The 62,353-nt window shown below is 42.8% G+C and overlaps 1 protein-coding gene across 2 annotated transcripts; it reads right to left on the reverse strand.

Annotated features, from left to right (window-relative positions):
- Positions 1-680: 680 nt before the first annotated feature.
- Positions 681-54,940, reverse strand: HPCAL4 (hippocalcin like 4). Of its 2 annotated transcripts, XR_010090899.1 has the most exons (5): positions 54,655-54,940; positions 17,106-17,293; positions 5,263-5,478; positions 1,788-2,765; positions 681-1,743 (listed from the first exon to the last, which is right to left on the reverse strand). XR_010090899.1 is itself a non-coding variant. In XM_063455492.1 (4 exons), exons 2-4 carry the CDS (start codon positions 17,265-17,267, stop codon positions 2,568-2,570), a joined length of 576 nt encoding a protein of 191 aa, XP_063311562.1. In that variant the 5' UTR covers positions 17,268-17,293; positions 54,655-54,940; the 3' UTR covers positions 681-2,567. The 2 variants fall into 2 exon arrangements, 1 of the variants encoding a protein (XP_063311562.1); XM_063455492.1 differs by having other exon boundaries at positions 681-2,765.
- Positions 54,941-62,353: the final 7,413 nt, after the last annotated feature.

A 62,353-nucleotide genomic window follows, 5' to 3' on the forward strand; every position in this document is an offset into this window, starting at 1 on the left:
AAAAGGAGAGAAAGTCATGGTGTGGCCTCCATCCTCCCCTGACCTCAATCCTATTGAGAACCTTTGGAGCATCTTCAAGCAAAAGATCTATGAGGGTGGGAGGCAGTTTACATCTAAACAGCCGGTCTGGGAGGCTATTCTGACATCTTGCAAACAAATTCAAGCATAAACTGTCCAAGAACTCACAAGTTCAATGGATGCAAGACTTGTGAAGCTGCCATCAAATAAGGGGTCCATGTTAAAATGTAACGTGACCTGTTAAAATGTTTAAAAAGTTAAAATGTTGTTATAAGTTTGATTGAAATAGCTTTTGATTTCAGTAAATATGCTGCAAACACAAGAAATGACCATTTTCAGTTCTTTACAACCTATAAAGTGTTTTGAAACTTACTGTGCGTAATAATTTGGAACAGTGCATTGTAAGTTTATGTTTAAAAAATACTGTTATCATTAAGAGGTTTGTTCAATAAAATTTGAATTGTACTCTTAATAGCTGATAACATGAGAATTATGCTGACTGTTATTTACATCAATTATTTAGGTAAATGAGAAAAATATAATTTGCATAATAATTTGGAACAGGGTGTATATCTAATTTAAAAAAAAAAATTGTGTATGTATGGATATACATGATGTTGGTGTATGTATATTTCTAATTCTAAAAGACATTCCAAATAAAAGATTTTTTTTTTAATGTATTTTATTTTCAGTTAGAAAAATATACCAAGTTCACTTGTACTGATCAAACTATACACTCACACACAGAGCAGGTGGGGATTGGAAACATGCCCCAGAGGGACATTAATGGGGACAGCAGGGGCCATTTAGCCCTAAAGTGCTGACAATGAGTACTTGTGCATACCTGCAACACTCAGGATGAGTGGGGTTGCTCTTGGCCTATTTGGCAGAGACTTCCACCAAACAAAACAAGAGCTATATCACTGATCAATCACAAGACTGCATTCTACGTCCGCACCCTCTTATTTGGCACAACAGGAGTCTGGGGAACAATTTGATTGGCTCAGAGGGCCTTTTGCACAAATGCTGAACCTGTCATTTTGCACATCCATCTATCCTCTATTCGGACATTTCTGTGTTTCAGAGGTGGATGCAGAGACAATTAAGCTACATTGGTAGAGCAGTTCAGTCCAGTCCATTTTAAAGTTTTTCTAAGCAACACATGATAAAGAGCCATTTGTCTCACACACAAAATTCGGGGCATTTAACAAGCAAAGCAGCAGAACATAGATTGTGGCATTTGTCAACATACCATTTTATTTTCCATCAAAGGTTAAACATTTTGTACTGTAATTTATTCTGTGAAGGAATTTAGTTTGTTCACAAATCGTGTGTCAACCAGAATATTTTGTACATGAAATTATTTTGTAAAGGAACTAAATGTATTTGGACATATTGCATTTTGACACACAAATTAAATTGTTGCTGATGGACTTTGTTAAGAAAATAGCAATTTGTTTTATTGCATTTGTTTTGTCATCTAAATGTCAGTATGCATAGACAAATAATAATAAATAATAATAAATGTTAGGATACATCCATAATATAAACAAGGTACAACACACAATAAAAAAAGAAAAGCAGAATCCTTAATACAAAGCTTGCTGTAAAAACTAATTTTTGATTTTTCAAAAATATTTCGTTTGTATATGTAATTGCAATATTTTGGTTGGCACAGTATTTTTAAAATTGATATGTTCACAAATAACATATGTTCATATCTCTCTCTCTCTCTCTCTCTCTCTCTCTCTATATATATATATATATACACATATATATATATATATATATATATATAGTGAAAGGCTATATATGTGCATGTATGTTTACACGTATAAACACAAGCCACGCAGTCACTGTGTCATCCATAGCACGGAATCTGTCACATATTACACAAAAGCAATTTGAATATCGAGCATTGCATATCTTATTACTAATATCACATGCAAAATACTGTATAGATAAGATATATATATATATACCTCTCATGCTATATATTTTCTTAGAACACTCAAAGCATTTCATACCATACAAAGCACTATATAAGACAAGCTCTGTGTATATAGAACATATAAAGCAATATACATGAAACAAACGAACACTATTTATATGACATGCAATGCACTATGAGACAATGCTTTAAAACCCTCAAACTCCTGGCAGAGGTGGGACATGTCTTCTCCACTTTTTAGAAAGCAGCACTACATTTTCCACAACAACAATGGGCAAGACCTAAACCCAAGACAACAGAAAGGACACACAGATATCAGTAGGGATTCCACAATCTAGGATTGGACCAAACTGCCCTTCAATGCGTCATTGTGTAGAACTTCAAAATACACAATCGTTCCATGTGTCAGTGTTTCCCAGTCTGGACCCTGATTAAGATATTGTCACATTGCCACCTCCCTCTTATAACAATGTGTGAGAGATACTATCTTAACACACACGAGGAAGAACCCAGGATGCTGTTGGTTGGGGAAGGTAGTGAGGTGCATGCGGGAAGCTCAGCTGAGCTGGCAAGTTGGGGGTGGGAGTGTGAGTTGGTGCTATTTCTGCATGTCACACTGCAGGAGCAGCACTATAGATGGGTCACTCTTGGCTGCTTCTTTGAACTCTTCCAGGGTGATCTGATCATCTCTGTCCTTGTCCATTTTTGTGAAGATTTTATCAACTCTTTGCTGTGGGGTAAGACCATCCTGATTCATTCGCATCATAATTACAGTGCCTACCATCTTATATATTGCCTGAAATAAAAAAAGAGAGAACAATGGTGCCTGTGAGAAAAGAGGATGTATCGCGAATATATGAGCATTATGAGTATAAGCAGGGAAACAGACAGAACAATATATAGAAATGTAGTGTAAAATTGTAATTATTTACAATTTTTATACTCCAAATTTCTGGTTTTATATTTACTTTTTATTTGGAATCAATACATTTTCTTTATCCATTGAAGTCCTTGGAGCCTCTGGGAATCTTTACAGGGAAGTGCCATCCCTTCATACTGGCACATCGCTGACCACCCTCAGAGCCAGGAATTTAAGGCTCTCAACTAGGTGAGCATAACATTTACCACTTGCACATATACCACCCATTGGGTCCCTATCTCCTTTTGTTTCCTTGTCGTTGTGGAGGTACATCTCAGAGGAAGGGGTGTGTTGCTGCCCAAAGAGCACATAGGCTTACGTACGGAGCCAATATTATATAGGCTCCAGACCATGTGAGTGCTTTCAGTTTTTTACTTTCATCACTCATTTTCACCAAAACCATCTACACTATATGGTTTTTTTTTATCTCTTTGTTCCCTTCATTGTATGTTTAAAAGCATATTCCTGAATTTAAGAAGACACAAAATTGTTGGGGTAAGTGAACCCCTCTATCACTTATATTTGTATTAGCGCTCCACTAGGTGGTGTATTTAACACTACATTTATATATATTGTTAATTTATTGTGGAAATAAGGGTATTCCACTTTATGTGTTTGAGCTGCTTTGTATTTTAGGCACTAAATAGTTTCGCCTATCACCTCTGTAAAGAGGGTTTTTTTTTTTTGATTGTCTATGCAAAATGGACGGAAGCACACCATAATTTAAGGAAAAGCCAATTAATTTAATCCAAGCATTTGACAAAAAAACAAGATATGGGAATGTCTAGGTTCTACAGAGAAAATAATGCCTATATTAAATAGATATGTTGTCAGGGTCACAAAAAAGGAACACTATAGCATAAGGTATACAAACCTGTGTTGCTAACGCTACTGTTACCCTATCCCCGTTATATTCATGCCCCCCCAGCTTGCCATAAAATATTAAGCTACTTAGTTGCACGCACATCCATAGGAAAGTATCTTCTGCATGCTTCTCACAGGAAATAATTATGTCCAATGTTTTCCTGTGTGTTGCCATGTCATGTGACCAAGTTTTACTTAGTCAGCGCAGTGGAAATTACTCTAGTGGTGGTCAGCATGAGTGTCAGTAGAGATGTGCTTAACATTTCAAGGTAAACACAGTTTTTTCTACAAATACAGTAGTCCTGTATGTTTAACTTTGAAAGGTTAAAAATACAGGACCACTGCACCCAGACCAATTAATTGAGATTAAGTGGTCTGGATGACTTTAGTGGTCCTTTACCAGAAAGGCTTTTGGAGCCTAAGCTTCAGGACCTCACATTTGAACAAGACTGGGCTAGTTTATACTTTCTTTGTGATTTGCTTCTGCTATGAAATATTGGGGGCCACAATCAAAGCATGTGGCACAGCAGTTAGATATACTTCCCTGGCCTGAGCAGTACTAGAAGTCCTATCCATAATACTAAAGTGCTAAAGGTAGTTTTGGCTGTGTAGATACTGATGTGTATACAAATATGCCCATTGCTAAATATGTCTTATCTATGCTCATTGCACACAGGCTCTCTTTTCCTCCTCATGACCCATAGCATACATTTTCTGGGCAGGCTCCTTCTTGACTCCTTACTTGAGTCCAGCGCCGATGTCTCTGAGTGCTGGCCTGGGCTTCGCCTCTGCTCATCCTCAAACAGCGAGGGAGACCTAATGCGCATGCACAACAGCCACTTGAGGTTAAGTTAACCCTCAAAGGTAATTATTGTAGTTTATTAAAAACTGCAATAAATACCTTTGCAGAGTTAAGGGATTTAGGACTATGCACTCAGTCCAATTCAATGAGCTGAAAATGTCTAGGTGCCTATAGCAGCACTTTTGTTTCTGATTAACCCCTTAAGGACACATGACATGTGTGACATGTCATGATTCCCTTTTATTCCAGAAGTTTGGTCCTTAAGGGGTTAAAGGGACACTCCACTACCTAAATGCTAAATAAATAAAATCACTGTAAATCCCCAATGGAAACATGCATGTAAATTTCACTGCTGAGACTGGCAAATGTAGTTTATCCAGTTTTGCAACTGGTAACTGATTGTTTTTTTCTGTGGGTTTTCTTCATCCTCTTGCTTTCTACAGCCATGCTTAGAGCATCTTTTTTTAGTAATTTAATGCTTTTTGGAATCAAGCAGCTTTTGAGTACTGCACATTTTATATAAAAATCATTTGAAGTGGAAAGTTACTTTCTGTTTTATTTTGTTAGTAATTTGTTTCACTAGTTTTCCTCGTTCAGTCAACCGATAGCATCTAATTTTTCGCATCCTTGTATAAAATGTTTCCATTACTCAATATGCCCCACGCTATCTACAACATTATGTTGCTCACTCTCTGCTTATTATCACACCTCAATAATCTCCAGCATCTCCAGTCGTGTGATTTTGCCATCTCCATCAAGGTCGTACATCTCAAAGGCCCAGTTTAATTTCTGCTCAAAACTTCCACGCGAGGTGACACTCAAAGCACAGATAAATTCCCGGAAGTCAATCGTTCCATCCCCATTCTTGTCAAATGTGCGGAATGCATGCTGGGCAAATTTAGAGGCATCACCATATGGGAAGAACTGCAGAGATAGACAGAGAGGTAGGAGGACAAGAGAGAGACATAACATATTAAAACAAAAGTATTGCATATTATGAGAGATATTATAGCAGGAAGTGAAGCAAGCTAAGAGCCAATGTTCTAGATTTTTGATATCTCACATTATTATTATTATTATTGCCATTTATATAGCGCCAACAGATTCCGTGGCGCTTTACAATATTTTGAGGGGGGATGTAACAATAAATAAGACAATTACAAGAAAACTTACAGGAACAATAGGTTGAAGAGGACCCTGCTCAAATGAGCTTACAGTCTATAGGAGGAGGGGTATTAGAAACATTAGGATAGGAAATATCAAGTAGGAGTGAAGCAGAGCTGGAGGAGAGAGAAAAGCACTGTCCCATAGGAGAGAGCAAGAGACAGGTATGTAAGGGAGAGATTACTCTGGGAGGAAAGAGATAAGAGGGAGAGAGTACAAATAAGGAGGCAGGGCAGTAGATAACTAAAGAGAAAGTGCCAGGCAGATGGTGTAAAAAAGTAAGAAAGATAGTTTTTTGTTCAATTATTCTATTGCTTACAACATGCTCTACTCTTTTAGCTTAAGCGTCTTCAATATTCTACATATGCTGGTTACACTTTTCTAGTGACAATTTCAACCTTAATTTTATCGCTTATAGGAGAACCTTTGAAAAATATGCAATTAAATTGAAATCCAGTTCATCAAAATCAAGTTCATTCCAGGCTTATAAAACCCTATACAGTTGGTATCTGACACCAAACCGTCTCCACAAAATTGGCAAACTTCCCAGCGGACTCTGTTGGAAATTATGCAGGGAAGTGGGCTCCTATCTGCACTGCTGGTGGCAATGCCCAACATTTAAACCCTTGTGGAACGAAGACCACCTACTCATAGAGAAAGTGATCGCAAAGACAATCCCAGTGGACCCCTGGACAATGCTGCTCACCAAATAGGCAGACACCCTCACCAGCAGTGAAAAGAAACTGGTCGCCAGAATCACCTTGGCAACTAGAAGGGAGATAGCGGAATTATTGGTGGACCAATGCATTCCTACAATGGCAACTATCATATGCAAACTGAAAGAGACACGCAACCTCGACGAAGTCACGGCACAAATACAATACTCCTTCAAAGCTTTCCATAAGACGTGGGACCTATGGGACACCAACTACACAGCACTGGAAGAGGAAACAGCTCGACACTAAACCCACTACTACGCCCAGCTTCGCAAATCTTTACCTGACAACCGACCAGACCACAAAGCAAGCACTGAAAGACACAACAACGCCCAAATCCACTTACCGGGCCACACAGAAGCCCGTATAGGGCAAGACTAGGCGCTAACTACGTTCAACCACCCCCCCCCTTTTCCTTTATTTTTTTCCACCCTCCCTCTGCTTCTTCTTTCTCTCATCTCTCTCTCTCTCTCTTGCTTCTCTTTTGCTCTTTCCCCCTCTGTCCCCTCCAGCCCCAACACTCCTCCTCTCTCGCTCTCAAGCTAGAACCCTCCCTCCTCGGTCGCACTCTCGAGAGACCTCTACTTTCCATCCTCCCCCGGTGGACACTCCTCTCAACCAAGCCTCCCACCGGCGCCGTGATCGGGGGGGGGAGGGGGCGCCTGGCTGCGCGTGGACGGAGACACACCCCATACCTCATTCCCCTTTGGGACCCTGGCAGGAATGACGGCAGGTACACGATAAGGTCAACAGGAAGGGAAGGGTGGGAGTGGACCACACAGGGATCACAGCAAGGCCAACAAACCTGACACCCCACAACCAGGGTTGGGAACACCCACTCTGGAGCTCTAGCTCAACTTCGCATACGACATCCTAGGCACACCTCTCCCCCACCAGGCACACCTCTCCCCCACCAGGCAGGGCCCTCCGGACGGAACTGCGGGGGGGGGAACCGACATATGCATCACCAACCTTCCCGTCCCAACATGAGCATGCACGCAGGGCAGTAAGCACCTCACGAGACCACTGGGGACACAACCCAACACAACACCCCGTAAGCCAGAGGCTAACCACACAGCAGGAACAACCTGATAGACCATTCACGGCTCGACCGGATCACCTGCGGACAGGGACACGACTCCCAGGGGATACCCGAGCACCCAAAACAGCCGCATGGTACTCGGTTGTTTTAACTGTCATCAGCATTATTATTTGTAAAAGGTATCTCAAGTGGCGTGATACGAAGATTGTTGACTGTCTTGTAATGAATGTCTTCTTTTTTCTGTAAAACTGCTAAACTTTTTCCACAAATAAAGGATATATATAAAAATAAAATCAAGTTCAGTCCGGTCAGTCCTCCTCTCCACTACCGGCTGCTTGCAAATATTTCCAAATTTGCTTGGGCACATGGATAATATGAGAGTGACAGTTGACACTCTTAGCCTATCACTGGCTACCCTTAATAAGTAATGCTTTAGAAATGTACAGTATATTTGTGAAGCATTACTGTCTATGGGCAGACTTGGGTAACCCGAAGAGCTTGAGTTAATTGACATCAAGTGGTGTTGGTGCTCGATGTACTCCTTTAATTTTATTTTTCAGACCGTACTAAATAAAATAAATATTCAGACTTTGCTAAATATATAGGATAAGCAAACATATACTGAAATTCCTGGCAAGTGTCAGTTCCCTTTTAATACAAACATTATATCCTTGCATTTTTGCCTCTAATGGCTACTAGGCACCAGATTTTACAAAGCAACTACAAAATGTTTTATTGTTGGAAGGTGACACCATGTGGTAGAAAAAGGAATGCAAGGAAATAATTTCTAGATAAGCATGTAATAATGAATATCTGTTAGACATGTGCATATAAAGAATTTTTGTTTCGGCTTGTTCAGTCGATTTCAATACTAATTTTACTTTTTGGTTTGTCTTAATTTGCTGACATGTCTGTTCATCCAAAAGTTTTTTTTAACAATACAGTGACCCTGTCCCTAAATAGCTTGTCGAATGTGCCACCACTCTGATTCCTATGCTAACAAATGATAAGCATTCTGGAACTACAAATGTGGATCAAGCCCCAACAAATTTGCAAAGACCCCAAATAGAGAAATTAAATTTTAGACCTGTGTATGTTAGTGTCATTAAAAAACAATTCAATACTCTAAAAAACAAACAAACCAAAAACAGTTTGATGTGCCAACTGATAGAAGAGAACAGATCCCTTTTATTTTTGACTACTCCAGCAATGTTGGGATGATCAAAAAGATTATTAACAAAAATTGGAACATCCTATGCCAGGATGAGGAAATACATGATTTTTTAGGTCCAAAACCCAGATTTATTTTTAGAGGAGCAAGGAATTTTAAGCAAATTTTAACTAGAAGCTTTTTAGAACCTACACCTCAAAATGATAGTAATTTTTGAACTAATTGGTCAAAAACGCAACATGGTTTTATCACTGTGGGATGTGCAATGCGTGTAAGAGCACAGATAAAAAAGAAAAAAATTTAATGGCTTTTAAATCTTTTAGCACTAAAAAGAATTTAAAATTAAACCTATGGTCACATGTCACTCAAAAAATGTAATATATCTACTAAATTGCACATGTGGCCTTCAATACGTGGGTAAAACATCGAGGCCACTAAAAGTACGGATAAGTGAACATGTTAGAAATATTAAAAAAGGTTTTATAAGCCACAGCGTATCTAAGCACTTTTTAGAGAAACACAGCTCAGACCCTAGCTTTTTAAACTTTTTTGCTATAGACAAAATAAATTCCCACTGGAGAGGAGGGGATCTCCCTAAAAAATTAAGTACCCAAGAAGTAAAGTGGATCTTTGAAATACGCACCTTATCTCCTTTGGGTCTCAACATTGATTTTGAGATTAATAGCATTTTATGATAGGGAATATATGTACACATATATTTTATATATATCTCTTATATATATCTTTTCTAAAAAATGGCACTTTTAGATAGAGGGGGTAATATTCTTGTAATGGTGGTATTTTTTAATGTTAAGAATCTCCTTGGGATATGTTTATTCATCCTGTTGTTTATTTTTTAAATGTTCCACTAATGTCCAATATAAATACCTTCCCTTTTTTTCCAACTCTAATATCTTTTTTCCCTTCCTTTTAACGTTTGTCCTTCTATTGATGTGCAATATGAACTACTGGCAATTTGCCCTTCTTAATGATGGACATTTATGCGCCGAAATTGACTGAAAGATCACGATAGACCGGAAAAACTATAACCGGAAGTGACGTATCGGACCGCACCACGACGTCACTAAAGGAAATGACGCGATGAAAAGAGGACCGAAGAGATGATTAATTGGAGTCACACGGACTGATATGGCTGAATGTAATATCGGACATGTGGGGGAGGGCTGGAGATAGAGGTACACAGACGGAAATGTAGCCATATTGAGTGTGGCATAACACTTCCGGCTGTGACCATATTTGGACATGGGTGGGAGCATATTCACAGATGTTTAGTATTATTAAGGTAATTATTTAATTGTTTGGTATATATTAGGACTTTTGAGCCCATTGTAAAACCAGATGCACTTGAGAAAGACCTACTGAAAGGTTGAAATGCGTTGTGCTGTTCATATATATATATTTTATTGTGTATATATATATATATTTTGCATTTTAAAATAACTTTTGGAATAAAATACTTTTAACTACATACCTGCCTTGGACTTTTTGGAGCATCACTGCAAGCTACCAGTTCCAAGTTCCTGTGGATGTACACATTTTTCCAACACTGGATATCTCAAGAGTGAGATGAAAAGCGCTATAAGTCTAGAGCCAACTTTAAATGGGCTCTGAAAATTGTGAGTTTCATGATATACACTACTTTTAAAACATTAATTGTTTTTTACAGTTTACACTATGTGTATTTTATTTACCTGTATATAGGTGATACATACTGTTTGTAGTGTGAACATACAAGAATATCCTGTGTAAAAGGTAAAAATCACACTTGATTTTTCTGTGTGCGCAAATCACTTTATTTTTCAGAATTTATGGGGGCGGGGCCTGACAGCCAAGATGGCTGGACGCGTTTGTTAGCAGCTCCTGCAAATCTGAGCCTAAACTAGAGACTATCACACTATAATCGACTACAACTCAGATAGGAGCCGATAGTGGATGGATAGCAAAGTGTGTGGGCACCCGTGGGTGTCCCTTCTAAGCCACAGCACTACAGTAATCCACCGTCCGAACATGCGGCCTAACGAGAATGGCGGCCAGGCACCTAGGGGAGACGGCCGATCTCCTAGCGCAGGGCCTGCTGTGACCGACGGCAAGTCTGCTGCCCTGCAACCCCCCCCTATGGACCGGTGGGGGTTATCCCGGTCCCGCCAGGCTCATCCCATAGACTCATCCGGCTACCAAGCAACTCACGAGGCAATCTGGACAGAGAAGCCTAAGATGGCGGCCGAGCTCTCCATGCGGAGGCGCGAACTGCACGGACCGGGGTCGGTCCACTCAGACTCGCCGAACCACACAAAACACCGCCTAGACAGAGCGTTCCAGCGATTCTGGCAAAGGCTGACAGATTGGATGCTGGCGTCACCGGCCCAACCACAGAAGAGAGAAAGCAAAGCGGCGACCCGCAGAGGGCCTGGACCCCCTAAGAGCCGAACGACCACACAAGCCAACGGGAACCTCGATCCCGGCCTGACAAGTCGGAAGCCCACGTTGAACGCAAAGGTACCTCCTAGATGGCGGAGAACCCATAACTACATGAGGCGGCTACACAACAAACAGACCACAAAGCCTCGCTTACCTGCACACACGGGCGGGAGCCAAAGCGACAGACACCAGACACGGAGCTCTGAGACAGCCCATCACAAACAGAAGGAATCACACCAACGCCACCGGGCAAACGCAGCGAGCACCTGCTCACCACAGACCCGTACGCACAAATCAGGCTGGGGAGCCCACCAAGAGAACTGGCACTGGGCGCAGAACAGCTGGAAGATGAACGGAGACGCCAGACCGAGTTACCTAACGGACTACTTGCTGAAGCACATCCATGGCGTTGGATGAAAATATCTCTTTTTGTATACTCCTGCCCTCTGAACAGCCAATTGCTGGCATCGGATGACTGTGGACTTATTCCCCATAACCCTGGCTGCTACCCACACATACAGCCTAAGCCCCAGTGCCCATTTTCTGACTGGCGCCCTCTCACCTACCGGGCACTTACCCAATTGTCTTACTTACCTCCTATTTAACCAAGCAACCTGCTTGAAGCCTCCTGGGGGCAGCTTGCCATTAGTTCTCATGCTCGGATAAGCCTATTATCCGTTTGTTTAACTACTGATATATCTAATCTCACACTTCTCATTCAACCCATACTGAAAACGACCAATCTGCTATATAAATAGTCGTACTCTACTATTAGACTAACTAAGCATGCTTTACCCTAACACTCTTTGTTTTTATCGATTGCTCATGCACTTAGCCTGTTTGTTTTTACTCTTATAAAAAGTGCAAGGTCTTCTGATATCTTAAACTCATAGGGGTACCTATAAACGTTGTAAACTCCTCCTTACACTTAAATTTAACCTGTATTCACACACTAACCCTTGACGCAGCATTAGACTTTTATGTATAGATAGCAAAGCGGTGTTACGTAGGGTGATGAAAATGTTTAACTCTTACCTGTTGCTATGTTTTGCATAGATTCGTTAATAATTTAAACTGCTGAGAACCATACCTAGACACGTCTGCCTAGCCTGATCATCACGCATTTAATAATGTACAGTTAACTTCATGCCATACTTGTGTCAAACTGTGATGTACCTGAGTTTTTATATGGCGACGTGACACTGTCGAATGTTTTATAAAATTTTAGCACACTGTTGAAAAGGCGGACCCTATTAGACTCTCTCATAAAACTAAAATGTGCGGTATAATTATATGCCACGTTATGTTTCCTCTGTTTGATGTATTACTGCTTGTGACCGCTGTTGTGGCTGAACAAGCTTTTTGTTATACCACGCACAACCAAAATAAAGAATTAAAAAAAAAAAAATTTTTCAGAATTTATCACATTTTAGTGTAAGTGGTGACATTACACTTCGGTGGTTTTGCTGCACCGGATCTAATTAGCTTAGCAAAAACAGTTTGAATCTGATTAAATCCCAGCAATGATGCTGAAGCTCAGTGCGCCGGCAATTGCTAAACCTGTTGCAACCCTAATCAATGCTAATCCTTGGTCCCTAGATACATACCCAGGCTTTGGAAGGCTGCAAGTGTAGTACCTATCCATAAAACTGGTGACAATACTTTGGTACCTAACTATCGTTCAATATCATTGCTCCCTGTATTGTCAAAAATCTTGGAAAATGTGTTCACACTTAATTATGTGAGTTTTATCAACAAACAAATTAACAGCTGATCAAATCACTCATCTACAACTGCCCTATTAAAAGTTTTCAATGACATCCAAATTGGCATGGAACAAGGAGACCTAACTGGAGCTATTTTCCTTGATTTTTCCAAGATCTTTGACACAGTAGACCATAGAATCGTATTGCAAAAAATTGCAATTTAACCCCTTAAGGACAGACGACGGATACATTCCGTCATGATTCCCTTTTATTCCAGAAGTTGTGTCATTAAGGGGTTAATGAGTCGATATAGGCATGATTGGGTGTCAGGCATGTTATACGGTAATTACAGTTTGCATAAAGGCAGCAGAGGAAGCATGTCTGCCAGGCGGGAGCCTACCAGAGAGCATCAACTTGGACAGTTCAGCTTGAGTCCCAAAAGGCTCTCAGCCGGGAGCTTTGTCTAGCGGGACTGTGGAGCAGAGAGTCAGTAGTCACCCGATACCTCTGCTGGGTAACGTGGCACCTTCGGCCGGGAGAGTCCACAGGAGGGCAGTGGAATGCGGGTATGTGGAGGCCACCCTCCAGCCCCAGGTCGGTACGAAGGCTTGCACCTGCGGTCCACTGTCTTGGTTGCTCGGTAAGGCCGGGTCTTCCCTCTGTCGGGTGCCATGGGGAGCTTGGGTGTTCTGTCACCGCCAGCAGCGGTCATGCTCCCGGCAGTGTGGTCGGTGCCTTGGAGGCATACTCTGTGTGGGCTTCGGCCTGGGAAGGCGTTTAGGACGGCCAGAGTTACCTGCCTCTGTGAGGTGAAAGTGACTCTGGGTGGTCGGCTGTCTCGTGTGGGTTCTGCGTTTCTGCCACTGTGGGGGGTGCCTTGGGAGTTAATCCCCGCTGGCTCTCTGCCCAGGTGGGCTAGGTGTGTGCGGGTCGGGTGCTTGGTGGGGGGTTGTGCCCAACGGGGTCCCATGCACCCCCTCTCCTGCTTGCCTCCGTCTGCTCCTCTGTCCCCCAGCTGCCACTGCTGCACATACCTCCAACTTCTCCCAGAAACTGGCGAAGATCTCGTCAAGGTGCCGCAGCATGCGATCCAGCGTGGCACACCCGTCAGGCTCGTTCTGCTATGTGTCTTTTGTAGGAGGTGTGTCCGCCATTTTGAGAGGGGTTGCAGGGTTGCTGCCGCAATCTCAGCTGCCTGCTGTCCGCAGGGTAAGTGGGGTAGCTTAGCGTGGAACCGGGATGACCCCTGCCGGTCCAACGGGGGGGAAGGGGGGGAAAGTGCTTCCCAGGGTTCCCAGCTGCTGCTTGTGAGCCTGGAGAGCGTCCGTCTCTCTGTGACTCAGCTTTGAGTAGGCCGCAAGCATTGGTATGTCAGTCCGGCGGCTTTGAAGCTCAGGAAAGGTACCGTCTTGAGCAGCAACCTCTCCCGGGTTTGAATAAGATAGGTTGCGGTCAGGAAGTGTCGATTGTTCGGGTGAAACACCCTGGTTTTTGGCACCAGACATGGGAGCTCGTGCTGAACAAGCCCGGGCTGTTTGGCTGCTAGGCTCCACCCCCAATATGTGTCAATTTCTGACAGCGCTTCCCTCCTTCTCCCAGTCATGTGTGGGGTTCCCCAGGGCTCCATAGTCAGTCCCCTACTATTCACATTATTCATAAATGATCTACCCAACGTCTGCAAACAACACTGTAATCTACCAGAGCTTGAGGCTGTGCTCCAAGACCAGTTCACAGAGGCAGAAAAGTGGATTGCGGATAACAGACTTTTCCTAATCATTGACACAATGATCTTTGAAACAGTACCTAAATTAACCCCTTAAGGACTGAGCCAAATGTACAAGTTGTGAACAAAACAAAACGTAAACAAAACCTGGCATTTGCGCTATATGTCTGTCCAACCGTAATTCACTTCTTTCATATTAAATGCAGCCCCCCTTATTATATATCATTTTATTCAGGGGAAACAGGGATTTCATTTAATATCAAATATTTAGCTATGAAACATAATTTAATATGAAAAAAATGGCAGAAAATAAGAAATGTTGTCATTTTTTTTAGTTCTACATGACATTTTAACTGTCAATGTCATAATACTGTTAGCTTTTACTGCAATAAAATACACATATTTGTATTCAGCAAAGTCTCACATGTAAAACAGTACCCCCTATGTACAGGTTTTATGGTGTTTTGGGAAGTACAGGGTCAAATATAGCACGTTACATTTGAAATTGAAATTCGCCAGATTGGTTACCTTGCCTTTGGGACTGTATAGTAGCCCAGGAATAAAATTTACACCCATAAGGGCATACCATTTGCAATAGTAGACAACCCAAGGTATTGCAAAAGGGGTATGTCCAGTCTTTTTTAGTAGCCATTTGGTCACAAACACTGGCCAAAGTTAGCGTTAGTATTTGTTTGTGTGTGAAAAATGCAAAAAATGCCAATTTTGGCCAGTTTTTGTGACTAAGTGGCTACTAAAAAAGACTGGACATACCCCGTTTGCAATACCTTGCACACTCAGAAAAATGTTTCACTGACTCATTTGTTCATTCGGTCGTTTGTTATACGGCTATATGCTATTAGTTTTTGAACGAAGACTGACATTTTTGCTAATTTTGCCATTTGGGCAAAAACTAATGTACGTCTGATATATCTGATTATTTCTTTAAATGTGGTTCATTCCTATATGCAGAGTATTCATTATGCAACAAGAGACAAAAAGCCAAAGTGGGAGACTATAAATTGTGATAGAAAAAGAGGAAGACAACGATATCAGGAAAATCCTAATACGTGGTCATAAATATGGTCAGAGAGGTAATATGGGCAAGATCCAAGTTAATTAGAAAAAAGATACAAATAAGGTAAAGTAGCTCACACTGAGCTACTTAGTGTTGCGATGCACTTATTCTTTTAGTTCACGTTTCTATTGAGAGGAGAATAGTTTGTATATCCGTTTGTGTTAGCTGCAGCTCTTTATGTTAAACACGCAGGGTAAGCTAAATAGAATCTTTTAGCTGCCATGAAGCAGCAGATAGCCTGGGTGATTAGGTTGGATAGCTCTTGCCATTTCTCTGGATAGCCTCCTAACTATGGAGGATTATTAGCACGGCTGGTTTGGGAGTGGGGTTTGGCTGCCATTGGTTTTATTGTGGGGTTATGCCTCCATTCAACTAGATGCACGTCTACTCCCACTACTCTATCTGAGGGGTCTTATTCATAGAATCCCACTGGCTATTACCTATCTCTCACTACCTTTTCCCCTACTGTCCTACATAGGCTACATGTTCTGTATGCTGACCCACTGTGCTGAGGTACTTAGAGACAGTTCATCCTCTACAGGGGTTTCTGTTTAGGCTCAGATTTTGGGATCCATTAGTGTCTCCCTTTAGAGATTTTCTTCTCAATTCTGGCTTTATCAAGTTATCTCTAACTACCCTGAACCACTCATTGTGAGGCTGTATTTCTTCCTTTGGGGGGATTTTTTTTTTTTACCTTTAGTTAGGATACTACCCAGTTAGCTTCACTCATAGTGAGCATCTGTTCTTGTAGATATTCCCCTCTAACTGGCTTATCACTACCTTCCTGTCCATCTGTTTTATTACCTATTGTTTTCCCTTAGGATTATTAAAGGTAGGGACCTCCCTTTACAACATTACTCTCCATATGGGCTTCCTTTAGCCCTTCCTTTCTTTTCCTTTTTTACAATATTTGAGGGTTATTCCCTACTCTGGGAGAGTAATTTCTAGGGCTCTTGGCACTTATTCATTGGTCAATTTACTGACCTCTGAATGAGAGCCATCACTATCTTATTTCGATGTTCTGTATGCTGCCTGCTGTGTAACTAATTTCCTGAGCACTTCGGATGTTTTGCCCTTGTCAAGCTATACTATACATATTGTTTTGTGTATGGAGCACACTATTATATAGGGATTTTTATACCCTTACAGGGATTTTTCAATAACCTTTTTACTTGTTGATTATTACAACGAGACACCTTTTCCTGCTCTCCTTTTTTTCACTTTACTCTATCGTATTTTAACTTTAGGATCTTGTTTAAATAAAGTTTATTATTATCTTTTGTTGTTTTGCCATTACCTTTGAATGATTCTACTTAGGAGGTAATTTCTGTAAGGAAGGTTTCTACCTTTGTTAGGCAGATCCCTTTACCTTATTTGTATCTTTGTTTTATAAATTGTGATACTTCATATTTTAGTAAAGTCACATTGAAAATACTTATGCTGTATAATTAGAGTCTATTATACTTTTTGGACACACTGTGCACTGCTACCTGAAAAATAATAAAGTAAGGGTACCTTAATGTAGAGCTGCTGGAACTCCTGCAGGTTAAGAATGCCAGAAGGACAGTCCTTTAGGAAACCTTTATACCAATGCTTTAGTTCTTGTTCTGTAAATTCTGTGCTTTGGACCAGGTCCTGCAACATCTCAGGGGCCAGCTTACTATTTGGCTTTCCCATTTCTGACAGGAAAGGCACCAAGTTCTCTGGAAAAAAATACAAGAAAAAAGACAGGGTTTTTGACTGCTACTTAAAGAGGCATTTAAGATCCTTGTTGAAGTGTTTTAGAAGTGTAGTGGTTACGTTGCCACATTGTAAGGAGTAAACCGTTGTTGAATGGCTTGATTTCTTACTTGAGGTCCGTGGGGCACTACTCCCCTGCCATCGTCATAGAGCCAGAAGCTCATCAGTAGAGAGTAGTAAGCTGATAGTGGAGATTTGACTCCTTACAATGCAGTGGTGAGAGGGCAAGTGTTCCTTTAACTGCATGCTCCATCTGGCACTTTTGTAAATCCCATTAGCAACACCTCTGGCATTAGGTTGCAATGCTTCTTTATGAGAAGCATTGTTGGTGGTGCACATGTGCTGTGTGTCCCTTGCCTTATCAGTAATGATGACTTCAGAGGAGGTGGATCAGAGCTGCAGTGAAAATAAAAATTATTCAGCGCACTCATTAATTATTTTTCTTTTTATAGAAATATTTATTACAGAATTACATCAAGCACCATAATCACTACAGCCCTCTGTTCTACCACAGTGAATAACGTACTACCACAGTGCTTTGCACAGGGCCTGTATAAACATACCCTTAGATTGTGTGAGCAGAGCCCTCTTCACCCCTTTCTTTTTGTTAACTCTTCTTTTTATGTCAATACATGTTGTTTTATATAATGTATAATTGTAAAGTGCTATGGAATATGTCGGCGCTATACAAGTGCTAATGATAATAATAATACTAGTAGCCAGGTTGGAAAAATTAACCTGTTAATTGAAGTACAAAAGTGCCAGATGGAGCATGCAGTTAAAGGCTTTCTGTTTTAGAAAGCTGACATTTACCTAGATGCCTAAAAGGTGGTTTTCGGAAACTGTTGTATAATTGGAGTAAAGGGCGAGAGAAGAGCAGAAAGAATAAACAAATGGAGAAATGTATTGTTATTATAAGCAAACAAGTGAATGGAGAATTTACATGAGTGGGTGGCCGAGAAGTAGACCAATCAGGCAGAGAGGAAAATGTAATTACACAACAATTGAAACACCAATCAGCAAACCATATGTCGAGTCAGTGGCAGTACTAATGCACACAGGGCTCTGGCGTAAAAATAAAACGTTTTTGGGGCCCCCTCTAGTGCAAGAGTGGCCAAAAGGTAAATCCCCATCTGTCGTACAACTCCAATGCCAGCTGGGGATCTACCACTACCCCACCCTTGCAGGGTTGTATTTGCGAGCAGTTTTGGGGCATTTGAATGTAACCATGTATAGAGTATATGTTTGCATTTAGCGGTGTATTTGTATGTACTGTTGCTATATGAATGCAGTGGTGTACTTGTGTGTAGTGATTGCATTTGAAAGTAGGGGTGTGTTTGTATGTAGGGTTAGCATTTAAATGCAGATGTGCTTTTGTGTATAGTTTTGGTGTTTGAATGAATGGGTGTGTATATAATTCTAGTGTTTTAATACAGGGGTGTGTTTGCATGTAATGTTTGCCATTGATTGCAGGGGTGTGCATGGATGTAGTGTTCACTTTTAAATATGTTTGTAACTTTTTGTGTAGTATTGGTGTTTGAGTAAAGATATTTGTGATGGAGCTCCTGTACTCCGCCGGAGTACCTCTACCCAGTCCACTTCCTAACTGCTTGCAGGGAGCCTGGACGATTCAGCCCCAGTTGCCGAAGCTTGACTGGGGTCCTTCTGGAGCTTTTCCACCGACCAGGCTCCAGCTCTCCTTTCAGGAAGATATCGTCATCTCCGCTTCATACACTGTAACCCTGCTTCCAGGCAGGTATAGTCCCTTTTGCCTTTTCAGTTGCAGCCCTTCTTCTACGCAGGTATCGACATCCACCTACAATGTTATTAAAAGACACTTGCGGCTCTCAGGCCTAGCTTTCTTGCTTTATCCTAGGGCTAGAGGGATCCTGCAACCAGCAAACCGGTCCGAAGATTATGTCACTGGGATCCCTACAAATCCACACAGGACAAAAGTTCCAAAAGGAACTACCATACAAAACTTTTATTTTACTTGGGACTAGTCCATATGATCATTACATATACATTTCTGTGACAAACATAATAAAATTCAAATAACAAAACATGTCACAAAATATACAGGAAATTATAATAGCATAAAAACATATTTATAAAGGGATGGTGAAGACAATAACCAGCACAAAATATCTTTCCTGTCTGCAGAATTAGCAAAATGCAAATCTACTTAAACATGCAAATTAACTAGCCTTGCTATTCAGGTAGTGCATATTGCTGTTGCAATCAACAGAGGGTGCTACACAGGCTCTCCATAACCAAATCCACCTAGTTGGTGGCAATCCTCAGCAATTATACGCACGCATTATAAACACCCTGCACCCATAATGGGTACAGGGCGACTGAGACATAGGAGCCATTCAGGAACCATTGTAAAGTGTCCTTCTGCTCCCAGTGATGGTGACTACCGTCACATATCTTACCCCCCAAAGGTAGACTAACCAGGTTACCGGACCTCCAATCTGTCTGTTCCTGAGTTCGTCTGGCAACCCTCCCCAAAAAGTCCGGCCAACCTTGTAGTCTCCTGAACAAAGTTCCATCCTATAAGTTAATTGTCTCGTTGGGGAGGGAGTCTGACCTCCACTCCTGGCAACCCAAGCTGCAGCTCAGGAGAGAGACCTGTGGTCCCCACTCCCAGTAACTCACCCTGCCACTGTGGAGGGAGATCTATATCCTCGGCTCCTGGTAACTCCGACTGCCACTGGGGTTGTAGACCGGCTGTCTCTACTCCTCTAGTTCCAACTGCCGCTGAGGAGAGGGACCGACTGTCTCCACTACATCAATTGTACACTACCGCTGGGGAGAGAGACCGGTTGTCTCTTGTCCTTTAAACAAGCACTGCCTCTAGTGGGGGAAACCTATTGTGTCCACTCCCAGTAACTCTGCCGGCCGCACTACTGGAGGTAGTGGAGTGGCCCAGGTCCCCCAGCCTCAGGGGTGAGGATCTGGGCCAGCTGCCCAGCATCCAAGGATTAAACTGGTGGAGACTGTAGTCCCCTTCACCAATACAGGACAAATATCCTCTTATATTAGTTTGGAGCAGATGCCAGCGCTTTAGCTGGAGGTGCGATTAGCTCCTTGGGCACATCCACCAATGTAGAGTTCTCCCCCACACTCACACCTGCAGGAACAACAGCAAGTTGGGGGTAGAGGACAGTGGCAATGTTTATGTATAATTGTATAATAAAGTGTTTGTATATAATTTTGAAGTTTGAATGCAGGGGTATGATGGTATGTAATATTTGTGTTAGATTGCAGGAATATGTTCGCATGTTGTGTTAGTGTTTGATTGCTTGGATGTATGCACATATACACATACACTGCAACATGCATACATGCTTACACAGATATACATACACATTAGGGATGTGCATGGGCAAAAATTTGGTTCGGTTTGGACTTCCGAAATTCGTGATTTCGGGTCTTTGGCAATTCGGTTCAGTTCCACACTTCTGAAATTCGGGACTTCGTCAGTTCCCTATCCCTACTCCTAACCCTATCCCATCCCTAACCTCAACCTTATCCCTACCCCAACCCTACCCTGACACCCCAACCCCACTCCTACCCTACCCCAAAACCCTAACCCCACCCCTAACCTAACCCTACCCCTAACCTAACCACTTAACCCTACCCCAACCCCCCAACCCTAACCCTACCCCTAATCACACCACTAACCCCAACCCTAACCCTAACCCTAATCCTACGCCAACCCTAACCCCAACCTTCCTCTACCCCTAACCCTACCCCTAACCATAGTAGGGGTAGTGGTGGGGTTGGGGTAGGGTTAGGGTTAGGGTTAGATTCCTGTCATCATTTCCTTAATTTCCCTCCCTCTCCTGATTTGCCACTTTTCAGAAATCCAGAGCACTGCGGCACTTCGGAAATTTGGTTTGGCACTTCGGAAATATGGTTCGGCACTTCGGAAATATGGTTCGGCACTTCGGGACTTTGGCAATTCGGTTTGGCACTTACGAAATTCTGGGTTTCGGGACTTTGGCACTTCAGTTCGGTTCGACACTTCCGAAATTCGGCAATTCGGAAATTCGTCCGAATTTAATTTAGGACCGAAATGAATTGCACATGTCTAATACACATTAACACACAGATACTCCGATATAAACACACTGACTTATACACACAAATCCATATACACAATGACACATATACACAAATAGACGAAGAGATACATACTCTGACACATACTGATACACACACATCTTGACACGGATAAGCACACTGACATATAAACCAGCACAATCTGACATCACAAATGACGTCAGCAAAGATTTAGCCATGACAAAACACTGCAAATGAAGAGGAGAAATAGAAAAGCTGTTTAATTTCTCTTCTTCTCTGTGTGTTTTCTCTATGCTGACTGCCATGTCCGGTTGCAGCATAACAAGACCTGAATTTCTACATGTAATTTAACTTTTTTCACACCTTACAAACCCATATTTGGTAAATATAGGAAGCAGTAAACATACTGTTGATTGTATACAATAGATATACTGCTTTATTTCTACCTGTAGTTACACTTGAAAATGTGTCTTTTTTTAAAATGTATTTATTTATTTATTTCACTTGACAAACCGCTCATTTAGATGTAATTTCATTTATTTTTTAATCCTGTACTCTGATTTTTATTTTTGGTTATTTTATAGAAGAAGGTAAATGGATAACTGCTCAGAAGAATTTCATTAATTTGTAATTCTGGTTAATTTCAATCTAGGATTCATCCACTGCATGCAAACAAAAATCACCATTGTGTTCATTTGGCAGTCTGCCTACAACTATGACCAACAAAAATCTTCATCAAATACATGTTAATAACATTCACTCAATAAACTATAACAGAGAGTAATGTGCATGTGGTAGGCTAGTATAGAGTAAACCATGTGACTTGTTTGAGCCATGAAACAGAACCTTGTGCAAGAGACAAAAGCTCTGATTTGCTAAACAGCAATACTTTATGGAACTTCCTCCCTCTCCTATGGGATCTTCATCCACTGAGCTCTGGTAAACAAATATGGCTGCTGAGCACAGGAAGGAGACCAATCCAAGAAAAGAGACATTAGTGGCAAAACAGGTACAAGTTGATAAACGTTTTATGTATTCTGTATGCCAATTCTATATACATAATTCCCAGTTACCTCTCTCTTTTTCAGCTAACCATTATTTCACCCCCTGCAAACTGACCAAACACAATTTCTGACTGAGCAAAAATATTAAAGGGTGGAGCTGTGTTTGCTAATAATCAGCACTGAAAATCATACATTTTGTTTGTTTGAATGTTTTGGAGAGACTATATTAATGTAAAAATATTTAAATATAGATGTGTGCAATATGTTTTGGGAAAAAATATGGACTCACCAGTTGGAATGTACATTTTCTATGTTTTTTTCCCAGTCATAATCTTAAAGGACTACTTTAGGCACCCAGACCACTTCAGCTTAATGAAGTGGTCTGGGTGCCAGGTCCAGCTAGGGTTAACTAATTGTTTTATAAACATAGCAGTTTCAGAGAAACTGCTATGTTTATCAATTAGTTAAGCCTTCCCCCTAATTCTCTAGTGGCTGTCTCACTGACAGCCGCTAGAGGCGCTTGCGTGATTCTCACTGTGAAAATCACAGTGAGAGCACGCAAGCGTCCATAGGAAAGCATTATGAATGCTTTCCTATGTGACCGGCTGAATGCGCGCGCAGCTCTTGCCGCGCGTGCGCATTCAGCCGACGGGGAGGAACGGAGGCGGAGAGGAGGAGGAGAGCTCCCCGCCCAGTGCTGGAAAAAGGTAAGTTTTTACCACTTTCCCCTTTCCAGAGCCGGGCGGGAGGGGGTCCCTGAGGGTGGGGGCACCCTCAGGGCACTCTAGTGCCAGGAAAACGAGTATGCTTTCCTGGCACTAGAGTGGTCCTTTAATGATAAACAAAATACATAGTAATCAGTGCCCAGGTTTTATATATTTTACGCCTACACAAAAATAAGTATATGAATTATAGGAGTGTGATTTCTTTCAGCATTTTCAATTAATGCCAGATTTGTGAAGAAATTGTGTTAAAATGTGAAATGTACAGAATATCAATACCAGTTATCGCCAATCAGTCCAAAAGGCAACCAATAATTGGTATCCGCTATGTAATTTTTTTTATTATCAGTCGATCCCTAATATATGCACATCTGAGAACTGAGTGCATATGGCATACTAAGTAACATACACTGCCCTGCACAGTAAAAAGCCCTCTATATACTAATGGATACCCACACTGATTTGCACACTGCATCCTGTTTTTTGTTTAATAGATAAGTGTTCTTAAATAAATAAAAGTGTTATTTACTTTTTTTTTTATTCTAGGATTTTTTGTGATTTAGGAAATCCCCCCCCTTGCAAATGTATTATATCTCTCTTACATTACTTACTGTGATGTCACACAAAAATTATTAAATATGCAAATTAGTTTCACAAGAAAGGTGGCAACCCTACTCTGACAGCAATATTAAATATTTCAATATGTGAGCAGTTTCATGTTTAAAAAAGCTGCACATACAGACTCCAAGCACCATGACCACTTCAAATTACTGGAGAAACCCTTCCAAGTAAGGTATATATATGTTTGCAGTGAAAATATAATGTTATCTCTGCAGACACAAGTTCAATCAAAGGAACACAATAGCTGGGGGTGTAGCTGACTTCGGTCGTGTGGAGTTCCAAGCACACAACCGATACAGCCCTAATATCAATAACACAAGGGGCACTCTGGCCACATTGAGTGTCTGCGGCAGTTCTTAATAAGATGGGGAGGAAAATCAAAAAGTCACAGCCGGATTGGCCCAGGATTTCTGTAGATATAGGCGATCTGCTGCGGTTGCCCCATTGCGTGGGTAGGTCCAGTGTGGCTGTGGAACTATGATTTTTTGGGGGATTTTCTGAAAACTTACCTCTTCACAGCATGCAGGATTTGAGCTATAAGGGCACCTCCAAGCCTTCCCCATAGAAAGAGGGACCTTCTCACCCTGTCACTACAGCCATACTCACCAGTCTCCTGGCGGATCTCCGACAGACTCTCTCCCCTTAAATTACACAAGGGAAAATGTCAGGGGGTTCAGTGCACGCCTGACTGAGGTGGCACAGACCATGAAGTCACACACTACTCAAATCTCTGAGCTACTGAAGCAGGGCTATGGTTTTATCTCAGCCCAAGCTACCCTAAACCACCAATTAGCGACAATGGAAGATAGGAGGAGGTGAAAACACCTCAAGATCAGATGCCTGTCTGATGTCATCACTATGGCAGATATAGCTGATTTTCTCTGCAGGCTGTTTATGATGCTACTGCCCCAAAAGCAAGTGAAGGGCATATTACTTGATTACATGTTTCTCTCGCCTTAGCCTCAGTTGAACACGGCATCCACCACCAGCGACTCACTGGTGAATTCCCAGAACTGGGTGGACAAGGCTTGGGGAAAGACCTCGTACCGCTTTGAAAAGATGGACCTTACCCTCTTCGCAGACCTCTCCCGTACGCCTCTGCAGTGGAGGAAGACTCTCCAATTTCTAACATCTATCTTAAATACCAAAGGCCTTAAGTATGGATTGGGATCTTCTCACTCACTTCTTATCCAGTACAAAGACACTGAGCACAAAGTGTTCAATGCCTCTGAAATAGACGTTGTCCTATCTACACTAAGCTTTGGCCTCACCTCCCAACCTACTATTACCACCATATGGGACCCAGCCAATGATGTCCCATTTGTTCCAGTGCAGGCATAGTTAACTGACTCTCAGATTTGTATTTTTGTTGGGATTTGTCATATGTTTAAATTTGTTTTCCAATTTTTATTTAAAAAAAATAATTTTGTTTTTGCACTTTTTAAATCATCAATTTGTATTTACCCTTATCCTAATTATAAAAGGATCATCAGTCACAGTGGCAGTTAAGGCAACCATAAAGCAGTGAAGATTTTGCAGTAACCAGAAACTATTTAACAATGACTTAAAAATGTATCCAAATACAATTTTGTAATTTCACTCAGCTTCCAGCCAAGGGAAAAAAGGCATTGTCTGTGAAAAATTCTACGGCCTTGATGGATCCCCATAGATCTCAAGTGTTGCACTCTCACACGTGGGCTCATGGCAGATGAGGTGCCAAGAGCTAAAGAGGATCGTCAAGAAGACCATGGCGGTGTCCGTGAGGGACAAGTTCCGCTAGCTATAACTCACCTTCTCCAGCGTCCCACAGCCCAGGACACCTAGCAGAGTAGTCACCATCAATAGTTTTTGGAAATATATGCAAAGACCCCAGATGGTGACAGAGCCGCTTTAAGTACAAGATTAGGGTGTAAAAAAGAACATCTGTTGAGCCAGAGGTAAGAAATTACTATCATGCGAGAAGCTGACATCATAATGACACTTTTCAAAGGCAAAATGCAAACTGTTATTCACATGTTCAACTAGACAAAGCAGAGCAAAGTAATATAAATCACCCCACAGAGATAAGCTGAAACCAAAAAGCTTTAAACCAAAATTCTATTGATTTATAAGGCCACACACAATACCTGCAGGGAGCGGGGGTTTGGTTATTCAAGTTGACAACCAGTTTGCAAAATGTAGGGCTTAATTCTTGATTCGTAAAACATTTCCATTGAACAGAATGGAAAAAAATGCACCACTTTTTTTTTTAGACAACACTAACTCTTAAAGGAATACTATAGTGTCAGGAATACAAAATAACATATTTTAAGTGTTGATGGACTGTCTGACAACCCAGGCAATCCCCCTGAAGGCCGTTCTTCAAACTACAGAACCGGCCATGTGATTGAGATTGGGGGATCATGAAGGCCAGATAAACAGTGGCTTCATTATAGAGGTTGGCATTATCTGGTATTTTCTCCTTGTCTGACACTAACCATATTGTGGGTATCAGGGTCTGCTCTTTTTTCCAAGCATGTGCAGGGGGGGTCTTATTATAAATCTCTTCATTATTAAGTTCTGCCAGATTTACTTACCAGTTTCTGAATTCTAAATAATGGACAAACTATACCCTTCCACAGGTTAGCACCCTCCCAGGTAGAACATTGATGGGGAAATAATCAGTAGTGGGCGTTTCTCTGCCTTCTTGTTGTCTACATTTGACTGACTGACCTTTAGTACATACCACATATGTTTATGGGAGACGTGATGATTGACACTTCTGTCTCCACGCTGTTGTCTGTTTCAGTATTTGAGATTGTGTTCATCATGGAGTCATAGGAAAAGTGGTAGAATATAAGATATTACTATGCCTGGTGCTCAGGGCCGTCTTTAATTTTGATTGGACCCTGGGCAAGCATTTACTTGGGCCCCCCTGACTACATATAGATATGCACAAATACACTAACTGACACACACGCAGATACACACTGACCGCATATAGATACACACAAGAACATACAGATACACACGGACTACATATAGATACACTGACACACACAGACACACACAGATACAAACACTGGCATACATGCAGATACAAATGTACACACACTGACTTCATATAGATACACCGACACACACACTGACACACATACAGACACACACATACACAACCTGACACACATGCAGATATACAGATGCAAACACTGACACATACAGACACACACACACACACACACAAACACAAATGGACAACATACAAATACAGAGACACATTCTGACAGACGTACTGACACAGACAGCCATACTGAAACACACATACACAAAGACATACTGAACCACATAGACACTGACGGACTCACACACACAGACATACAGATACACTGACAGACATACTGGCACATATACACACAGACAGATGGACATACTGAAACACACATACACTGACAAACATATTGACAAACACAGACATACATAACCACATGGACACTGACAGACTCACACATAGACATACAGACATTCTGGCACACATACACACAGACATACTGACACACTGACAGACTCACACAGACACACTGACAGACTCATACACACAGACATACTGACACACTGACAGACTCACACACACACACACACACACACACAGACATACTGACAGACATACACACTGAACCACACAGACACTGACAGACACACACACAGACATACAGATACACTGACAGACATACTGGCACACTAACACATACACACATACATATATACTGACACTGACACACACACACACACACTCATGCAAAATTTGATAACCACCCTCCAGTTTCTTACCTTTTCCTGGAGGGTGGCTTCCCTGGGGTCCAGTGGGCTGGCTGGGGTGGCTGGGAGTTAAGCTTTCCCGGCCTGGCCCCCTCCCGAACAGCTTCTTCCTCCCGCTCCTGTTTCTGAGGGAGGAAGTGACGCGCGGCTGTCACTTCCTCCCAGTCAGCTGCCGGAAAGCAAGGGACCGGTCGCGCTAAGTGCATGGGCCATCCGATGGGCCCCCATAGGGCAAACGGAGCAGCTGTCTTGGGACCCCAGCAGGGACAGGGCCCGGGGCAGCTGCCCCGTTTGCCCCGCGTTAAAGACGGCCCTGCTGGTGCTGACTGCAGAGGCTTTGCATCTATGACTTTGACAGCCTAATGTCCGAGTTAAGACAAGAGCCTTGTATCATATGGCATCATTTAAGTTACCTGCTGCTTAAGCGTCAAAAAGAAGATAGAGATAAAGGTGATACTCGAAAAATTAGAATATCGTGCAAAAGTTCATTTATTTCAGTAATGCAACGTAAAAGGGGAAACTAATATATGAGATAGATGCATTACATGCAAAGCAAGATAGTTGAAGCCGTCATTTGTCATAAGTGCGATGATTATGGCTTACAGCTCATGAAAACCCCAAATCCACAACCTGTGTGTGTGTGTGTGTATATGTATGTATGTATGTATATAATCCTATTTAAACCCTACCCCCCTACTTACCTTTGTTGTGCAAGCTGTTTGTCTTCACCATAGCAACCAGCATTTCCGGTCCGTTGTTCCCGCCAAAGTCAGTCTCCAGTAAACAGTCCGTCGCCAGCAGCTCCTACCTCCGTCTTCCGTGCCCGTCCACCGGCTTCTACTTGACTTCCCTACTCGCTACCCGGCTTTCGGTCACGGACCGGCACGTCCTCGTAAGCATAATGTGGGAAATAGCGTTCAGCTATTTCCCACGTTCAGGCCTAAAACCGCGGGGATAGGCTTCCTTCATTACTTACCTATTCGTGCTGTTACACTGTTCTTGTACGTCCGCGTTCGTGCGGGTAACTGCCGAACACGGAATACACAAGACTTCATTTACCTTTAGTTTAATTCTATGTACCGTACGTGCACACTTACCCTATGTTCGTCTGTTCTTTCATACGTTCGTTCAGCCGAACACGTTCAAATGGCTTTTTCATGTAACCTTTTGTTTATTTACACGTTACAGCCTGCAGCTGATTATTCAATTGGCTTTCGTTTAAATCATTTTGTGTGTTCCATTTACCGAATGCGGGAGTTGTTTCTATTTATAGTACTCTTGTTCATTCGGTTAACTGAACGAAAGGGGCTATAGTGTTTTAAATTTACTAATCTACTATAAAATATTTAGTTATGTCTCTTTACTTATACCAAGCACTAACATAAACATTTTTTGCTATATGATGTTAAGTTTATTATATGGCCCTTAAAGTCACCACTGGGTGAAATATATGTGTTTTTAAAAATGTTTCCATCCATGGTCACATAATTGTGGGACATCTATTTTTCACAGGGTAATCTTCTTAACCCCTTAAGGACCAAGCTTCTGGAATAAAAGGGAATCATGACATGTCACACATGGCATGTGTCCTTAAGGGGTTAAAGGCACAGTTTGACTCTTTCTTTTATAAATTTTACGTATATAATATACATAATATATATACACCTCCACTTTCCTCCAATCAGCCTTCAAGAAGCTGTATCCCAGTACCCTGTATTACTGTATCAGGTAAGTAGGTTTACCAGATCTCTTTTTCCCTCGAGGCTTCATTCAGCCTCCACGGCCTCATTCAGCCGCCCCACCTCCCAAAGTGGGTTCTAAACTTCTAACAGGCCAGTTCTGAGATTCCTCACGGCGTTTAAAACATCAATCACACAAACCTACACCACCTTGCTACTACTTATACTTTTCTTCAAACAGAGCTCCAAGAAGAGGTACCCAGTTTCCTGCATTTCGGTAACAGGTAAGAAGGTTTACTATTTTTACATTTTCCCTTGAGGCCTCATTCAGCCTCCACGGCCTAATACAACCCCCCACCTCCCAAAGTGGGCTCTACACTTCAAAACGTACCTGGGCTAAGATTCCTCACAAAATGTCAACAACAATCTCATAATCATAATCCACCATATTACTACTATATTTAACGGTACGTTTTGTAATTTATTTCTACATATCATTACTTAGACCTGTGTCATTGCCACCAAGTCCTACACCATCGACAACCTACAGGCTACCTGGTTCCCTGCATCGCAGTATCAGGTATTGGTAATCTTACTCACTACGATTACGTTTCTCCTTAAGGCCTCACTTTGCCTTCGTATCATTCAAAAAATTCACATTTATGGAAACCCAGGGGCTTGTCTCTAATTTACGGACCAACGTTCAGGTCCCTCAGCTTACCCACGTTCGTACGTTACAGTATCTCTGATACACACCTTCTCATACGTTCAACATTTTTACACTCATTAAATTAGTGGCACGCCTCAGGCCCACTAGCTTCTTTTTCCCCTAAGGTTTCCCGGACCGGGCCTGTTCCCTGCAGACACAAGAATATATTGTAATCTTCCGGCGCGTTGCCCAAATAAAGAGGACAAACACTCAAGGTTAAGTATCTACATACGTTACATCACACCATTCTAAGAGACAAGCCCCATTAGGTTAGAGAACTGGCATTGAGGGTTAGGTGCTGGCCTTAGCTATCCTAAGTAATACTACGGTCCCGCGAGGTCTACACCCCACCTCAACACGGAGGTTCAACCCCACGACGAAATCATAGTTAGCCACCTCGCTTGCCCTTCTTTAGGGCTACAGTTAGGGCTTCCCATGTCACGGCCACACGTTTTGAATCTCTTACGGTCTCCGAGAGGCTGACATCCTGCCACCACATTCAAGTGGCCACAAAATCCCCTCAACCCAAATCATAGGTAGAGCCTCTCTCCGCCACTTGGCACTAGCAGGGCCTCACCTGTCACTTAGTACTAGTTAAATTCTTCGCTTCGGCACTAGCTAGCAGGCCAGTTCTCCGAAGGTCTCATCCATACCTCTAAGACACATTACTTATCCAAATCATTATTTCTTTTTCAGAATGTCACAAGTATCCATCCCGATAATCGGTCTGCTGTTGGACGAAATACCCAGCACGCCAGTCTGGCCAGGGTCTCCATAGGAATCCCTCACCCCTTCTACCCTCAGTTACCTGGGATTCTGGTACATTCCAAAAAATATCAGCAGAGCTCTGACACAGGGGTATCCCCTCCCCAGCCACTGCCAGTAAGGCAGAACTACACTGGCTCACAACGGCTCAGCCCAATGTTCCCAGGCCCGGCTCTAGCTCACAAGGGCCGTCAGCTTACTCCTCAGATTCCAATCAGGAGACCCCAGTCCCTATCCTGGCAAGCCTCCAAATGATTAACAGGCTGATAAATGGAAACAGCTATAGCCACACCAGGTGTCTCGTTAAGCCCGGCAGGCGCTCACCTGGCAATCTCGGTTATACAGTCTGGCTTACCCCTCATTTTCCTCCCCGTCCTCCACCACCCACTATCACTACTCCATACGTCTCACCGGCCCACCCTGTTCCAATTTCCATGGAGAAAGTAGTTGTCGATGGAAAGGACGTTAAACTAACATCACTACTTAACTTCACAAGACTCCCTACAGTACAAAGGTTATATTCTTGGCGACATTTCAGTACTCCAAAGAGTGACACCCACGACTTAACAAAGCTTTCCATTCCTCTGTTTATCATTGCCTCTCACATAGAGACAGCCACTTCCACTTCTCACCACCCCTTCAACCCACGCACTAGTCAGGGAGGCGGCCAGAGGGACAAGCTGGGCTGACCATTTCATTTCTGGGGAAGGCTCGGGTGCACTATGACTTTAATCCTGGGGTATGCTATTTCACTACATGCAGGGTTTTGCACATCTGCTCCAGAACCTACACCTAGTCCACATACGCAGCCCATCTGTCACCTAAGATACGCCCAACTAAGGTCAACATTGTTATCCTAATATACTATCTGCATTTACACCCAGCTAGGCATCTGGTAGATTCTGGTGCTGGGTTCACACGGGCCTTATCGCCATTCCCACAGGTACACTCGTATGCCCTAACCAATTATCTGCACCCATTGACCCTTTGACGGTGGACCACCTTCTGTCCACAGCAGTCATACGCTGGGTTCACATTCACCTCCTTACGGTCTTCACACTTCTCATTTTGGCATACCATTCCCATCGATGTAGAAATTCACTATACCCTATAATACGTCTGATCATAGACCTCTTCTGCACCGCACTCTACATCCATTCCCAGCATCAAACTCCCTCATTCCCGCTATGGAGTTCTCACTGCACTACGTAAATCGATCATGCCATACAAGCTATCACTTAGCAAGTAGTAAGGCTTGGTTGAGCAAGATGGACTTATCCAACGCCTTTAATCTACTATCACTATTCACCTTTCACTATGGCACCTGGCCTACGTTCGGGCGGCCATCCTCGCTAACCATTTTGTGGCTATTTTCACAGGCTGACTTGGCTGGCAGCAACCTCTCAGCTCTTTTTAGTCTGCTTTTACATTCCTGGTGTCCACAACACAGCCGCTGAAGCTCTTTCACGCTCAGTTTAAGGTCTCCCTACAACCTACTACATACCATCCAGGATACAACCTTTTCATGAGATAATCTTGGACTAAGCACACAGTTACACCTCATACAGATACACACGCTTCACGCAGTTTCACGACTACTCTATCACTCATGCCAGGGCTTTGTATATTGTTCCATGTCACAAGTAGAGTTTGCTTGATTCAACACTTTTTTAAACTATTGTACTTTTTGCCTTTTCCTCTAAACCTATATATCAAGCATCTTATTTATACCTCCTATGCTGTCACTCCGTTTTACGTATCCAAGGTCAGCCACACAATCAGTACTAATCCATTACTTCACGTCTAAACATTCCATTAAGGTAAGCTACATCATGGCTTCCTTCGCTGGTCTCTCTTTTTCGCAGAAGCGCTGCATCAGCGGTTCCAAGCTCTTACACCCCAGTCCACATCACTAGGTGATGGGGCCACAGGTAATCCTCAGCTTAGTTACATATATACCTCAATCAGAGTAAAAGCTCCTTACTAGCTTTCAGTACACAAGCCGTATAAACTTGCAATAAAGTGTGTTTGAATCCTCTTTTTGCCCTCTTTTACAGGCCTACTCGTACGTTGGTTTCGGCACACCTCAACCAACTTTGCTTCTCCTTCTACATTCCATTACGTATTAGATAAATTATGAGCACAAGTTGGAAGGCCATTTGGCCTGAATTTGTGGGAGGAGTTATGATCCTATTTAAACCCTACCCCCCCCCTATTTACCTTTATGTGCAAGCTGATTGTCCCCACCCACCTACACCCATCTATATTAACAATTCACCTTTGTGGGTCCTCTTTTACAGGCCTACTCGTACGTTGGTTTCGGCACACCTCAACCAACTTTGCTTCACCTTCTACATTCCATTACGTATTAGATAAATTCCGAGCACATATATATATATATATATATATATACACACACACACAAACACACACACACAGTGGTTGGACCAAGAGAAGTAGATGTATAAATATGACAAAAACACATAGGACTGATACGTCATGTAGGTTATGGAGTTTCCTAGCTTCCCTGGACAGCAAAAAACATCGGGCTTCCTATAAAAGTGCACAAAAGTGTCCTCTTATTTCAGACTGTTTAATCCAACTAATGGTTAACTTGGCAAGTGTGGGTTCATGATTGGAGAAATATGTTGTACCACAAATCTCAGCTGTTCTCCCTCTTTGCCTTCTTTTATTTAGGATGCAGGTTGATGCTGCATCCTAAATAAAAGAAGTCACAATTTAGTTATTCACTATGAATAGCTGGGATCTCACCTCTGACTCACTCACATTGCTTTAAGTAAATGTTGCCACAATAGTGTCACCATGATACAAATTTCTGTGGTATAGTGTGTAAGTAACTTGTTCCTTTTAATACGGGTTCTTGACAATAATTGTACTGCACATAAGAATCACCTACCTTAGGCTCATCCAAAAAAAATGACTTTACCGAGGTCTAAAGTGATATCTAATAAAAGAAATAGCTAGAACACAATTGCCCTTCCTGATGGAAGAAAGAAACCTTGTTTCATACCTTACCACAGAGTTCTACTATATTCTTCTATTTCTTACATGTTCTGACATAGCTTCTTCCTCTTTGCTAACCAAATCCTATGTCAAATCTGCAATATAGTGACAACATGAACTTACATAGTTACATAGCTGAAAAGAGACTTGCGTCCATCAAGTTCAGCCTTCCTCACATATGTTTTTGCTGTTGATCCAAAAGAAGGCAAAAAACCCAGTCTGAAGCGTTTCCAATTTTGCAATAAACTAGGAAAGAATTCCTTCTTGACCCCAAAATAGCAGCCAGATGTCTCCTTGGATCAAGCAGCTATTAGCCCACTAATTGGAAATTATATCCCTGTATGTTATATTTTTGCAAGTATTTATCCAATTGCAGTTTAAACATCTGTATAGACTCTGACAAAACCACCTCTTCAGGCAGTGAATTCCATATCCTTACTGATCTATTGAGGAGAATTCCTGTCCAACACAAAAGAAGCCCAGCTTATTTTTTGTAAGCCAGGAGAGAGGTGATTCCTGGAATCAATAAAAGAGACAGGAAGTCCAGGAAAAAATAAGTTGTTATATCAGGAACTAAAAGAGATTTAAACAAGAGAAGACAAAGTCAAGGTAAATGAAATACATGTTACAGCAGATATGCAACATGACAATGCCGCCACTATTGGCAGACCAATAGGTAGACCACGCAAGGGGCATTTGAATAGCAAACAACATTACAACTTTGCATTATTGCAAAAAAGCACCCAGAGTGGTTTAGGACTGCAAAGATTTGTAAAAATAAAATGATTGCATATATTTCTTCCTCACACGACTGCCAATCAGGCAGCTGCACTTCTATCTTCTACGTAAGGTATCAGTCTGCTGCATGCACAAGTAGGATGAAGTACTTTACTACCAGGAGAGAGAGCTGTGACTTGCCATTGGGGTCGATGGCTGCTGTTGTTGTTCACAGCCCAATTACAGTTTTTGTGAACCAGGCTAAGTATTTAAAGAACACCACAAGCATCATACCACTACAGCCCATTACTTTGGTTTGCCTCCCCTGGATCGGTAAGCTCCTGCATGTCTGAGAGCATTTTTCATCTGCTGAGGAGGCAGTGACAGGCACTTGGCTGACTCCAGGTAATTTGTCAAACCAGTTTTAAACTTGGAGCACCAGTAAGCAGGCTGTAGTTGTTATGTTGCTTAGAGTGTACTCTAACTTCTGGAAGCTGTAGTATGGCTGCTGTCAGTTTATGGAACAGTTCTGTTCCTTCTGTGTGACGAGTGCTGCTGGTGGATAAACTATCCATCTCATGAGGATTCATACGTGGTGGAGCTTCTTTCTGGCGAGGCAGGGGATCCACTTGAGGCTTCATTCAGCCTATTTAAGCTCAGGATCTTGGAAGTATTTTTAATATGATTTAAAAAAAATTATATTTAAAAAGCATTTTCTATATAATGCATTTATAAATAGGGGGTAAACAAGAAAACATGCTTATGCTTCATGCACAAATGTGCATAGTCTGTTGGTTCACATCAGTCTTCATCAGGAGAAATCCACAGACATCTGAAGATGGCACATCCATCGCTTCATGCATGACAGGGCTGTCACACTACAAGATGTAATATCACCTACACAGCATAATTTAACTTAAGAGCAATAGAAATAGGAAATTGCAAACAAATACATGGACCTACACTTTCCCATTGCATCTTGTCCAATTTGTTATTGTCTTATATTGACAATCACCAGAGACCTCAAACAAATGCATCAAGTTAAAAGAAATATGAAGGTAAATTAACATTAAATTCCAAATATATTCAGTGATGAAATAACTTAAGAAACCTTACTTAATTAAAAAAAAAATCCTAAAGGTGTTAATAATCTTTCCTCTTTATATGAGGAATGTGTTTGATTAGATAAGATTAGGTGAGATTTTTGTTAAAATCAATTTACAGGTTAACTGTGTGGGAGAGTAGCCCACCCAAAAAAATATGAATACGAATGTATGTATATGCGTCACGTAACATTTGTACTCTCTTCAATGCCCTATACTCACAAAAACCAATACACCTCTATAAACATCCAGGAGACATCAATCCTCCAGATATTAATATTATAATTTAGCAGCTTTACAGTAAGTTTCACTTCACCTCCTCTTGTCATAAAATAATATTGATCTGGAGCAATTCGTGGCTGATCCATCCCATTAACACACTATTACCAGACTCTGTGTTTCCCTTACAAATAAGATATTACCCTGTCTGGGCAATGGGAAGAAGTATGTGGAAAATAATAACAAGGCTAAACATCCAGGGGTGTGGAATAAAACAAAAAAAATCTGTCTGTCCAAAGGACTAAAGTGGTAGCCCACTACACTTGAGAAGAGAATCGCACTCCACCTTAGGGAGAAACAGATAATCTATTTTTCCATCCTGCCGACCCCGCCCTGTCGGACAAATTTGAGGAGTGTGTTGTTAGGGAATAGTTTGATGCAGGTATAGAACCCTGGGAAGTATGTTTATCTTGATTGCATTAACTCTACCAAACCAGAAGATATACAAGGTCTTTTTGGAAATGTCCAGCCATTGTTAATGTAACGAGAATGGTTTGCGCGACATCGATGTAACCTGGCAGCCATGAAGAGTAGACTGGAATGCTCATGTGTGAACAATGACAACTTCACTGTTTTTAGTCAGTGGGGGCGCTAGACCATGTGTACTGTGTGGCCATCTCATTCAAAAGGACTGAGCGAGTAGAAAAATGTATATGCATCAAACTTTGCTTTAAGCTATAGCATTCCTCCGCGGTAACTATTCGGATGATTCAGAAGGCTTTCAAGGACGATGCAATGAGTGCAGTGCTAGTAAAAGTGTGGCACAAACAAATTTGAGGAGTGTGTTGTTAGGGAATAGTTTGATGCAGGTATAGAACCCTGGGAAGTATGTTTATCTTGATTGCATTAACTCTACCAAACCAGAAGATATACAAGGTCTTTTTGGAAATGTCCAGCCATTGTTAATGTAACGAGAATGGTTTGCGCGACATCGATGTAACCTGGCAGCCAAGAAGAGTGGACTGGAATGCTCATGTGTGAACAATGACAACTTCACTGTTTTTAGTCAGTGGGGGCGCTAGACCATGTGTACTGTGTGGCCATCTCATTCAAAAGGACTGAGCGAGTAGAAAAATGTATATGCATCAAACTTTGCTTTAAGCTATAGCATTCCTCCGCGGTAACTATTCGGATGATTCAGAAGGCTTTCAAGGACGATGCAATGAGTGCAGTGCTAGTAAAAGTGTGGCACAAACAATCAATGGAATTCTGTGACTTCTGGCTTTTCCCAAAACTAAAATCACCTTTGAGAAGGAAGAGATTTCCGACCGTCGATGAGATTCAGGTAAATACGATGAGGCAGCTGATGGCGATTCCAACAAAGGATTTTGCAGAGTGCTTTGAACAGTGGAAATGATGTTGGGAGAACTGTGTTAGGTCCCAAGGTGCCTCCTTTGAAGAGGACTGAAGCGTCATTGTCCTATATACAATGTTTCTTGCATCTTCAATAAATTTCTTTATTTTTCATATTACATCGCTGGGTACTTTCTGGACAGACCACATACAGGATCCTTTAAATCCAAAGATGCAGAGAGTCTAGCTAAGAGGTCCTTAAAATTCACTGCATAGAGCTGGGAAACGTCAGCCAAATGCTCAGGTGCTTCATCTTCTGCTTGCACTAACAAAAGGGAAACCTCTCAGAATCTTGTGTTTTCCTCCTTTGGAAAAATTGAAATCCCTATACTCCCACAAGATATTAGGAAGGCAAATTACGGGTGACTCTATAAAAAACAGCAGGTCATCCACATAAGTGGCTATCTTCTGTTTGATCAAACCATTAACAAACCCACAAATACCCCCATTATGCTGGATTGCCTTCAAAAAGAGCCCCAAAAAAGACTATATAGCAAGGGGGCAGCTGTCAGAATAGGGTGACCCCTACACACAGAATTTAGGGAAAAAAGTAACCAAAATAAAGTAAAAGACAGAAGGAGAGACCTATACCGGACCTTAGTGTAGCCCGGCTTAACATGTGCCCTATATAGGTGAATATACAAAGACAAAAGAAAGCCAAGGTCAAGGACGCCAGAGATACTCAAAATACGAGTAAACAAGCTGATATTCATGGAAATAGAAAATTAAAATAGTCACCTCAGAGCTAGGTCAGAAACAGGAAAACAACAACCACTCTGTATGCACTCTCAGGCTAGTATAAACCACAACAGGGCAGTGATCCTCAGAAAGAGGGGTGTATACTGTATATAGGGAAAAACGGAATTCTACTGGACAGCATCATCAGCCTGCACCAATGCACACAGAGGGATATGACCTGTGAAGGGCAGATGATTTATCCCACAATAATGACCTGTCAATTTATTTTAATATAAACCTAAACCTACAAGGTCCTGTAATTCCTACGGACTCCTGTAGGTGGTGCAAGGCTGCCACAGTGATTTGGCGTTCTCTCTGGCGTTCTCTCTGGCTGGAGCAGCATGGGACCAGAGACATGCATGGCTCCTCCTGGAAGCTTCAGGATCTGCCCAGTGTTCTTACCACAGCCCTTATGCCTGGCATTCAATTGCTAGGCAACTGCCTTAGCCAGCCAACACTTGTAAAATGAGGTAGGCAGGAGCAGTGGCTTATTTAAGAACCCCATTTTACTATATCACTTTACTTAGATGTTCTGTTCACTTGAGATACCAGCCATGCTTTGGACTCCGGCACATAACCTTGACAGTTTCCGGTTTTCTTTTTTTCCTCAATAAAATGTATTGTGCAAAAAAAAAGTATATTTAATTGTATAATGTATCCAGTGGTACTGAAAGTAGCTGGTACCTGGTTATCATATACACCAGTAACAGCCACTCAATATATGTTTGAACTCTGCAGGGCATGTATTCACTAGAGAGGGTGTGTTTAGACAGAGACCAGATTAAAGTTACCGTGCATTCTTGGATAAACATCTGCTGGAGGCAAACAAACAACAGGACATCTATATCTTTATTTGTTCAGCTTATTTCCTTATTAGTACCATCCTGGCACACTAGTATTGTAAGTGGACGTGTTTGAAAACAGTTGAGCTGATAGGTGGAGCAGGTACTTTTTGACAGATATACCGGTAAGTTGTTCAATGTATGGAAGTGTACTTAAAAATATTATTGATTCTAATGCAGACAAGGATTTAGCTTATTGAAAGCTGCTCTTTGTATTACTTGACTTGAAACTTATAGCAAGCATTTCTCTTTCCTCTATGCATTCATCATTAGCACAGAATAGTTTTACCTGTAGATATTGCAACATTATCTTGTTTGATTATTTGTTCATGCTTTCTTCCAGTAGATGCTGGTAGCGCTTGCTAGCCAGCCGCCACATTAAATAGTTAAGAATAAAATGCCTATGTGAGTCAATAATCCCCCCCCCCCCACCAATACTACTATAAGTGAGGTTTTAAACCTTCCTAAACCCCACCTGCTGCTCTACTAAATGTCTAAAACCAGTGACTGGGAAGCCATTGCTGCTCAGTTGTTAGAAAAAGCGTATTACATGGGGATGATAACTGTGAAATAACAGAGGGGGGACTTATTCTCCCCCGTTCCCCCACCTGGGGATTGAATAGGGGATCTTAAAATAAATAATAGGGGGTGGACAGATCACTGTCACCTTCCTACCCCACTGGCCAGTAGGTATGGGCTATTTAATAAAAGATAAGTTGGTACATCTTAATGGAAGCCCTAGTTTTAATAACCTGGAGGAGGGACCTAACATCACCTGTCCTATCCCCCATCCATGGGTGGTGGGTGATCTAAATAATTAAGCAATGGGGAGGTGACAATGGATTGTCCCCTTATCCCTGCATTAAAAATAAAGAGATCTACCTCACCTCAAGCTAATAATAGTGAGGGGAACAATAAAATGAATACCTGTAAAAAAGTAAATTATACTTACCATCAGAAGTCTTCTTTCTTCTAACTTTTTTTTTCTTTTCTCCAGCCCTAAAAAGGCCTTTCCTAGCCATGGTCATGGCCATGGCAGCAATACTCTTGTAGTGCTGCCATGGCCCATTACTGGGAAAGGGAAATATCAGTAAGTTGTAATACATTTTCCATTTTTCCAACCATGGCCATGACAGCACTACAGGAGTAAAGAAAAAGAATAAAGAGGTAATGGTGTGGAATAAACTACCACCAATACCTCTAAGGAGGTTACAGGGGGTATTAGGGCTTAACCCCAGGCAAATCAATAAGACAAAAAACAGAGAAATGGGGGGAAGAATCCACTCGCTAATAGTGGGTGGAATCCACTCCCATTCAAAAATACCCCCTTATGTAAAGAGTAACATAGATATGGTAAGAACCTTTATTAAGAAAATATATATAGTGATACTGTATGGTAAAAAATTACCAAGACTAAATGCACCATAAATGTGTATAAACAGTGATGAAGTGAAACAAAATACCCTTATTGTGAAGAAAATAGACTGAGTTCGGTATTTTCTTCTGTGTTCGTGCTTTTCTGCACCATTTCGTTAATTTTGGATTTATTGGTTCGGCAGTTTAAAACTACCGAACACTGACCACCCTCCTGGCTCATTAACTTCAAAAGAACCGTCTATTAAGCGCTCTCTGGGCGGCCACTGTTCGTATAGACGTGGAACAGAAAATGGCGGGCATCTTGTTTGCACGAAAGGAGGCAGCGGGACTCGGTCGTCGAGTGTCTGGAACTAAAATCGGACACTCGACCTCCCGAACCACCGCTGAAACTACTGAACGCCTGCTTCCTTTAGTTGCCGAACAGCCAGGAGAGCGCCGTTCGGTAGTTTGGTTCATATGAACAAGGGGAGCAATCGCTCCTATGAGCCAGGAGGATCCATTCGGGACTTTATTCGTTTTTATGCCATTTACTGAATTGACCGACCGCACACGCTGAATTTGTGGAACTGTTTTGGGCAGGAGCCTCATGTGTGGTCGGTAACTTATGACTTCCATACTTTTTGAGAACCCCTGAACCGATCTGGGTGAAATTTGTATATGTTGGATCTATAAATGGAGGGCAGCGGAGAAAGATTAACTATGCTGCTTTTAAAAGTTTTTCGGATGGAGAAATGGAGATTGACGCATACCTACAGGACTTTGAGCGTCAGTGCGCTTTGGAGGGTCTGGAATCAGAGCAATGGGCCGCGATTTTAAGCAGCAAACTTACTGGCCGAGCAGCGGAGGCGTACCGAGCAGTTCCTGATACAGCCATACACGACAACACCAGGGTAAAGGAAATTCTGCTAGCAAGGTATGCCGTGACCCCAGAGACTTACAGGAAAAAGTTTCGGGCATTACGAAAAGGGGGCCGAGACTCCTATACCGAATGGGCCTTTAAGATGTATCGGGCAGCCCAAAACTAGATACAAGGCTGTCAGGCCATGACGCTAGAGGAGGTTCTGCAACTCCTCTTGCTAGAACAATTTTTTGATCATACACCTGCAGACACCAGAGACTGGGTCAGAGTTAAGAAAGCCGGCCACAGTCGAGGAAGCAGCCAAGCTGGCAAATGAGCATCACAAGGGAAGAAAGGGAGAGGCTAGTGGAAACCGGCCCCCGGGTGAGGTCCAGCGCTCCATGCCAGGGCCTGTGAACAACCCCAGACCAAACTCCTTACCACCCACGACACAGCCTAACTTTAACCGGAGACCACCATTGGTATGTCACCAATGTAATCAGCCAGGACACTACAAAATACATTGCTCTCAGCGGAGCAGAGGCAATTGGGACCGGCCATCACCACCACCACCGAGGGCAGCCGCTCATCACTATCAGCACAAGCCGCTTGAAAACAACAACCCTGATTCTGAACAATGGGCCGTACTACACGAGGTGAACCTAGCCCAAGCCGAGGGGGACAACCGGGTGCACCACAGACAATGGGTCACAGTAGATGGAAAAGAGGCAGAGGCATTGCGAGATTCCGGGGCCACTCTCACCCTGGTGCAGCCTCACACTGTATCTGCAAAGGCACGCACCAACAGGACTGTTGCAGTAAGAGTGGCAGGAGGCGCCATCCACAAGCTACCCACAGCTCGGGTGCATTTAAATTGGGGCACCGGAGCCAAACAGATGGAAGTAGGCATTATGTCCGGCCTACCTGCGGAAGTATTGTTGGGGAACGATTTGGGGTGCCTAACTTCACAGCTGTCTATCCCGCTGGAACCGGCCCTGTGACTACCAGTGTTGGACCGACACACTCCAAGGAACCACAGGTAGGAACCGAAAACTCTGTAGTATCCCCTAAGATTTTGGCCAAGCCCAGCAGACAGACCCCACATTAGCCGGTTACAGGAAGGCAGTAAGTACTCCTAAAGAAGGTAATGCCCAAGAGAGCTTCCACTAAGACAAGGAACTTCTATACAGGGTCACAGGGGGAGTGGGATGTGGGGCAGCCCAAGTTATGAAAAGGCAGCTAGTCGTACCCAGCAAATACAGAGCAGAGCTTCTAAACCTCAGCCATGATATCCAGCTAGCTGGACATCTGGGTATCAAGAAAACTAAGGACCGTCTTACCCAGACGTTCTTCTGGCCAGGGATATCAAAAGATTTGCAAACCTACTGCAGGACATGTGACATGTGTCAAAGGATAGGGAAGAGGGGGGATCACCCTAAGGCCAAGTTACGCTCCCTACCTATAATAGAAGAACCATTCTACAGAGTGGCAGTAGACCTGATAGGGCCCCTCAACAAACCAAGCTCCTCCGTAAAACGCTACATCCTCACGGTGGTGGACTACGCCACCAGATACCCTGAGGCTGTGGCGCTCTCCAACATTGAGGTGGAGACGGTAGCAGAGGCTCTAGTCAGGATCTTTTCTCGAGTAGGATTCCCCCGGGAAATTATATCAGATCAGGAAATGCAGTTCACGGCAACTGTAACTCAACAGCTGTGGCAGAGCTGCGGGGTGAAACCGTTATTTAGCTCCCCCTACCACCCCCAGACCATCGACCTCTGTGAACGATTCAACGGCACGCTTAAGCAAATGCTCACAGAGCATTTTGGGAAAAACTAGACCCCACACAGCAGGAGCTATTTAAAGTGGTGGAACGGATTAGTGACACCACCTATATTGTAGCCAAATGTTCAGATGGAAGGATCAGATGAGCCTTTCGTGTGAACATGTTGAAACCGTATTTCGAGCGCCCCGAGGACGTGGCCGCTATCTGTGCCCCGTCCACTAATGATAGTGAAGGACTCCCTTTGCCTGACCTACTGGCAGCTAACCAAGGTACATTAAAGCAGGTCTGGTTAGGGGAGAAACAAGACCCCACACAGCAGGCAGATGCAAAACAACTGCTACAGGAATACGGTGGGCTGTTCTCGGTCCTACCTGGGTACACCTCCGCCGCAGTGCACCGGGTAGAGACGCAGGGAGAAACCCCATTACGGCAACAGCCATACCGTATCCCGGCAGCAGTGCGGGCCAGCATGTGGAAAGAAATCCAAGAAATGTTGGAATTAGGAGTTATTGAGGCTTCCCAAAGTCTCTGGGCGTCCCCGGTGGTTTTAGTACTGAAGCGAGACGGTACGACTCACTTCTGTATTGATTACCGGAAACTGAACGACCGGACTATCACGGACGCATACCCCATGCCACGGATCAACTAATTGCTCGATCGAATGGCCAGCGGGCACTTCCTAACTACCCTAGACCTGTGCAAAGGATATTGGCAAATCCCGCTAGACTCATGTGGGTATGTCAGAGGTTCAATACCTAGGGCATAGAGTAGGGTCTGGGAAACAGCGCCCCGAACCAGCCAAAGTAGAGGCCATAGCCAATTGACCCCAGCCCCGCACCAAGACTCAGGTATTGGCCTTCTTAGGCACAGCAGGATATTATCGGAAGTTCGTCCCTGAGTATAGCACTCTAGCAAAACCCCTCACCGACCTAACCAAAAAATCCCCACCCAAACAGGTAGCATGGTCCCCGGAGTGTGCAACAGCGTTTCAGAGACTTAAAACGGCTCCTAGTTCATTTATCGTTTAGCTCTTGACAAAGGCGTATGGAAACGCCGAAACGCGCGTCAAGCTTTTTTTTTGCCGATGCATCTACTTTGATTGACTTTTATTTTCTCTCTCTTTATTTTATTTTTACATAAGTGGACTCCCATGATGTCTGCAGTTGTTCTCTAACATGCGCTGGAGTATCTGCATAGGTTCTTAGGGATATTGCTAGGCTGCCCCGAAGCAGCAGTCAGTCTTTACCGTTTACTTTGGGCTAGACAGTTAGTCTAGGGCGTCCTTAGGTGCTGTTCTCCCCCCTCTCCCTCCCCCGTCAGTATTGGGAGGCTACAATTTTGGTTTGTTTGAGCTACTTTCAGTAGTTCGGTTTTTTGGTTTACTTTGTCCCTCATTTGGAGCGGAACAGGTGATACCTATTTTTCCCTGACTGGGATTACTGTTATATACATTGAATAACAGCACTTTTTTTTTTTTTTTTTTTAATTCTTTTTTTTTATTTCTTTTTAAATTCTTTATTTTCTGTGTGCATGGAATAACAGAACATCTTACATTGCCACAACAGCATTAGTAAGTAAAGCAAGAACATAGAAGGTCACATTTGTGGCTTTGAGATAACGGCACATTTTTAAAATTATTATTACAAAAAGCAAGGTTGTTACGCTATCGCAGTGTAATTTAACTCGGTTTACAAACTTGAGAGTGCTGTGATAGCTGGCATTTAAGTTAGATCAGATCATAAGGTCAAAGTCAAACAATACATTCAACTGGTGCGCTGACTGCAGCGTTGAGTGCAAGCTTAAAGATTAGCATAATGTTATGAGTAAATGCAAGCAAAACATAACTGCAACTGGTGCACTGAGACTAGGTGTGTGTGGACATTGAATAATCAGAGACAGGGTGTCCCTGGGTGTGTGAGGTCAGCTCCGGCTGACGTGTATCTAAGTGATGGTTTACGTCATGTGGAAAGTTATTCGTTTGGTGACAGGGAGTGGTAACTAGTAGCATGCATTATGTATCTGATTCCCTGCATTATTTATAAAATTAAGTTTGAACCTGAAAACTACGTGATTATCAAGGCAATATCAGTGTGCTGAATAACAGAGTATAAGTAATTAGTCCGGGTGCTGTCTCGGACCGGTTGAATACTGTCCTAAGCCTATGCCCGTGGCAACCAGGCTGGGTGAAGATTATGTAGCAGGGTCCTGGTCGGATAGTAAGCTTTTCAGACTGTCATCGGGTGTGCCGTGGAGTACAGGCAATATTAGACACCCAAATGCCCACTCTTACCACAATGGTCCCGCTGCTAGTCCCAAGTCCAGTTATTCGAACGGGTCCAGCAAAACAAACCTCCCAGATCTTGCCTCTTGATGTTCGTGGGGCTCCATTCTTTGTGGGTACCGCCTGTACTCTTCGCATGTCGCGAGCAGTCCTGTAGGCTGTTCAGCCTATGCCCTGTAGTGGGAAGCTGTAGGCGTACGGGTGTCTGTCTCCCCTGCGTACCTGTGTTTCGAGGGCTGCGGCCTTCAGCTGTGCATCTCGCTGGTTATTTCCCGAGGCCCATATGTTTTGTTCTCCGTTCCAGTGAGTCTCGCTGTCGTGGGCTGGTGCTCGGGGGTTGGTGTGTTTGGCAGGGTGGTCTGAGGTTCCCGTGGTCTTCGTGTGATGGACCGATTGGGTGCATTGTTTGGTCCCGCTTTGGCGTGTCTGGGGGTCAGTGCTGTTGTACGTGGGGCATGTCACCTTTGTTCGCCCCCTTGTTAGTTGGCGCCGTCTCCTTCGGGAGGCCGCTCTGGTGGTTCCTGGCGGGAATCCGCACAGGTGTCGCCGGATTACTGGACGAATCCATGCTGCTGCTATTCTCCTTGCCAGCCTGAAGGCCCGACCCCTGTCCCGGAGCTTCTCCCAGATGCTTGCGCAGAGCTGGCCAAAGAAGTCCAAGGGTGGCTTGATGAGAATACTTTGCGTCGCCATCTTGCTAGTGCTCTGGCTATGTCGTCTCTCCGCAGTTTTTGTCGCTTGTTCTCTTCGCTTTACTGGGGTGGTCGCCCCCAGTGTGGACCGGGATATCCCCCACCGGTCCAGAGGGGGGTTAGCAGGGCAACGGTTGAAGCATGCTTGCGAGCGGTTCCCGTGCCGGGCGATCGGCCGCCTCCCCCAGGCTTTGGGCTCCGCTCCATTTGAGGCCTCGTGGTCGGTTCCAGCGCTTGTGACCTGATTTTATTCGAGACAGGTATCTGCGTGATCTGTGCAGTGTCCCGCATTCTTTTCCGGGCACCTTGTGCTGCTGACATTGCTTGGTTGTCTTAGATTATCGTTTTTGTGCCTGTTAGTGCCGGAGCTTTTAGAAAGCGCGTCCGGCCATCTTCGCAGTCAGGCCCCGCCCCCCACTTATTTTTTTTTTTTGTTTCTGTCCTTCTAACTACAGGGAGGTTCATTTGTTTATATGACCCCCGTTTAGGTTAGCATAGGACTAGTCTGGGCGCCTATACTAGTGACTACAGTCCAGTCCCATTTTTGTTATCGGTACCATAACCACTGCTAGGCACCTACTATCCCTTGTTCTCTACCTATGTAATTATTATTTTTAGCGCTTTATACATATTTTTTTCTCATAAGAACCAGATCAGGCCATGCTTTCACTTATTTATAAGGGACCTTGGTGGTTTAACTTTGACCCTCTTGAGGCTCATATACCATTAACCCACTTGCTCCCTGTACCTACTTAGGTGATTTATAGGAGCATATTATCCAGTCTTTTAATAAGGGTATTTTGTTTCACTTCATCACTGTTTATACACATTTATGGTGCATTTAGTCTTGGTAATTTTTTACCATACAGTATCACTATATATATTTTATTAATAAAAGTTCTTACCATATCTATGTTACTCTTTACATAAGGGGGTATTTTTGAATGGGAGTGGATTCCACCCACTATTAGCAAGTGGATTCTTCCCCCCATTTCTCTGTTTTGTGCACTACAGGAGTAGTCAATTAGGAGTCTATAATTGACCACCATAGGCTTTTTAATTATTTATTATTTATGTTTAAAAACTTTTTTAATGTACGCATATGGCTAGATAGCACTGGTCAGTAACCACGTGGTTAACCCTCACATTGATGAGGGTTATTTAACTATTTCTAGCATTGCCAGTGGTCAAATAGTACTTTAAATGATCGTTCACTTGCATAAAAGCCAGTGAACAATAATATGAAAATGTGCATCCTGCTAGATGCATTCTGCCCCGAATTTTATTAAAATTGGTGCATTTTGAATATTCAAAGTTCTATACTTTGTATTGAGTTCAGATGCAAAAAAACACTGATCATTATCTGGACACATTCCTCAAATTTGCACAGGCCAACTAAATTTTGTACGTATTTGGCTTTAGTAAATATGAGAATTGCCTGTGTGGTCAAAATTTTGTTAATTTCACTGGATCCGGACACCTTATGGTATTTAGTGAATAAACCAGCTAGATGTCCAAAATTTATCTATGCCTTTTATATAGGCATTATATATGTATTTTTGCCTAATGCAAGAGGGCTTTATTCTTTGTAATTATATGGGTTTATTCTCACTGCCACAAAAGGGTTTATTCTCACTGCCACAAAATTAACATGTATTTTTAACACCATGTCGCCCACATGTGCTAAACATTGCATCATCTCTGTATAGAGTGCCACAAATTATTTGTTAAAATTTATATAGTATTCAGATATTGTGGGTAAAGGGTTATGAAAGGTGACTGCTGAATAAATTCATTTAAATCACAGCGCTTTCCATATCTCAATTCTAACACAGCACAATGCATAGTAAGGCATATTAAAACATTTAATGATTTATAATGTAGATTTACTGGCCACAGTTTTTGCAACCTTTTTCCTTGACCCCACAGAATGAGCTGATCTCACTGTCACGGATATTTAATGGGGGATAAGCAAGTATGTGCTCCTTCTTACTTAGAGGAAACCTACACATCATATGGCAAGCAGGGAACAAGTTGTGTTTTGTTTTTTTTTTATCACATTTGGGTCTGACTACTCTCTAATTAGGATGGCCAGGAGTACATACAGCACCATCCGTCTCAGGATTCATCCTTCTTCTAGAAGCATGGAACATGAAACATAATATTAATATTCATAACTATCTTGTACATTTTGTAAATGCTTCACTCTGAGGCACCTTTATCTCCATACTACACTGTGTCAAAAAAATAACTTCAGGAGACAGTCAACTAACTAACTAGCTCTGTAAATCAGTGAAACCTCACTATTGTTATGGAGAAGGCAGAGGGAAGTGTAAAGTTAATTAACAAAAACAGAAAAATACATGGAAAATGCTCCTAAGCTAAGATATGCTAGGGAACCCTAATGTATATGTCTTTTTTATTTTTTTTTTGAAGGGGCAGAATATCGTTTTCAATATTTTGCAATACTACATTTTAATTTCACTCCCAGGATCAATGGCATCACAGCCAGGGCCGATCCTAGAGTCACAGGCGCCTGGATGCAGATTTTTTTGGAGTGTCCCAGGTGGTCGGGGTCATATTACTAACTTCTCCCCTTCACTAATGTCCAGTCGAGAAATGCGTTTTTCTATGGCAACAACTCTATCAATGAGCCCCACCCCTTTTTGTAATCCGGCACACACTCACTGACCGAAACACTCACTGTGATACACAAAGCCTCACTGAAAAACACACACAGACACATAATCTCACTTATTTAAAACACATCCACTGACAGACACACTCACTGACACACAAACACACTGACAGACACACACTGATGTGACAGACACACACTCACTGACATCAAATTGAAGAAAAGATAAATATCTAGGCATATCTGAGATTTCTTTTAAAAGGCAATCTTTTATTAGGAAGAAAATAGTGGAGACAACATTTATACTCCTCTCTAAGCCTCAAGTCGAGGAGCTGAAATGTCTCCACTTTTTTTGTTCCTAATAAAAGACTGCTTTTTTAGAAGAAACTTCAGGTGTGCCTGGATATTTATATTTTCTTCCACTTAATGTCTTCAGGGATTGGCCCTCCCTTTCTGGAGCACCCTGCACAAAGTATTCCCCCCTTTGTAGTGCATTACATTCTTGTTTTCTTGCACTCACTTATAGATACAGTGACACACACTCTCAATGACAGATACACAGTCTTGCTGATTTGAAACACAATCACTGACAGTTACTGACAGACACAGTCACACATTCTTGCACACACTCACAATTACATTTTATTTCTTGTTTATTTATTTTTTCGAGGACATCCAGCCTCCCTACCTTTGGGAAAGCTGGTGTGGGTCCTGTCCCTGGGGTTTAGTGGCGATATTCTCCTGCTCACTTGCGCCTGCTGTTTATTGATGCTGGGGCTGGATTTACATCATATTCTGACGGCCGGCATCACCACAAAGGGCACGCAAGGGAGCGGTGAGGAGCAGGAAGAACAGACCGCGCTCCCTCGCCACTGCATGCTTCCGGCTTCCTTTCCTGGCTGCCAGGTATATTTAGGCAGAGTAGGCACCTGCCGTGTGGGGTAAGCAGGTGCCTACTCTGCCATGATTAATAAGCACGTTAATATGGCCAACTTCTGGGCCCCCTGAGACAGGCCATCGACCTGCTCTTCGCGGCGCTCCCCACCTCCTGGTGCCAGGTCAAGGTGCACCCTATGCACCTGCCAGGGTCGGCCCTGATCACAGTTTACCTTAAGTTAATATTTGTCATTGGGCTAAAGAGCAAGGTGTTGTTATAAGTTCCTCAGCACAGCTGGTCCATGTTTTTTTTTTTTTTCTGAGGTTATGAATGCCTTGCAATCTTTGTCCATATATCCTTAAATGAATGGTTAAAATGTTGCATATGCACAATAAATAATTACTAGAGAGACCCTTAACCCCTTTACTAACAAATTATTAAAAAAAAGTAATGGTCAACAGAATAGTTGTATTTTTGTACGCATTGGAAAGTAATGTACAAATGTATTTTAATGTCAGTACTCACAGATTATTTAACGGAAAATTACCTTCACTGATTTTACAGGTGGACAGGTCTGGACAGGTCTGTGGGAGTGTGAGGTTTGCAGCTCTTGCAGGTGCACACCTAGTCAAGGCTCCCTTGTGGTTTTGGAGCTCTTAAATGAATCAGAGTGCAGCTGCTGAAATTCCCAGCATGTACTCTGACACAGTAAGTGGCGGACAGAGAACGATCGATTACTTGGGTGTACACTTGCTAGAGTTGCCTCACACTTCCACAGTGGACCACCAGGAACAAAGAACCTTCGCTAAACCCCATGAAGTGGAGGCCACAGCTACATTACAATACAGATTATTGAGCCAGCACACACATTACAGGTGGTCCTCACTTTACGACCTACCTGTTTTATGATGGCTCGCACTTACGACCAGCTCTCTAGCACGGGGATTCCCCACGTTAGAGAGCTAGTCTATATTCGGGGAAATTTCCCCGAACATAGGTTAGAGGGAGAGGGATTCCCTGCTCTGGTGCATATGTCTACGTTCGGGTAAATTTCCTCGAACATAAACAAGCGCACCAGAGCAGGGAATCCCTCTAATATATGTTCGGGGAAATTTCCCAGAACATAGAAAAACGCAGCAGAGCAGGGAATCCATCTATGTTTGGGGAACGTTCCCTAAACATAGATGTGAGGGATTCCATTCTCTGCTGCGCTTGTCTATGTTCGGGGAAATTTCCCCTAACATAGACCTGCGCACATCCTGACTTACTGACCAATTCGTTTTACGACCGGGTCATAAGAACGGAACCCAGTCGGTAAGTGAGGAATATTGGTACATAGATATAGCACACACCACAAACACACAAATTGCGTATAGACAGCACACACATTCATACAGCCAACAGCCAACACACACCACACATACACATTGCACACTGCCAGCATACACTACACACACATTGCATACAGCCAACACACACATAGTACATACTGCCAGCACAAACCACACGGCCAACACACACACACACACACATTGCTTACAGGGCATACCAAACAAACACATTACAGACAACAAGCAAACAAATTACATACAATTGGCACACACACATTACACACAGAAAACCAACAACATGCACATTACAGACAGCCCACATATTCATTACATCTAGCCACCACACACTATGGGGGATAACGGAAGGCAAGACACTAAACTACAAATTTTCACTAATTTACTCAAACTTTCTTCTTTACTCAGATTTGGGATGAAGTAGGTTTGGTCCAACAAGCTGCCAAGTATATATTTGTCAATAAGCAACTTCCACAAATGCCATAATTACGACATCCTGGCAATGTTGTCTTTCAGATACCGTAACAAATAACATCAATAGAAGGAAATACATTTCATCCATTCCTAAACTGGGCAGTTGTTCATTTCAAACAGTAGTTTTTATGTGAATCCATACCTTGTAGTTGCTGTCCAGTCCAATGCCTCTATGAATCCCAGAAGAACTGGGCACACACAGTGTCTGGTATCAGCATGTGAATGATGTGAAAAATAGATTCACTAATTAAATCTACTTGTGTCCAAATCCAAGTTACTGTTTCGGTGACAGCTATTGTAGAGCATGGAAATGGCAAAATGTAAACAGTGTTTTTTACACCAACAAGGCTACAGTAGCAGCATCCATGCCCTAAAATTACTTTCTTAAGATGAAATGATTTTGGTGCATAGACTATTTATTTAATACATTATGCTATTGTAAGGATACTCGTAAATGCTCTACCATTAACTACCGTATTTATCGGCGTATAACACGCACCGGCGTATAACACGCACCTCATTTTAAGAAGGAAATTCCAGGAAATCCCCCCCTCCCATAGTATTCCCCCCCCTCATCCCATAGTGTCCCCCCCTTTCCATAGTATTCTCCCCCCCATAGTGTTCCCCCCTCCCATAGTGTTCCCCCCTCATCCCATAGTGTTCCCCCCTCCCATAGTATTCCCCCCCCTCATCCCATAGTGTCCCCCCCTTTCCATAGTATTCTACCCCCCCTTTCCATAGTATTCCCCCCATAGTGTTCCCCCCTCATCCCATAGTGTTCCCCCCCTCATCCCCATAGTGCCCCCCCTTTCCATAGTATTCTCCCCCCCTCCCATAGTATTCTCCCCCCCTCCCATAATATTTCCCCCCCTCCCATAGTATGCCCCCCCCTCCCATAGTGTCCCCCCTCCCCTTGTCCCATAGTGCACTTTCCCTTGTCCCATAATTACTTACCTGTCTTGAAGCGTGGGCCGGCTTCACAGCGCGCACCGCGGTACAGGAACTTCAGGTTCCGGTTTCCGGCGGGACTGAAAGGAAGTGTGCACAAGTGTGCACACTTCCTTTCAGTCCCGTCGGAAACCGGAACCTGAAATTGAAGTTCAAGTACCGCGGTGCGCGCTGAACACCGGCCCACGCTTCAAGACAGGTAAGTAATTATGGGATATCGGCGTATAACACGCACCCATCATTTCCCCCCTATTTTCAGGGAGAAAAAGTGTGTGTTATACGCCGATAAATACGGTAGTTTTTAGGTTGATTGCCCAACGCTGGTGTAACTGTAGTGGTGTTGCAAGACATGTTTGGATATGTAAATATAGACAGAAACACACAACCAATGTGTATCCCTAAAAGGTCATATTCCTGTTTCAGTACATTTTTTTTATGAAATGTTGAAATCTACCCTTTAAATGGCAACTTAAAATTGATTATGCTTTATAATAAACAATTCACCCTTTAGCTTTCAAAACAATCATTCAACAGTATTCATGTTTGTGTTCCAAAATATCTTCAGAATCGATCGTACTCAGACCAGCTAATTGTCAGCATAATTATAATTGTCTATTAGTTTAATGCATCTGTTTAAATTTGTACATGCACCTGTTTGTATCATTGTAAAGGTGCCATTGAAGATACCATTTCAATCTTTCTGTGTAAGAATGTCTCTACTGTAACAATGTGTTTTATTTACATTGGTTTACACCTATTTCATTAGTTTTGTTTATCAGTTAATGTGTGGGCATGTGTGTTTCAATTACACGTTTGCCACGCAATTATATTGGCATTCTGTTTTGGAATTTAATATGTTTGGTATATCTGTATTTGTATTCTATATCTTTATATCTTTGTTTTATGAATATTGCAGTGTATGTCCATGCATCTTAATGAATATTAATGTGTACATTTTATATCGATGTGTCTGCATTTTATTCATGGTTTTGTATTCATGGTTTTGTACTGTTAAAATCATCAATCATCAAATTCACCTTTTTGATGCTCCCTAAAATATTTGTTCCTAGTTCCAAAACACAGTGATCCTACATATTGTGGGTTTATTAAATGGTGTAACTTTTTAATATACACATACAGAATGCACAGTGCAAACAAAGGTACATAATAATTGTTTTAAGCTCTTACAGTGCACGTTGTATGGCTGTGGATCCGCATGTATGTACGTTAATATTGCAACCTAGTATTTATGTAATGCTTGTATATAATTTGTGTTTGTTTTTCGGTGTAATATGCAATTAGGAGTGTGTATAAGTGTTTGGATATTTTATCATGTTTATACATGCTGTTATGCATACCAGTTTCCCCTTTCAAGATTTAGTCTGCTTATCAGTGTGCTGATTTCATTTTGTATCTATTTATCTATGTTATGGTATGAATATCATTTTGCCAGTGTGTATGTAAATGAGCCTCCCCCTCTCCCTTTGTCCCTCAGCTCCCTCCCTCTCTGTACTGAAAGATCAGCCCAATCTTCCGTCCTGTCTAAGTGTGAGCTGGTGCTGAGGTGGTTTCCATGGCAACTGCTGCCTGGTACACATAGCGATTCCAGAGTGCACTTGTAAGGGAAATAAACACCCATATTTTCCCTGTAAAACCATGTCACCCCCACCTCCCCCAGAAACTGTGATATTCATAGTGAGAACCCACCAGGTTCACTAAATGAGACGGAACAGAGAGGGATTCGCCTCATTAATCACAACACGTACATGTGTCGGTGCTCTTTCCATCTCGCTCTTTTTCTACCCCCATATCCTTATTAATGTTACAAAAACAAGAAGTTCGTCATTGCAGTGCTTGATGGATTTGTGGCTGTGCTTGTGTGTGAGTTGCCACAGTGATGTTATGGCAAACCATATCTGATGTCAGTGCTTGGCTACCCTCTGCAACAGTGATACACAACCATTGATTGCACAGTATCATGCCTCGCAATGTGCAGAGAAATCTGTTACTGCTTTGAAAGGATTGATTTCTTAAAAACAATAGATGGATAGGTAGGTAGATTTTATATATGTTGTTACATATGGCCATGCACATACATTGCAAGGTGAAAAATGTTTAATGCATGCTACAATGATTCCATTGACAATAACGAGAAAACAAATGGAGAGAATTATGCAATTATACACAAATACGTAGTCTTGCGCTGAGAGAATAATCAGGGGAACATGCTTTACTATTGCCTTGGCTAATTTCACCCTACCTGTTGTTTATTTATTTGGAATGAAACCTAGAGAAAGAGGGTCATGCATATCAATATACACCTTACATCTCCAAATGAAACACAGAAGGGAGCAGGAAAAAGGGAGCATGAGACATGAAACATATGGATGAACACGGTATAAAATTCCAGTAATCACCTTGCAAAATCACATTCCTTCATTGGTCAAATAGTATATATGCTATCTGCATGCAGGAGAGTATTGAAGCTATCCTGCTGCACAGGTAACCTTCTGCAGACCGTTGCAAAATAAACCCTGTGGTGCATAGCATCGCAGAGGAAACTATCTTTTTCAGAGCATAACCTTTTTTTGTATATCACCCACATATGTTATAGGAAAACTCACCTTATAAATGGCAGAGAGCCTTCTTTATTTTGTCAGATGGTCTTCCAGTGTTCTGCGCCTTTATTCTGTGTGCAGTCTCTGATAGTCACGAAGAGATGCTTTTAGGGGGCAATAAGCAAGCAGAACCTAGATCACGATGTGTCTCTGTCACAATTCATTTGCATAGGACCTTCCCATTGCACAGATTGGATTATGCCATTGGTGGACAGCTCTGTCAGTTAGGTGAGATGCTATGTGGATCGGTTTGCTGCAGTTTAAAATGAGGACAGGTTTGGCTACTGGTGGCTCAGGGGCCAGAAACCAAGAGCATGTGGTCCAGGGAGGAGGTAATGCAGACTCCAAGGAGAACTATAGGGAGCAGTTTCCGTAGAAACCGTATCCATGAGTGTTGTGAACTGAAGGAATGAAGAATGACATACAAGTGTGCACAAATGTAGACATGTTCACGTATAACACACAAAAACGCAAATACATATATATATATGCACATTGTACACACATGCAACAATAATTAAATGCAAGTTCAAAATGTGGAACTTATTAATTACAAAATGCACTGTTAATTCTTGTAGATTGTATTTCTGGTCTGCTGTCTACCACTTGTTTAATTTGTATTTTGGTGATCTACCTCATAAGCTTAATAACAGTTATGGGTTTTTGTTGCAATGTACAAACCTCTCCAGGGCCCACATTTGAAGGTGCACTGTACTCCTTGTAACAAGCTGCCCGTCTGATATATTGCCATTACAAATCTTTGCCACCATTATTTATACCAGCTATTTTTGTCCTTGTTGCCCTCTTTTTCTTAAAATATTACTTTTACGGCACGGTGAATCAGGCTTTTCTACGTTTTTGTAGTTTATTGTATATTTGCTATATGCTCATTTCAGCATATTTTAAAGCTTTCTTTTATAGTGCACCCATGCATACTATACATTACTTTTAAAGGAGAGTTACGGCTTACCTTATAGCTATAGCTAACACAACATTACAGAGAGGGGGAAAAGTATTTGATCTCCTGCTGATTTTGAACCACAAAAAAATTATCAGTCTATAATTTTAATGGTAGGTGTATTTTAACAGTGAGAGACAGAATAAATAAGTATTTGACCCCTTCGACTTAGTACTTGGTGACAAAACCCTTGCTGCAAATCACAGAGGTCAGACGTTTCTTCTAGTTAGCCACCAGGTTTGCACACATCTCAGGAGGGATTTGGTCCCATTCCTCTTTGCAGATCCTCTCCAAGTCATTAAGGTATCGGGGCTGACGTTTGGTAACTCGAACCATTTAGCTCCCTCCACAGATTTCTATGGGATTAAAGTCTGGAGACTGGCTAGGCCACTCCAGGACCTGTGCTTCTTCTTGAGCCACTCCTTTGTTGCCTTGGCTGTGTGTTTTGGGTCATTGTCATGCTGGAATACCCATCCACAACCCATTTTCAATGCCCTGGCTGAGAGAAGGAGTTTCTCACCCAAGATTTGACAGTACATGGCCCCTCCATCGTCCCTTTGATGCAGTGCAGTTGTCCTGTCCCCTTAGAAGAAAAACACCCCCAAAGCAAAATGTTTCCACCTCCATGTTTGACGGTGGGGATGGTGTTCTTGGGGTCATAGACAGAATTCTTCCTCCTCCAAACACGGCGAATTGAGTTGATGCCAAAGAGCTCGATTTTGGTTTTATCTGACCACAGCACTTTCACCCAGTTCTCCTCTGAATCATTCAGATGTTCATTGGCAAACTTCAGACAGCCTGTACAGGTGCTTTCTTGAGCAGGGGGACCTTGCAGGTGCTGCAGGATTTCAGTCCTTCACGGCATAGTGTGTTACCAATTGTTTTCTTGGTGACTATGGTTCCAGCTGCCTTGAGATCATTAACAAGATCCTCCCGTGTAGTTCTGGACTGATTCCTCACCGTTTGACTCATGATCATTGGAACTCGACGAAGTGAGATCTTGCATGGAACACCAGACCGAGGGAGACTGACCGTTATTTTGTGTTTCTTCCATTTTACTTATAATCGCACCAACTGTCTTGTAGTTCCATTCCAGCCTTGTGTAGGTCTACAATCTTTTTTCCCTGACATCCTTGTACAGCTCTTTGGTCTTGGCTGAGAGTTTGAAATCTGATTGATTGCTTCTTTGGACAGGTGTCTTTTATACAGGTAACAAGCTGAAATTAGGAGCACTCCCTTTAAGAGAGTGCTCCTAATCTCAGCTCGTTACCTGTACAAAAGACACCTGGGAGCCAAAAATCTTGCTGATTGATAGGGGATCAAATACATATTGCACTCATTGACATGCAAATCAATTCAATTTTTTTGTTATTCTGTCTCTCACTGTTAAAATACACCTACCATTAAAATTATAGACTGATCATTTCTTTGTCAGTGGTCAAATGTTCAAAATCAGCAGGAGATCAAATACTTTTTTCCCTCACTGAATAAAGGAATACTTTAGTATTAGGAATACAAACATGTATACCTAACACTGTAGTGCTGGACTACCTATTTAGGTGTCTGCCACCCACCTCCTAACTGGAGTAAAACGGTATTTTACTTACCTTGTCTTCATCGCCATGCTGCTCTCACCCTGCCTTCATGACTGCGTCTAGGCCAGGGGTAGTCAACCTTTTAATACCTGCTGCCCACTTTTGTATCTTTGTTGATGGTAAAATTTCCCTACAGCCCACCACTGCCACAGTAACTAATTTTATAGCACCTATATATATATATATATATATATATATATATATATATATATCGCACTTATATAGCGGCGCTCAGGGATTCACTGGGGGCTACAACAGGTAGATTAGCCAAACTACCTGTGGGGCCGTATTAAACAGGAACGCGGACTTTGGTCATGACTGCCCTGTGGTAACAAAACTTAGTTGGGTATGTTCTGGTAATAGGCCTTGATGTTTCTTTTTCTAATGTCTTATTGCTTTTGCAATGAATTTGGTGCTTCACTTTTAAATGGACACTCCACTGCCCAATAAAAATAAATAAATCACTATTTAGTAGAAAAAAATGCATGTATTTTTTTATTGGAGTGTATCTAAAAACAGCTCCTTCCCTTCTAACACCGCCCAGACGTTTTATGGCTGTCCAATCACAGACTTCCCAATGCAGATCAATGAGAAGGCATGTGCTCTATGCAATTGCTCCCTCTTGAGTTTAGCTTCACTGAGCAGAACTACCTGGAAGTAACAAGGTTGATTGTCTGACAGCCAGGGGGATGTAACAGGGATAATTTATAAAAGTGCCAATTCCACAACTAGTGGAACAAAGGAAAACTACGGTAAGTCAAAATAGATTTACTTATTAGTTCTGATTGTTAAAATGCCCAATATGTGTAGCATTTCAGATGTTTTTCAAAGTTCATGGACAAATATTGCAAGGAATGAATTTAAAGCTAAAGCAAAATTTAGTTAAAGGATCACTATAGGGTCAGGAATACAAACCTGTATTCCTGACCCTATAGTGCTAAACCCACCATATAGGTGGCTTGTCCCCTCTTAGCCCCCCTATAAAAGTTTAAAACTCACCTTGTTTCCAGAGCCACGCAAGTCTGCCGGTGCTGGCTCCGTCCCCTTTTTTGACATTTTTAAAATGGACGATTTTTAGCCAATCCAATGCTTTCCAATGGGGAAAGCATTGGATTGGCTAAAATCAGCATCCGGCTGGGTCAAATGCTGATTTTTGGCCAATCAGGACCTCCTCATAGAAATGCATGGAGTGGCCACTTGGAGGTGTCCCTAGGGGCAATGTAAACACTGCCTTTTCTCTGAACAAAAAGTATAAAATTGAGGGCAAGGACAGGGAACACTGTGGGAACTATAGGCCCATCTCACTAATCAACTGTGACGTCAAATTGCTGGCAAAAATACTGGCCACAAAACTCCAAACACACATCCACACTTTAATACATCCAGATCAGGTCGGTTTTGTCATGGGCCGCGAAGCAAGAGACAACACGATAAGGGCGCTGACGCTCATGCACAGACGTAATTGCGGGGACGAGGGCGTTCTACTGCTGTCCACGGACGCAGAGAAGGCCTTCGACAGAGTCGACTGGCAATACATGTTCCACACACTAGCACACACCGGGCTGGGACCGCATTTCCGGAGGTGGGTTGAGGCGCTGTACGACGGGCCTACCGCCCACATCATAGTAAACGGAGCCCTGACGAGTGCCTTCCCCATTACCAACGGCACGCGGCAGGGATGCCCTCTATCTCCCCTGTTCTTTGTGCTGACGCCCGAACCCTTCCTGACGCACATACGACAGGACGCAGCAATCAGGGGTATCGGACCTGAAGACACACAACACAAAGTCGCGGCGTATGCCGACGACCTCCTTTTCTTCGTCTCCAATCCGGAGGTCTCACTCCCGAATATCCTGAGGGCCTTCGGGACCTTCAGGGAGATATCCAACCTCAAAATCAATTTCACCAAATCCTACATCCTGAACGTTAGTCACACATTCCAATGGGCGCAACACCAAATACAATACCTAGGCACATGGCTGACGAGGAAAGAAACTGACCTATTCAGACACAACTTTATCCCCCTACTGGACAGGCTCCGGAAAGACCTGTCGGATTGGGCATACCCGCACATATCCTGGCTGGGCAGGGTTCAGGTAATAAAAATGAACCTGCTCCCACGCCTACTATACCTCATGCAAGCCTGATCCGTTACCATCCCCAGCTCATTCTTCCAGACCCTGAGACAGGAAACGGGGAAATATGTCTGGGACCGCAAGAGACCGAGGGTCAAAATAGCCGCACTGACGCTGCCCAAAGACAGGGGGGGATTAGCCATACCAGACTTCACCCGGTACTACGAAGCCTGTCATCTCCAGCGAATTATGGAGTGGACAAAAGAAAACGTACATAAGAGATGGAAAGATGCAGAGGAAACGGATGTGGGGACACCGCTGTCCACCGTTCCATGGCTGGGGAGAGGGGGGAGCGGAGGGCAGGGCACACCCTACACAACCGCAACACTACGGGTGTGAGAGAGAGTAGCAAAGAGATGCCGACTAGCGCCATTCCCGTCCCCCCTACTCCCACTCACACATAACAACAGCTTCCCACCGGGGCTAGACCCCAACGCATTCAGGGACCTAATCAGACACAAGATACCCAGACTACACCACCTCCTGGCAGGTACGGAATGCAAAACACTCCCGATCCTGCTGGAGGGAGCAACCCCCACCCTCCTACACCACCTAAAACACAGACAGTTGCAAAGCTATGTACACACCCTCCCGGGGGGCACGCCACGAAAACGCGACCCTACCACATTCGAAAGGATGTGTATGGACCAAGACCCGCAACCCCACGGGATCTCACTCATTTATTCCATGCTACAGAGGGAAACACCAACGGAGAAACCCAAATTTTGGGGAGATGAGAACAAACACTGGGGAAAACTTTCACAGACGGAGACTGGGAAAAGATATGTTATTTGACGCATCACTGCTCAGTCTTCAGCAAATCACAAGAAACAGCGTTTTAACTGTTAACGAACTGGTACCGCACCCCAATTGTACTCCATGCCATAGACCCGGAACACACAGACCTCTGCTGGAGGTGTAACAGGGAGACCGGCACGGTACTCCACCTCTGGTGGGACTGCAAATTCGTACAGCCCCTCTGGCAGGGTATACACGGCTTTCTCAAAACCTTCACAGACGCGCCACCCCCCTTCCTTCCGGAACATATGCTCCTCCACCACACAAAGACACCTAGAACACGATACAAACATTCACTAACCATTAGAATTTTAAATGTTGCCAAACAGGTGATCCCTCAATTCTGGAAGCAACAAACGACACCCCTGTTGACAACCTGGTTCTCCCAAATGGAGGAACTCAGGGCCATAGAGGAACTCATTATGACCACATCCAACTCCACAAATAGGTACATGGAAATATGGACCCATTGGATACTGACTACTACCAAGGCAGAATTCACAACCAGACTCCAATACGACACGCAACGACGCACAGACGGGGCCGCACAAACCGACAACCACAGAAACGACGTGACTCAGACGCGGACGTACCCCCTCCCCTCCCTCCCCAGACACCGCTATCCCGACACCCCCCCATCCAAAAATCGCACGCAAACTGACAAGTGCATGGCACACGCCAGAGGCGACAACAGAGAGGACATATAAGGCCTCCGCGAAGTCGCTCACTTCCCCAAGAGGGGACAACAGAACCTATGACACCCACATACATGTTCCCCAGACCGGGCCGTGGGCCTTCCAGCTGGATCCAAAGAGACCAGCAGACCTACCCCGATACCTTAGCGCCTAATAGGGGTAATACCCAACCACCACACCACAGAGAGACGAGCGAACCCGACACACTACTATGCCACTCGACACGCAGGGACCGGCACGCCACCAAAGCTGACGTAGCAGACCGTCATTCCTTTGCACTGCCTGCTCCTGTCTCACCCTGAATGGACTCGCGAGTCCACACTGCAGCTCACTTACGACTAATGCACAAACAGTCCACCCAAACACGCACGATGACCAGCTTAGGGACGATAAGTACAGGGTGTAAAGGACCTGCGAGTCCACCGGAAATGTGGGCCTGCGCGCCCGAATGACTATTCTGAATACGCTATGCACATACTGTGCTTTGGTTACTGAACCCGAAACGCATACGGAGAACTGCGAATCCCAATGTCACTCACTCTTGATACTGTAAACCGAAATAGAATCATATTCACGAAACAAAAAATCAAAATGTAAATGAGAGGAAAAGACACATGTGCCATGCTGTGACCTGCGTGTCACCACTATCTGATTGATCGTATAACACTTCCCAATAAGATTGTTGATGTTTTATGCTTTCGGGACCTGCGAGTCCCAACCGAAGTTTACTCAAGGTTATGAAACAAATTGAACAATAGAAAACCTCAATAAAATTATATTTACAAATATATTATATATTATATTATATTTACAAAAAAAAGTATAAAATTGTTAAAACTTGACCTTTTCAAGGATATTTAATTAAACGTACTTTGACATTTAATCACTAGCCTCTACCAAATCTGCTAATTATATTTAAAGGAACACTCCTAGGACCATAGCCACTGCAACCCATTGGTCGCTGTCCTATTTGTCACACCATTTTAGTATGGTTTGAAAAGTTCACTGGGGTGCTCCGGGCACCCAGTGCTACAAATGTTACGGGGAATATTCCCAAACTAGCAGGAAATGAGAAATCCTAAAAGGAAAGAAAAAATTAGAAGAATAACTGGACCTTAGAGGTGGCGGACTTAACAGAAGAAACAGAGGCAAAGTCAGAAACTAGACAAAATCAGGATTATGGATAGACATATGGATTATGGATAGACATATGGAAACAACCCAGGTCAAGATTCCAGAGGTACGCAAATATCCAATAATTAACCAAGGTGAAACCAGACATAAGAAATGCACTAATCCGTATCAAGGTAGAAACCACCATATGGCACTGAATTAGGACCTAAAAAAGACATATAGGGTTACTTATGTTCTGATTGGTCTACCACTGCAACTCCAAAAAGTACAAGAAAGGTTGTCTAGGTAATGTGGACAATTCTGAATTGCAACAGAGAAAGGATTGGGGGCACACCCGAGACCTGCATTTTGCATGAAAGGAATGAGAAAATAAATAGTTGCGGCGCACTC

The sequence above is a fragment of the Pelobates fuscus genome, chromosome 1, assembly GCF_036172605.1.
Source record: "Pelobates fuscus isolate aPelFus1 chromosome 1, aPelFus1.pri, whole genome shotgun sequence".
Classification (NCBI taxonomy): domain Eukaryota; kingdom Metazoa; phylum Chordata; class Amphibia; order Anura; family Pelobatidae; genus Pelobates; species Pelobates fuscus.

Excerpts from the sequence above, each read along its gene's own strand:
- HPCAL4 (XM_063455492.1), bottom strand. The coding sequence starts at position 17,267 with ATGGGAAAGCCAAATAGTAAGCTGGCCCCTGAGATGTTGCAGGACCTG. Across the intron at positions 5,479-17,105 it reads TCCAGCAGCTCTACATTAAG|TTCTTCCCATATGGTGATGC; the intron begins GTACCCTTACTT and ends CTATCTCTGCAG. Across the intron at positions 2,766-5,262 it reads AGATGCTGGAGATTATTGAG|GCAATATATAAGATGGTAGG; the intron begins GTGTGATAATAA and ends TTTTTATTTCAG.